This window comes from Rosa rugosa, chromosome 6 (genome assembly GCF_958449725.1).
Source record: "Rosa rugosa chromosome 6, drRosRugo1.1, whole genome shotgun sequence".
NCBI classification, from domain to species: domain Eukaryota; kingdom Viridiplantae; phylum Streptophyta; class Magnoliopsida; order Rosales; family Rosaceae; genus Rosa; species Rosa rugosa.
Window position 1 is genome coordinate 23,044,619 of NC_084825.1, and position 66,866 is coordinate 23,111,484.

At 37.4% G+C, this 66,866-nt stretch overlaps 2 protein-coding genes and 2 long non-coding RNA genes across 5 annotated transcripts; 2 read left to right on the forward strand and 2 right to left on the reverse strand.

The window, feature by feature from the left end:
- Positions 1–11,479: 11,479 nt before the first annotated feature.
- On the forward strand, positions 11,480–12,187 carry LOC133717368 (cold and drought-regulated protein CORA-like). The gene is made up of 2 exons (XM_062144070.1): positions 11,480–11,668; positions 11,779–12,187. The coding sequence occupies exons 1-2, from the start codon at positions 11,560–11,562 to the stop codon at positions 11,961–11,963; spliced, it is 294 nt and encodes a 97-aa protein (XP_062000054.1). The 5' UTR covers positions 11,480–11,559; the 3' UTR covers positions 11,964–12,187.
- An 8,316-nt stretch (positions 12,188–20,503) lies between these two features.
- On the forward strand, positions 20,504–21,355 carry LOC133713328 (uncharacterized). Of its 2 annotated transcripts, none has more exons than XM_062139331.1 (3): positions 20,504–20,698; positions 20,903–21,001; positions 21,047–21,355. In XM_062139331.1, the coding sequence occupies exons 1-3, from the start codon at positions 20,593–20,595 to the stop codon at positions 21,166–21,168; spliced, it is 327 nt and encodes a 108-aa protein (XP_061995315.1). In that variant the 5' UTR covers positions 20,504–20,592; the 3' UTR covers positions 21,169–21,355. The 2 variants fall into 2 exon arrangements, with proteins under 2 accessions (XP_061995315.1, XP_061995316.1); XM_062139332.1 differs by having other exon boundaries at positions 21,068–21,355.
- Positions 21,356–21,463: 108 nt separating this feature from the next.
- LOC133713329 (uncharacterized) lies at positions 21,464–26,467 on the reverse strand. Its single transcript, XR_009847933.1, has 8 exons — positions 26,075–26,467; positions 25,885–25,948; positions 25,577–25,635; positions 25,413–25,498; positions 23,306–23,376; positions 22,752–22,962; positions 22,494–22,559; positions 21,464–21,970 (listed from the first exon to the last, which is right to left on the reverse strand). It is a non-coding gene; the product is annotated as an uncharacterized LOC133713329 (long non-coding RNA).
- Positions 26,468–46,115: 19,648 nt separating this feature from the next.
- On the reverse strand, positions 46,116–47,820 carry LOC133714238 (uncharacterized). Its single transcript, XR_009848508.1, has 3 exons — positions 47,520–47,820; positions 46,984–47,081; positions 46,116–46,561 (listed from the first exon to the last, which is right to left on the reverse strand). It is a non-coding gene; the product is annotated as an uncharacterized LOC133714238 (long non-coding RNA).
- Between the last annotated feature and the right edge of the window lie 19,046 nt (positions 47,821–66,866).

The window sequence follows — 66,866 nt, forward strand, 5'->3', positions numbered from 1 at the left end:
ACGAGTTGAAGATTTCGACGTCCCTGATTCAATCTGGAATCTGATCAGACGCACGAGATTAATCCAACTTCAACGCTTGATCTAGGACGATCTAGGCCGAACCAGGCTTAGCTCCAGGTATGAAAGTCGACCACCCTTTCATTTTGAACCAGTTTGTAGTTGGTCACTTTGCCATCTGAGGTGGTTGACCGGCGTTGACCGCCGCGTTGACCGCCCACTGACCACCGCTTGTGGCGGCGCATCAGACCATATTTCGAGTTTTCATTATCTAGGCGATGATCTATGCATCCATACGAGCGTTTTGATATATAACATGGTCATGTTAGAAAAAGTTGATAAATAGTGGATTTACGTTTTGACGTTACTATTTAACGTTTTTACGTTTATCTTCGGTTTACGATCTGTGAAGATCTGACCATCGGTTTTGCTTCAATTTTGGATATGTTGATCGTATGACTGTCCCAGTGACCTTGTGAGGTCACGGGCGAAGATCCGACCGTTGGATCTTCGTATAATTGAGAAATAGTGATTCGGAAGGCGATTCGTGAGAATCTGACCGTCGGATTTTCATATAATTTTGTGGAGATGTTAGTAAAGGCGATTCAGGAAGATCTGACCGTTGGATCTTCGTGATAATTTTGGAGGATGATCCTAAAGGCGATCCGTGAGGATCCGACCGTTGGATCATCATTAAATTCAGATCCGACCGTTGGATCATCGTTTAATTTGAATCTGAGCGTTGGATCGTCGTTTAATTACATATTTGAGTTGTTGGCTAAGTCAAGATCATTATTGGACTAGGTGATTGACGGTTTGAGTTGGTGGACGATTGTGGATCGTATTTTGAGCTGAATTGAAGACGCAGCGGGATTATCGAGGTGAGTAAACCTCACGTGGTTCATATTACGAACCCAATACAATTAATTGCTTTATTTTGTTGCAATCATATGAACTATTGTTGGTGTTACTAGACATTCCTGTGTGAATGTCTGTATATATATTATTACGTGAAATAATATGTATTGTTGGAGTTGTGTTGAGTTATTGTTGAGAAACAATATATTGTGAGAGATATTGAGTTTATTGTTGAGAAACAATATATTGTGAGAGGTGTTGAGTTTTATTGTTGAGGAACAATAAATTGTTGTGATCTGTGGAGATCACTAGGTCACGAGGTGACCATGGCATCTATTAGTGAATCACGCTCTCGTACCGGGCTGGTGGTTATTAATAGTATTAAATCGTAATCACGTCTGTGGCCGGACGAGTGGTTACGTTCAGTTAGAGCTCTAGTCTGTCTGCCAAATGTGGAGTGACCTTATGAGTGAAATTGAGAGTAACTCATAAGTGTCAATATATATATGGTAACCTTATGAGGGAAATTGAGAGTAACTCATAAGGGTCTATATATATATATGAGTCTGTCTATCAAATGTTGGGAAATCTTATGAGCGAATTTGAGAGTAACTCATAAGTGTCTATATATATATATGAGAGTGAGTGATCTTATGAGCTAAATTGAGAGTAACTCATAAGTGTCTATATATATATATGAGAGTGAGTGATCTTATGAGCTAAATTGAGAGTAACTCATAAGTGGCTATATATATATATGAGAGTGAGAAAGTAACGTGGGTTTGTGGTAGTCTTGAAATCTAATAAATCAACAGTTCTTTCTTGTTTACTCATACTGGCTGTAAAAAGCTTACCGGGTTTTGTGTTGTTGCAACTCCCGGTACACTATTCAAATTGTGTAGCGGGTAATCCTACAGGACAGGAGAACCAGGACGGTGATCGTGCGGTTAGAGCAATTGTTAGAGTTTTACAACAATTGTAAGTTGTGAGGTGTGTTATGCTCATTTGAGCTTTATAATATATTGTGAGAGTGAATTGTAATAATGAACTCGAAGTTTCGAGATTTGGTTTTTTTGTAATTGTAATTATTCAGGTTTCGGATTTGAATTTATCATTCAAAATCCGGGGCGTGACAGTTTGGTATCAGAGCGTAAGGTGCATATTTGGTGATGTGTCAATACCTTCCGAGTGATGGCCCGTCTGCAGCGGATCCCCATCGTGTGCTCTTCGGTATTGGCTAAGTCATTGGGTATGCGTGAGTGTTGGGAGTTGTTTAGGCCGCTAGGTCGTTTAGGGAACGTGAATACATTCCCTATAGTATTGACTTGGTTAATATGAATTTGTATTTGACTTATACTGTGTTTTAAGTGTTATACAAGTATTAGCCAAGCATACTATACTCCTTAGGTGATGGATATTCGAAGGGGTTGTACTTAGAACCTTACAGTTGTCTTGTAGGTTCGTATGAGAATAAGTTCAGTGGCCGCGAGTTACAATCCTTGAGGAATAGGAACCTCTTGATTCAACTCTGTTAAGTCAACGAGGATTGTTTTATGGAAATGAGGTTCTTTTGATTGTTGAAGTGTTTGGTTGAAGACATGGTGTGGACCTATGCACGTACCTAGTGTGGATACGAGTATGAATTGTTATAAATTTTGTCTTCTTAAGTTGGACGTACAGATGTTTAGATGAGGTGTACGTATCAAGGATTAGATATCTTGTTTTATAAAGAGACGTCTTAGTGGAGTTTTGGTAATTGACATGTGATACGTGATTAAAGTGACTCTGAGGCAATTATGCTGACCTTGTGTGAGATTGAATTCTTAGTGTAGACTAAGAAGGTTGTGTGGTGATTTTATATACACTACGTGATGAACTTTTAGAAGGAAAAGTTATGAGTAAAAGTATGGGTTTTTCCCTGATGTCTATAGCAGACTTGTGAATATAGTTTTGTTCAAGTGAATGAAATTGAATTTTGAGGCCTATGTATGGTGCAGGAAGAAGCATGGAGGACATGTTAGAGTCAGGCAAGGGTTTGCCTTTGGTGATTGATTTTAGGTGATATAGTTAAACGCAATTTCAGATATTGATTTTAGTGACTTTGTTAGGTATCCATAGTGGTTCAAGTGAATTACTATGTGATATGGAGTTTGATTCGATTTCTGAATCGCTAAATGTTAGGGATTGAATTGTGGTGAGTTTTTGTTGAAGCAATTGATAGATGGAATTATCGAGATTCTATAAGAGTTGTAAGAGTAACTCTAAAAACGTGGGTTTTTCCTAGCTAACTCAGGATGTGTTTAGCTTTATAAATCCCTAATCCTATCGATGAAATTGTTGTGTTTGGTTTGACTCAGAGGATACTAGCTAGACCTCGATGCGACTTAATTGATTGTTGGATTCTTTTTGAGTGATTGTTTTTATTGCATCATTATGAAAGATGTGTGCAGTAGAGTTGTTTATGGTTTTGAAAACAGTATTGGGTGACCAAGGTTCGATCCTTGGTGTTGTTGTTGGTTAAACAAACAGGAAAGAAAACATGCACACCATCTTATTGAGTTTATATTACAAAAAAAAAAAAGAAAAAAAAAAAGAAAAAAAAAGCGAGGACTATGCTATACTAAGCCTAGTCAGCAGCTCCGGATGGGTTGAGGCTGAGCTCAAGAGAAACTGGAGATCCACGGTTGTAACCGCCTGAGCCACCGAAATAGTAATCATGTGCACTACCTTCCTCGGAAGTAGTCTTCAGGTTACCAAAGACGTCCTCGCCGTGCACGGGGAACAGAGGAAGAGTTTGAACCTCCTGGTGATCTCCTCCTCGTTGTTGCAGGGATGTTTGTCCTCCTGTTGTGCCAAAAGAGTTGGACTGGTATTAGTGTTGAAGTGTGAGGAAGAATATGAAACAAAATTTAAATCAAGAAATCCTTCATTACCAGTAGAATAGGTGGAACCAAAGTTGAGATCAATGGATCTACCATCATCAGTAGAACTAGTGGACCCAAAATTGATGTCAATGGATCCACCAGCTGGCCCAAAATTGATGTCGATGGATCCACTAGCACCAGTAGAACCAGTGGACCCAAAATTGAGATCAATGGATCTACCAGTACCAAGAGAACTAGTTCCCATGGGCACTGGAGCAGCCTGATTACACCTATTCATCTGCTTCTCTCGAGCCCTGACGTTCTGGAACCAAAAGTAAATGTTCTTACCCTCAACATACCCATACTGGTTCAGCTGGAGACAGATCTCGTGAATCTGCTCTGTAGTTGGGCACTTAAATCCCTTGACATAGTAAAGATCCTTGAGGATTCTTATTTGTTCTGGAGTAGGAATCCACCTGGTACGGCTTCGCCAGAAATCCATGTTGGCACTACTTCCAGCTGCTTGGGTGTTTCCTCCCTCCTCTGTTGGTTGCTGTTGTTGTGGTTCCATTTGTTGCGGGGTTTGGAGCTCCATTAGTTGCAGAGTTCGTGGCTCTTGGGTCATGGGGTGAGAGGATGTGGAAATCGAGGAATACATGGTTTAGTGTTTGAGGGAGATTTTGTTAGAAGGATTGGAGTTGTTGAACTGGTGATTGGAGATCTGAGATTCTCAGAGGAAAGATGAGATCGAATCTTCAAATGGAAGAAAAGATCTGAGAAAGAAGGATTGAAGATTTGGAGGAAAAGATTGAAGATCTGAAAGTTCAGAGGAAAGATGGGATTGAATCAACTAGATGGGAGAGAAGATCAGAAGAGAAGGATTGAAATTGATGAAGAAAGGATTTGAGTTTCGAGAGGAAGGCTGCAGAGTTTGAGAGAGAATGGCTGGGGAAAATTTCTTTTCTTTGGTGTGAACAGTTTTTCTCCAGGATGCACCTATTTATAGAACGAGGTGAGCAGATCTCCACCGTTGGATGGACGATCTCTGAGATTCAATCCACGCGTTGGATTAAAGTCGCCCCGAAACCCGGAAAAGCTGTTGGCGCGTGGAGAGCGTGTAAGGGGACCGAGGGAATCTCGAGGCGCTGTGGCAGACAGCTGTAGCCGAAAGCAGATTTGACTGCCGTAAATCACGGAAGGGATAAGCCGTGACACAAGTGGGCCGTACTTGGGCCTGTCTCGGATCAAGGCATCACTGTAGCTGTGGGTGGAGGCCTGATGGGCCGAGTTTCAGAAACAGTTTTGGACATGATGGGCCGAGTTTCTGAAACAGTTTTGGATGAGTTGGGCCGGATTTCTGTAACAGTTTTGGATACGTTGGGCTGGGTTTCTGCAACAGTCTTGGATGTTTTGGGCCGAATTGTTTAAACAGTTGAAACAGTTGGTTTAAATAAAAGGATTTGTATGGATAATAACGTGAGCAGCCGTGCTCGAGTGGTTGAGTGTACAGTTCGTGTACAAGAGGTCTGAGGTTCGAACCTCGCCTCTCGTTTATTTTTATTATGTTCGTTATGACATAATAAGTATAAAATTTGTACACATTATATTAAGCACAGCTTGTGCTCCAGTGGTTGGGGGACAAAGGTTTCGTGCGGCAGGTTGAGGTTTCGAACCTTGCCTTCCCCGTTATTTTATTTATGTCGCTTATGACATAATAAATATAACACGTGAGCATATATTAATGAAGGCAGCTCTTGCTTCAGTGGTTGGGAGCAAAACCTTCGTGTTTGAGGTCGGGAGTTCGAACCTTACCTCTTACAAATATTTTTGGATCTCGTATATGCTTGATATACGACGTATATACGGTATGTACGGTATACATACGTATATACGGTCTGTACGGTATGCATACGAATATACAGTTGTACGGTATGCATACGTATATACGATCTGTACGGTATGCATACGTATATACGGTATGTACAATTTCATACCGTAGCCGAGCTGGAAGTTGGTGGGCCGATTGGTAGGCCCAAATCGTAAGCCCAAATAGTAAGCCCGAATGGTAGGCCCAAATGGTAGGCCCAAATGGTAGGCCCAAATGGTAAGCCCAATTGTTCGGCCCGAATAGTAGGCCCAAATGTTAAACCCAAAGTGGTTTGGGCCGGTTCGAAATGTGGATGGTCCGATTTCTTCAGGCCCAAATGGCCAGCCCTAGTGCTTAGCCCAAGGATTGAACAAGCCCAAGTCATCGTCACTGGGTGACATATTTTATTGGCGTGCTTTTGGGGATGATTTGTTTTGAGTGATGCATCTCTATTGTTGTGAAGAATGGTGCATGCTTGAGTTTTACTATAGAGATTTACCGTGATGCTAATTGAGTAGCGAAACACTTTGTGGGAGTGTTTACTGTGCTTGTATGCCAGTACAGAGTGAAGATCTATGTAAGGATCTATGAGATGATCCATGTGATGATTTTGTGTAATTGATGTGGAGTGATGTTGAGCAGTTGTGTTGTGCGTTTACGTTTGTGATGAAAGGATTTAGTGGCCATAGGAATGTATTTTTATACAAAGGGCTGAGGCTTTGTAGATTACTACAGATTTGGAAAAGATGGAGATTCTATAGTTAGGTCAACCTTAATCGAGAGGAATTGACTTACGCTCAAATTTCGGGACGAAATTTCTTTAAGGAGGGTAGACTGTAATACCCCGGAAAATCCAAATTAAATTCCGTGGATTTTTAGAAATGATTTCACGATAGTAGGAGCGAGTACGAAGCTTGGAGAAGTGTGGAATTAGTTCGAACGATTTTATTTTCGAAAACGAACGTTTTTAGGGGGTCAACAAAGTTGACTTTTTATACGTTCAAAATTTGGGAAAACTTCCTTCATGAAAGTTGTAGAGCTCGTCGATACGAGTTCGTGGACATGTGGAACGCAATATTCGGAGTTCGTATGAATAAGTTATGAACTTTTGAAATTTGGGAATTTTCTATAAATATCGAAAAAAAAATCAGAAATTTCATTTAAGGACGAAACAATTTCTTTTTGCGGAACAGTCCCCCATTTTCTCCGTTCTCTCTCCTCTCCCACGCGGCCGACCCGACTGACCCGACCCGGACCATCTTCGTCCTCCGGCGTCTTCCGGCCACGACCCGGCCCTCCTTGTGATCGCCGCAAGCCGCCCAGTCGCCTGGTGCCGCTGCCTTGCACCGCCGTTGCCCCCAGAGCTGGATCGAAGCGACCCCAGGCGGAGTAACCGACCCGACCGGATCTCAGCCGTGCCGGCGTTGCACGGGCCGATCCTCCCCATTTTCGTGATCTCCTCTTCCCCCTGATCATCCCCATATAGGCCTTGCTTGACGATTTGGAGTGTGGAGTGAAAGATCACGAGTTGAAGATTTCGACGTCCCTGATTCAATCTGGAATCTGATCAGACGCACGAGATTAATCCAACTTCAACGCTTGATCTAGGACGATCTAGGCCGAACCAGGCTTAGCTCCAGGTATGAAAGTCGACCACCCTTTCATTTTGAACCAGTTTGTAGTTGGTCACTTTGCCATCTGAGGTGGTTGACCGGCGTTGACCGCCGCGTTGACCGCCCACTGACCACCGCTTGTGGCGGCGCATCAGACCATATTTCGAGTTTTCATTATCTAGGCGATGATCTATGCATCCATACGAGCGTTTTGATATATAACATGGTCATGTTAGAAAAAGTTGATAAATAGTGGATTTACGTTTTGACGTTACTATTTAACGTTTTTACGTTTATCTTCGGTTTACGATCTGTGAAGATCTGACCATCGGTTTTGCTTCAATTTTGGATATGTTGATCGTATGACTGTCCCGGTGACCTTGTGAGGTCACGGGCGAAGATCCGACCGTTGGATCTTCGTATAATTGAGAAATAGTGATTCGGAAGGCGATTCGTGAGAATCTGACCGTCGGATTTTCATATAATTTTGTGGAGATGTTAGTAAAGGCGATTCAGGAAGATCTGACCGTTGGATCTTCGTGATAATTTTGGAGGATGATCCTAAAGGCGATCCGTGAGGATCCGACCGTTGGATCATCATTAAATTCAGATCCGACCGTTGGATCATCGTTTAATTTGAATCTGAGCGTTGGATCGTCGTTTAATTACATATTTGAGTTGTTGGCTAAGTCAAGATCATTATTGGACTAGGTGATTGACGGTTTGAGTTGGTGGACGATTGTGGATCGTATTTTGAGCTGAATTGAAGACGCAGCGGGATTATCGAGGTGAGTAAACCTCACGTGGTTCATATTACGAACCCAATACAATTAATTGCTTTATTTTGTTGCAATCATATGAACTATTGTTGGTGTTACTAGACATTCCTGTGTGAATGTCTGTATATATATTATTACGTGAAATAATATGTATTGTTGGAGTTGTGTTGAGTTATTGTTGAGAAACAATATATTGTGAGAGATATTGAGTTTATTGTTGAGAAACAATATATTGTGAGAGGTGTTGAGTTTTATTGTTGAGGAACAATAAATTGTTGTGATCTGTGGAGATCACTAGGTCACGAGGTGACCATGGCATCTATTAGTGAATCACGCTCTCGTACCGGGCTGGTGGTTATTAATAGTATTAAATCGTAATCACGTCTGTGGCCGGACGAGTGGTTACGTTCAGTTAGAGCTCTAGTCTGTCTGCCAAATGTGGAGTGACCTTATGAGTGAAATTGAGAGTAACTCATAAGTGTCAATATATATATGGTAACCTTATGAGGGAAATTGAGAGTAACTCATAAGGGTCTATATATATATATGAGTCTGTCTACCAAATGTTGGGAAATCTTATGAGCGAATTTGAGAGTAACTCATAAGTGTCTATATATATATATGAGAGTGAGTGATCTTATGAGCTAAATTGAGAGTAACTCATAAGTGTCTATATATATATATGAGAGTGAGTGATCTTATGAGCTAAATTGAGAGTAACTCATAAGTGGCTATATATATATATGAGAGTGAGAAAGTAACGTGGGTTTGTGGTAGTCTTGAAATCTAATAAATCAACAGTTCTTTCTTGTTTACTCATACTGGCTGTAAAAAGCTTACCGGGTTTTGTGTTGTTGCAACTCCCGGTACACTATTCAAATTGTGTAGCGGGTAATCCTACAGGACAGGAGAACCAGGACGGTGATCGTGCGGTTAGAGCAATTGTTAGAGTTTTACAACAATTGTAAGTTGTGAGGTGTGTTATGCTCATTTGAGCTTTATAATATATTGTGAGAGTGAATTGTAATAATGAACTCGAAGTTTCGAGATTTGGTTTTTTTGTAATTGTAATTATTCAGGTTTCGGATTTGAATTTATCATTCAAAATCCGGGGCGTGACAATTTCTGCCGCCAAAAACTCTCTAATTACTAAGACTTTTCTCCAAACACAAGCCTGCATAATTAAGTTAAACCAAATTTGGAAGTTTTCATCACCGAATTTGCAACGATAATTGCGGGCCGTTGAACTGCTCTGATCCATATATATTTCTACAATGAACTTCTCGTCTTGAATGAAAGAACACCATAGCATGCTTGCACACGCACTTGTAGTACCTTAGCAAAGACCACAACAGGCAGTGGCAACTGGCTCATGATCCTCAATGATGAAAGAAAAGGAAGTTCTAGTTTTTACGCGTTCGAAACCCTGTTTAATTAATTCTTTTGTTACAAGCAAGAGTAGAATACTAGAATCTACAAGAATTATGATATACAACTTACAACAAAATTTGTTTAATTTATATATGCTTTAGAGAGAATTCCATGGTGATGACCAATTGTCTCTAAAACGTAGCGACTCAAATAAGCTTGGATCCAGATTCAAGAGCAGGGTGATTGCTTTTTCTGTACTTCCAACAATGAATAAGTGGCTATTACTTGGTTGAAAGTGACGAATTCAGGCAATGGTGGTTTTGAATGATTATGACCGAGTTTCTCTTATCAAGGGTGAGGACCTATGTGATTGGGGAGTCTTTAGGACAGGTTTAATTTGGACCTTGATGAGCAGGAGTCTAGAGTTCACTTAGTCAAATCAGTCTAGCATTAATTTTATGTCATCTCTTACTATAAAGATTTATTTTAGATAAACAATCAGCGGGTGAAGTTCGCTTCTTTCATGATTGTGATAATTTAAAATAAAATAAAAAACAAAAAACCTTTTCAAAAGCTTCAGAAAGAGCCTAAGCAACATCTTCTACAATCTTTCTATGATCTTCAAACATGTTATCTATAAACAGGGGCAGTACATAGCCATATATATATAATCATGAATAAGGTCTTTTATTTTCTTTTCTTTTTACTTTTCTTTTGATATATGGAGTTGAGTGAATTTACAAATGTCCCATAGTATGAAAATGACGTGAGTGAAAAATTACAAATTCTAAATATATAGTACCTACCGTACAGTGGGAGTGAGTACGTAGACGCATGTGGTCATAGTTTCAACTAATGCAAATCCAATTATGTCCAATTAAAAGAATCCCGTGTGCTCTATATTACTATCAACGGGGTATACCATCCCATATTTAATGACCTAGTGACGTAAGGAGGGACGTGTATTGCACATGATCCATAGTTTCATACTATAGATTTTATTTTCGAATTTTGAACATTCCACATGTTTTTGTATCTGGCCTTGCGTGACATGCAAAGTTTGTCAACATAATAATGTGAAGTGCTCGCCACTTCAAACGACTAAATGCTGCTATATTGTCCTCTTATATACTACCTCTTCTTTCCAACCGTAAGTATGGACAGTAAAAATGATATTTTGTTATGTACGTAGCCGAAATTATAGGGTTGAGAAGTAACATGTGATGCCATTTTTTTGTAAATTCGATGTTATTTTAATCCTTCAACTTATTATATTTTATCTATTTTATCAGTTAATATATATTAGTCTGCGATCGTACGAAAAAATTTTCGTTGTTAAAAAAAAAAAAGTCATTAGTTATTGCAGAAAGAGAATAGTAGGAGAGAAAAGTGAGGTTGTAGAATCATTTCTTTTTAATTTTCTAATAAAAGTTTATTTTATAATTGTCCTATTTATTCTTGTAATTTAATTTATTCTTAAAGTTTTTTAATAATTCAGGGTTAAATCTGTCAAAATTTTCAACTTTGGCTAACAAAGTCTATTCTCTTAATAATAGTACACACACACACACACACACACACACACATACATGTCTTCTATAGTTCTATGCTAAGGAGGTCTTTAACTTACCTTAAGAAACGAATTTTTAAATTTTGACAACTTTTCGATCGTATATTCACATATTAAGGAACATAATTTCATATATATATATATATATATATATATATATGTATAATTTTATGGCCTAATATGAAAAATGGATGGTTTATAGTAAAAGATCTTTCATATTCACTCTGGACACTGATACTAAGAAAGAGAATACCCGAAACTTCACTCAGTTTTCGACATCCCTTGAAATCTTATTCGATTAGGACTTCAGATGGAGTAACTAACACGTATATTGACTATGTGGACTCAAATTCTTACTTAATTGAAACCTACTCCTATTAACCTTATCAACAAAACCTACTCAAATAAAGTATTTACTAGTTTATACCTTTTCTTTCAAAAAAACTAGTTTATGAAGAAAAAAGAAAAAGAAGGAGACTGTGGGTCTCACAAATTGATCACTCTTCTCCCACGTACTCGATCACTCTTCCAGGCCAAGAAGTCTATAAATAGGGAGGGCCAAGCTTCAAGAACTTCACTCAGAAATCAATCACCTCTTGCATACCTTCCTACAAACTCTAAGCAATCAAGAGAGATCGAGATGGCATTCTCAAAGAATTTTCTTCTTGTCGCCCTTGCCTTTGCTGTTCTCCTCATCTCTGCTGAGGTCTCGGCTCATCGTGACCTAGCTGAGGCTACTACTACTACTCGTGAGTTTCTCACTTTCTTAATCAACCAGTATCGAATTACAAGTTATAATTTAACTTGTATTATATTTGTTTTCCATCCCTTTCTAACGTATAGATTTTTTCGAGTGTAGAAAAAGCCAACACTGACGGTTACGGACATGGCGGCCATGGAGGCGGAGGATATGGACATGGAGGAGGAGGATATGGACATGGAGGAGGAGGATATGGACATGGAGGCGGAGGATATGGACATGGAGGACATGGTGGAGGCGGAGGACATGGACCTCATGCTGTTGAGACTGAAACTAAGAACTAGATGATGATGACCCTTTGTATGCATGCAGTTGTGTGTATATTGCACTATTGCAGGCGTACGTACCTGATGCAAGGCTATTAATATGGAAGCAGTAGTAGCTTGTTTCGAATAATAATATGTATTGGTTGAGCAGTCCATCAAACTCTCAATCGATCATATCTTTGTAATATGATCCTCGTATGTTCATGTTATGAACAATCTATGTTCCACTTAAATTAGCTGAATTCATGCTTGACTACCTCAATAAATATATATTACAAAATCCAAATCAGAGAGTGTGTGGGAAAAAAAAACTAAATTGAGAGTGCACCTAATAACAATTTAAAGAGAATATATAATGCCCGCCAGAATCACTAAATTTAACCCTTGAAATTCGAGCGTTCTTCCTCGTATAGCTATTGCATGCAATCTGACAAGAAAGTTTCTTTTTCCACAAATTAACTCCAAAAGCCTAAGCCTACTCTCTCCCTGCGAGCACTGTATATTTTCCCTCGTCATTTTCAGCTTCATTAGTATTTGGACATATTTTGTTTGTTGGCTGCTGCCTGCATTTTAAATTTGTGATTTTTGTGCATTCTTCCATGATTATAAAAAAAAATAATGCCCATATGAAGAGCAGAAGAGTCGAGTCCAACCAGTTTTTAGGGTTCGCCTTTGACCTAAATATCTCAGGTTTGAGCCATGAGATTGCTTATATCCTTTTGAATCAATTAATTTCTAATTGAAGACCAACAAGGGAAATAAGTATGCCCTGAAGTTGAAACTCATAAGAGCTTATAAAACATTATCACTTATATCTAAAACTAACATTACTGTGGATGATCTCGCAAAGAACGGTCATGATTTACGAGAGAGAGAGAGAGAGAGAGAGAGAGAGAGAGAGAGAGAGAGAGAGAGAGAGAGAGAGAGAGAGAGAGAGAGAGAGAGAGAGAGAGGTTTTCTCTTAAATGCACTCCCTACTTTTTATTTGAAAAGTTTTAAATACACACTCCTAATTACTTAATACACACTCCATACTTAATACACCACCCATTTAATTTCTCATTCTAATATTCTACTAAATACACAACCCAAAGTACCTAAAATATCCTTAATCTCAAAAATTATGAAACATCCTATTATTTGACTATATTAAGGCTACTATTTAATATAATTAGTATATTCTAGTATATTGATGTTTTTAAATGACCATATTGATTACTTGTGTTACTTATCAAGAAATCCATAAAGATTTATTATTGTTTATTTTAAATAGATGCATATAAATAAGTTTTATATTATTTGAGTTCTCATCGACCAAACACCATGTTGATCAAGTATAAAATTATGAGTTGAACATTTAACCAAAACTATATCACTAGTTTCTCTCCAATGGTGGAACTACAAAGTTGTCATTAGAGGGGCCAAACAAATTAACAATTACAAAGTTTTTTCACCCATGATGTTTTATATTAGAAAATAAATGGATTAATCGTATCTTTTTTTTGTTTTGAATCAATCGAAAAATGATTGTCATTATAAATCTCAGGCCAGAATGGCCATTACATACCCCTCCGCTACCATTGACAGATAGACAAGAGGTTGTCGGGGTGCCACATGGTACATAGGGACTAGACCATTCATTATACAATCAGTGCTCACTTATAAAAGCAAGCCTATTACTACGATAACCTAGGACGTAGTAATAGACCGAGTAAAACTATACTCATTAGTGCCCGAAAGAAACCTAACAAGCATAGTCCCTAGAAAAGGGTTATTGAAAGCAACACTACTAACAATCTATAGCCCAAACACTTAGCCCAAATGACAAAGTGAAGGCCCAGGCCAATAAATAGCAGCCCTAAAGGACATCCTACCAAGGTCCAACAGCGAAGCCCAGCCCATCTTCTCTCCACAGCCCCAAGCCTTCAAGCTCCACGCTCGTCTGTAGATTCCCGCCGTGACCCCGCCTCGCCGCCACCGCCTCCGAGCTCGCGCCCAACCCAAAAGAGAGGGACGAACCGCACCACAGATTGAAACTCAACCCCAACCTGGTATAGGTCGCACACTCACTACCGTCTGGAGCGAAATCCAGCTGCAATCGTTCGGATCAAATTCCAGCCGCCGCCATCCGGATTGCAACCTAGCCGCCTCCGTCAGTAACGAACGAAACCCTGCCGCCGCCGTCGATCTGAACCGGTACGCACGAACCTCCAGCCCCAAGCTGTCTCAATCCAAATAAAGCCAGCCACCTATCAAAACCATAAGCAAAGATCCCAGAGGGCTACACCATGTGTCTCCCGTCCGGCAGCATCACCACGACATCAAGGCGACGCCGGAGAGCCACCGGACGAGGGCTAGAGCTGCCTTTGCCGCCGCAAACTTAGTGTTCTCGAGAGAGAGAATAGCCAGTAATAGGGTTTATTTGGAATTTGATTAATCGTATCTCTTAGAAAAAAGAAAGAAAAGGAAATTAACTAAAAAAGGGAGTAAAACTATCCGTTTAAAAAACATTTAATACCATTGATTTTGCAATTCTAAATATTATGGCTTCTAACCTCATTTAATTACAATTTATTTAACAAAAAAATTAAATTAGATAGTTTCTAACTTTATTCTTGTACTAAATTAGGAGGCAATGTATAGAAATTTGTTGTGTTTATCTAACTATTTATACATAAATGATTCTATATAAGGAAAATATGATTTTTTTTCTTTCTAATGCATAGATGTCTGTTTTGGTCATTCAACCTACCTACAAAATCTAATTTGAAATATAAAATAATAGGGATGTGTATTTAAAATTTCTCTTTTTATTTTTAATTCTATTATATGTTGTTGTAAAGATTTTTCTTTATAGTACGTGAGTATTTTTAGTGAGACCTTCAAATTTAATAATTGGAATGAAAAACCGCACTGAAGCGAACCGAATTGAGTTGATATACAAAAGTTAATCAAAAGAAACTCAAGCCGATGCTTGCAATACTTTTTCGGTTAGTACTTTTTCCGAGCATCCATTAAAGTATGGGAAGATAGGTGGCTTCCTCGTCCCAATTTATTCAAACCATATGTGAGGCCTCCAACCACTTCAGTGGAGTTTGTTAGTGATCTGATTGATTCAGACTCTTGTACATGGAAAGCATCTCTGTTGTAGTCTATTTTTTTACCTCAAGATTGTGAGATAACACTACTAGCAAAATTAACTATACACACTGATTAGAATCAGTGAATATAACCTCCAATAGTTACTGAAATCCGTGTGGAAAGGCCAATAGCCACCCTACACTCACAGATTTAATTTCTGTCCCATTTGAGGGGGGTGGCCTTTGGTCTCTCCCCACTGATAGAAAAATCAGTGTGGATTTTTCTGTGGGACCCATCACTGTAGGCAAAATACTGGTCTCTCCGTAAAGAAATTAGAATCCGTGTGAATTGTTACGGGGGGCCCACCACATTCATATAACAGAATTAAGTTATTATTAAATTTTTAATTCTTGTATTATTTTAGCTTTTGTAATTTTTAATTGCAAAATTATTTTAGTGATAATATTTCATTCTGGGTTCGGTGGGTTCTGCCATTGATGGAAACGATTTCCATGTAGATCGAAAGCTCAAAGATAAAGCCATTAATGAACTGGGCACCTGTTGAATATAACAAAACAGAGTCACAAACCATAACACTTATACCTTTGGGAGTTTCTGTTATGCGATTATCAATTTCTATTGAAAGGGACCAAACTTATACAGTTACACCTTGGGGATTTCTGTCTCAACTTCTTCAAAAAGCAACGCTTATTTGCTGGAACTCTCACAACCCTCTTCAATCTCAACTTTCTGCAACAAAACCCAAAAGCCAGAATCTCTTTTAAGTAACCAAAATCCAATACCCAAATATTATTAGTCAAAATTAGAGACAAATTACAGAGAATTAGAGAGAGCGAGAGGAACACACCTTTTCCTTGAGCTATGGCAGGTTGGCAGCGAAGCAGATAAACGCAGATGGACTAGATCTGAGCGGTCATCATAAGCCATCCTTGAAACTAAAAAGAAAATCTGAGATTCAAAATGCTCTCTTGTTGTTGATTGAAATCAGGTTATCAAAAGATTTCATTGAATTAACGTCATAAACAAGAACACAGCAATCAGCACCGCGATAAAATGCTACACCAAGGCTCTGAAACCGTTCTTGACCAGCGGTATCCCAGATCTGTAAGGTGAAGAGCCTATCTTCGAACTGCACTTCTTTCGTCAAGAAATCGGCTCCAATAGTCGCCTTGTATTGATTGCTGAACTTCTTATTAACATATTGATTCATCACAGAAGTCTTCCCAACCCCGCTGTTGCCGAGGATGATGACCTTGAGGAGCTTAGCAGAGAAAGAGAGTGAAGTGGATCTAATTTTCAAGTTTTTCTAGAGGTTTCTTTTCGAGAAGGAAGCTGGTGGTCTTCTGGTCTTATGGGTCTTCCGTAAAAAACAATGATGTAGTGAAATTATAGTAAACAAACAATAATGAAATATGCATCTTCTTTTTCGAGATAAACATTTTATTAACTCTCACTCACACAGATGACTGTATGACATACAAACACTGCATACACAGATATATGTGTGAGGTAGTTATTGTCACAGATATATGTGTGAGATAAGTATTGTCACAGATATTTGTGAGTCTACGTTTTATTTTATATTGATTATATTTCTTGTACTATAAATAAATTCTAATTTATACAGATGTCTGTGTGCATCTATGTTTTCACATATATCGATAAAATTTTACATACGGATATTTGTGAGTATTCTAAATCACACAGATTTTTGTGGCTAATTGAAATCAGAATATAAAAACTAATTTATTATTCACAAATATCTGTGTGTAAAAACCTTAGTCACAGATATCTATGAGTCTAAAATTAGTAAATAAATTATATTTTTTATTACTAGTCACAAATATCCATGTATAAAACCTTTATCACTGATGTCTGTGAATATAAAATTATTTAATAAATTATATTTTTGTTATCACTCACAATTATCCGTGTCTAATACATTTCTCACAGATGTCAGTATCTAATGAATACGTGGGACACACAGATATCTGTGAGAAATTTATTTCACACAGATTTCGGTAGGTAATAGTGTGAACATGTGCACAGATATCTGTGAGAAATTTATTTCACACAGATTTCGGTGGGTAATAGTGTGAACATGTGCTTATGTAGGGTCCAGTTAATCAATTCACACTGATATCTGTATGTACAAATCAAATCCCACGGATGTTTTATCAGTGTGAAGGTCAGTGTGTATAAAATCAGTGTGGGTTGCTCATTTTGCTGGTAGTGTAATTACTTCAATTCCTCTAAGTTTTCGGCTTCCTCCTGATCGCATAATTTGGCATTATGATCCCAAAGGTATTTTTTCTGTTAAAAGTGTCTATGTGGTAGCAAGGGACAGGATTCTACAGATCAATAACGGGGCATCTTCGTCTTCATTGTCACAATATTCATCTCAGTTGTGGGGGTCAATATGGAAAGCTCATGTGCCTGCTAAGGTGAAGGTATGTATGTGGAGAACGTGTAATAATATTCTTCCTACTCGTTCACGCATTCAAACTAAAGGAGTCCATGTTCTGAATACTTGTGTGTTATGTGAAGAAGAAGGTGAATCCATCCTTCATATTGGACGTGACTGCTCCTTTAGTAGGCAAGTATTTATGGCCTCTCCACTACAGCTTTCTATTAACCATGACTTTACAAACTTTAAGGAATGGTTTTTGTCTTATATGGAGCATTTTACAAAGGAACAAGTTGATCTATTTATGGTTTTATTTTGGACTATTTGGATGACAAGGAATGATACGCTCTGGCATGATTTGGACTTTGGAGAGCTCCCCTGCTGATGTTAGTATTAAGGGTATTGTGAGGCTTCAAGCTTTTCACGCTGCAAACCCTTACCACAAAACTAACCGTAGGCAGCTAGTTCGTCCTTGCTGGACTCCTCTTCCTCAGGCTTGGCTTAAAGTGAACGTAGATGGAGCCTTCAATGCCTCAATGAAGATGGGTGGCATTGGGTTGGTGATACGTGATTCTAGTGGGAATTTTGTGGCTGGTCATGCTGCCCCTCTCACACAAATATAGTCTCTAGAGCAGGTTGAGCTTATGGCAGTCCTTCTAGCTGTACACTTTGTCCTTGCTCATGGGCTTCAACCTGTGGTCTTTGAATCAGACTCATTGCAAGTTGTCAAATCGTGCAATTTGGTATCTTCTAATTTGTCTATCCTTGGGTATTTATACGAGGATGTTACACTGTCTCTTGCAGACCTACCTGGCTCTACACTTCATCATGTGTATCGTGAAGCTAATGAAGCGGCTCACCGTTTGGTTCGTCAAGCTCTTAATTCTGCTAGTCCTGAATCTTGGTTTACAACACCTCCAGGTATTATATCGGATGTGTTATTTGTTGATTGTAACCATATTTGATTATAATAAAAGTTGTCGTCTCCTCTTCAAAAAAAAATAAAACAGAAAGAAAAATAATTAAAAAACTTTTAAAAAAAAAATTAACCAAAAGCATATAAAAGTTATATAATTATTAGATAGGGTTGATTATTATAAGCTTTAGTTTCTATTATAAGCTCTCAAACACTACATAATTGTCCATAATCTTAACTATATTTTGAGTCCTATGCTTCTTTAATTTTCTATTGCTTATTAAAACTTTAAAATTCTATGATTTTAGGTTAATCAATCTCTATTGTAAATGAAGTTTACTTTACTTATTTATTTATTTTCTCATAGATTTAAATTTCTCTGGACTTTTTGTCATTCAATGCATGTTATTTGGTCGAAATCAATTGTAGACATTACTAATTAGGATAAGAAATAATTGTTGTAAATTGTAATCAATTGTTAAAGTCAAAGTGATTGAAATTAACTGAAACCGAATAAAACCGAAGAGGTGTGGTTTCAATTTTGTTTAAAAATTTTTTTATCAGTTTTTGATTAATGGTTTATACTCAAACATTGAAAATCAAACCGATTCCATCCCTAATTGGACCTCCATTTTTCCTAAATTATCGTACATATATAACCAAACATAAAATGAGTGGGATGAACAAAAAAAATAAAATTACTTCAAATTCACTAAATAAAAGAAAATTACTTCAGATTTGAGCATTGATGACGATATAGCTAGGAAAATTACCAATACCAAGTACCCAACGTGCATGCAGTGAGTCGGATAAAGACTGCAGTCCAATCTGTACAACAAAATCCAGGCCCCGCTTCCATACTTGAGCGTCAAGTGACGCAGTGAGGGACGTATGCCAGTCTGCCACTATGCTTTGCTTGGCTATCTATCCGGTATTGTAATCTTCTTCTTTGTTTCCCTTTGGTCGAAAAAGCCAAAGAAGATCTGATGAAAAGGCCAGAAACCATAAACCCCTCTAATTACTAGTCGACTACAGAGATCAGAGATGCTTGCCGACAGTGTGAGCAGCTTCCCTATTCAAACTCTGCGGCCAATGCAATGGCTTTTGGCCTCTACTTTTAACTCAATTAATTAATGCTAACACACCACGCACTGTAGGTCCTGTAGTGTTAGTTCTGTAGTGATCATCAAATTTTTTCAACCCGACGAAATCCTTCCCTCTTTATTTATTAAAAGATCTACTTTATCATCACCGACGTGTTTGTTGTTATTTGCCGCGTGATATTTGATATTAGTTAATTAATCGAATCATCATCAACTGCCTTGACTTAGAGTTGATTGATAAAAAGTTAATTTAGGAATTTTGTGGTATGCGGAGCATCGATAATCGATGGATCTCACACATATATATCCTACATATTGGTAATCCAGTATATGAAATCACCAATGTTCTGATCTGTTGGTCGCTTCCTAAGGGACATAATCCTATTTGAATATATATTCAGAGTCGGAATAAGGTTGCATGTGAAGCGACATGCTAGATAGAGGATATCTCGTGGGCGACTTACTTCTAATTGTACCAAGATTTTGATTTTATCCCGAACCTCTATATATTAGATTGGAGAAAAATTAAGTCATTCAATTGTATTAAAAAAAAAATATTGAATAAACAGTAACCTGACCCAGTAACCCAGACCTAATTTAGTTCAAAATCAATTGCGTAGTACAGTTTAATGAATGGGCGGCTTTGATAATCACTGGTCTGTTCTTATGAATTTCAGCCGATTTTCCACATGCATCCCTTGAAATCTTATCTGCATGTGTGATTAAGACCATTTTCTGGTCCTCGATCTCCCTGGAAATCTTCTGTACGTGGACTCCAATTCCGTACATGAATGAAATTTACTAAGCTAGCTAGTATCTCAATCCTCCTATCTATCCACCTTATCAACAAAACCACATAATTAAAAACATTATTGATAAATAAGTAACACGTCCATACTTTCTATTGCAGAACGACAAAAGAAATTTATTAAAACGTAGGCGTCACAAATTGACCTCAATCTCCGACTTTTTTCTCACTCACTCTTCGATCTCCACTCTCTCTTGCAGCTATTGTCTATAAATAGGGAGCGCCAAGCTACATTAAGTTCACTTTAAACTCAATCACCTCTTATATTGCCATTCACAGATACAAACTGTAAGCAATCAATCAACTGAGAAATGGCGTACTCAAAGACTATTCTTCTTGTTGTCTTTGCCGTTCTCCTCATCACTGCTGAGGTCTCAGCTCATCGTGACCTAACTGAGACAACCACTCCAACTACTGGTAAATTTTCTATCCGGAATGCTTTCATAATTTCCTAAAAATTATTCTTGTAATAATCAATTTGTGAGTTAATTGGGGCATGCATGCATATATAGAGTGAGTCAGTGAGGGTTATTGTGAATTACGAGATATATGATTTACGTACGTATATCATCTTTCGTCTTTTCCTTTTTGACACTTAAAAATATATATTTTCGAATGCAGATGGTAGCGAGGCATACAATAGAGGAGGCAATGGAGGAAACGGAGGAGGCAAGGGAGGAAATGGAGGATACGGAGGAGGAATCAATGGAGGAAACGGAGGTGGTGGCAAGGGAGGAAACGGAGGAAGTAATGGAGGAAATGGAGGTGGCAAGGGAGGAAACGGAGGAGGCAAGGGAGGCAATGGAGGAGGCAAGGGAGGAAATGGCGGCAATGGAGGAAAGGGAGGAAAGGGAGGGGGCGGGCATGGACCCGAAATCGAGAACTAGATGATGATCCAGCTGCTGCAAAAGTATTAGGGTGGAAGAGGTATGCACTAGCTTGTTTGCTAATCAATAAATTTGTATTGGTTGAATAGTCCACAAAACTCTCAATCATATCTTTGTAATTTGATCCTCGGATCAACTTGTTATGTTCCATGTACTATCTATAAAACCACTTAATTTGCTGCGTTTATAGTATAAATTATAGTGTTAACTAGAAATTGTGCCCGCGCTTTGCCGCGGGTTTTGAAGCTAACATAATGTTATTTAAGCACATAATCCAAAAGCATAGAAAATATAGTCGACATAATCATTATATTAACCAAAGATTGTATGTTTTACAACAAAAGATGAAGTAGATCATGTTCTAGCAACATAACCACCAATACATATGTTGTGGTAGTGTGTTCAAAAAATAGGTTGTCACAGTTTAAAGCTAATTACAATTGCTGCTGCAATAGTTTGCAAAAAATAGTTGTATGATGTCCATTAGCAGGTGTATATTCTCAAACGGTGTTAGCCTATTGATAGCTAGTCATGGAGGATGTCCAAAAAGTTGCTTCCTCCAGAGTGCGTGGTTTTGCTGAGGCCAATTGTTAGTGATTCGAAAAAGATGGAGCAGCTGCTTGTGAATCACATTCCATTTAGACATTGACAAATCCAGCATGGAAAAAAAAAATACTAACCAGCAATAATCTTCAAAAGGCACAACTTTTGGTAGTAGTAATCTCACACCGTTCATAATAAGTACGCCAACAATATGTAAATGAACCATTCCAGTACAGGAACCAACCACGTCAACATAGGCCTGCACCAACTCCATGAAGCATCAAGGCAAGGAAAATTGAGAAACCATCATCACCACACCACTCAAGAAATGATAAGGACACCCAAATAAAACCCTCCAATCATTCACAACAATATCGGTCAAGTTTGAAACCAAGTAAACTGAAAGTGCAATTCATAAAGGGCCAGGCCAAAACAGCACAGAACTTTAGATATTGACACCAAAACCGAATAGTCAGAATATATACCCAAACTTTACAGCATTGTTAATACCTAACTTCCTCAACTTTAACTGCTTGAATTATAATTTACACTCACTACAGAAGAGAAGAAGTTTTGTATCAGTTTTTGCACAAACAAAAACTTGAAACCCGGAGCCAAAACACCTAATTTATAACACCACATAAACCATCCAAGCATTCCCACTCATTCTTTTTCTCGTTCAAACACAAAATTGGTATCATTCATTTGTCATACAGACATCAAATTGAACCAATTTCAGAAACCAAAACAGGAGAACGATAATCTGGGAGAGGGTATCTGACCTGGAGCTCTCTTGCTTTTCTCAACGCAATTTCAAAAGATAATAATCCGGGTATTTGATTCAATGCCTTTGAACAGAGAGGAAGTAAGAAACAACTGAGAGCAATATACCAGTTTAAATGACGAAAAGCACCAAAAAAAAAAAAAGACCAATTTTTTCCCCATCAAAGTTCCTATACTTGCAGGACACAAAGCAAATCCCTAAACCCAATCACCGAACACCAATATTTTGAACCCAAATCAAGAACGGAAACCATTACCTGGTCAGATTGACCAGTGAAGGAAGCAAAAACAGTGAGATTGCCTGGTACCCGTAGATGGTCAAATTTTGTACTCATTTTCAACCCAAACTCTGTATCTCAGAGCTTGATTGATGCGGTACAGCTTGATGGCATCTCACGTGTCAAATTGGAGATCAAATTGATTTGGCTTCTTCTCTTCTGTATTGCAGTGCCCAAGGTTTTGCAAGGACTGCAAATTATGGAAAAATAATTTGAAAAGTTAGAAACTATAAAATGGCAAAACTCATTGTAAAATAACTAAAATTAAACTCAATGTAAGCTATCTGTAGTAATAGTAGTAGTAGTAGTAGTAGTAATAATAATAATAATAATAATAATAATAATAATAATAATAATAATAATAATAATAAATTAAATATAAAAAAATATAAAAAAGATAAATGGCCATGACAAAATGATCACATTTGTGGCCTCTCAATCCGGTGAACATAGGACCAACTACTTGATCATTTTTGAAAGCAAGCAGTGTACTTATATTAGAAAAGACAGAGAGTAAAAGATTGAAGTCTTACTTGTGAAATTGCAGATCAAACTGATTTGCCTTCTTCTCTTTTCTGTTGCAGTGTCTGAGATTTTGCAAAGACTGCAAATTATGGAAAATTAAGTTTAGATCAATTTTTAGATGAATAAAGGAGACTTAGTTTTGATTTGATATCAGAAGTTAGACATATACAAATAATTGATTCATTTAGTGTTCAGAGTATATGAAGTTCAGAATTTCACGTTTATCACCAATGCATAAACTCATACACACTACACTGACCACAGGTTTCTCTTTTCCCTATTTCTATCTAAACCCTATAATTACAATTGGTTGCGAAATTTAGCCAAAATTCCACCTGGACCTTTACATCAGAACAGTGGATCGTCTGATTTCATTTCAACAATTAACATTAACAGACTATTTCATCTGACATAGATTAGTTGGGGAACAGGAGCGGGAGGGGAGTATCTAATTCAAATAGTGGAACCTTGATGTAGAATAAGTCTAATATATTGTAAACCCATGTGGATTTTCACTTAGAATAACAAACTTTCCAGTGTTAAGTTCTAAAATCAATTTTTAAATCTAAAGGACTACAGACCTTGCTAAAGCAATATCAATTCCTGGTTCAGTTGTTCCATTCCAATTAATATTTGGTTAGGAAAAAACTAACGCTTCTTTTGGTTGCTGGAATTCTGAAAGTGGACTAAAGGTCTCCAATTTCAAAGTTTCTAGAAATCAGAGATACATAAAATTGGAAAGAAAAAAAAAAAATACTCAATCAAAACTAAATAAGTATCTGGACTTGTCCTCATTCTCAATAAAAAGGTTGATGCCTACCTTCTCAAGGCATAACGGATCATCCCTTTGCATGTGGGAATGGTACAATATGTATAATAAAAACTGGGAAGCTTTAAGCCTTTCCGACTACTTCTAGGAATCTAGTTCCATGCAATTAATCCTTAAATTAATATATGATATGTACAACTTCCAGTCTTCCACCTCCATTTTACTGCTTAAAAAAAGAAAAAGAAAAAACAAAAGGAAAAGTGGTACTATAACATCATGGATATTAGGAAGTTCAAGTTTAGGCTCAGAAAAGAAGAGAGAAGCTGAAAGAGCAGCTTACATAAAACTCTAATTTTATTTCAGTTTTTTTTTTCCTGCTTTGTATCACTTAGATAAAAACAAATAGTTAAACGTACTAAAAGGTGTAGACAAAAAAAAAATGCTAAAAAATCCCAACTCCTAAGTCCCATTAATTTAATTTGTCTTGAGCCTCCAAATTTTCCAGCTCTGCGCAGACTTTTTCCATTAAAGATGAGAGGACTGTAGAATTCCCGTGGCTAATAATCTACTCCACAATGTTAAATTGGGCAGAAGGTATGAGTATGACCTATTAAAAGTGAATCAAGTTGGCCCAACCTTCAGAAGTGTAAGAACAATTCCCAACTGTGTCTGTACTTTGTGTGTTTCAGTTTCAATTTGACCTACCACTACATATGATTTGTCACTTGCAATGCCAGAAAATCTCCAGACAACATGAGGCAACACTAAAATAGATTTAAGGAGATTATCATATTTAGGTAGCAGATGCATAACAGTCTCAAACCTCCAACAGCAGACTTTAAGATCATAACTATTAATAATAGCAGACTTTAAGATCATAGTTACATTAGGATTGAGAACAGCAGACTTGATGAAAACCTCTAAAATAGAAAATCAAATAACATAGTTACATTAGGGTCGCCATGAAATACAGAAAATCAAATAACTATAAGAGAAAACCAAATTGAATAGAGAGCTTATTACTAAAGAAGGCCCCAAATTATAAATCAAAGCATATAGCATCGAATCAAACTACCAAAGTAATAAGAGTAATAGAATCAAAACAGAGACTTAAACCACACTCGAGAACTTTTTCATGTTGTTCTTTTTTCTTCTTCTTATTTTTAAAAGTAATCATATATGCAAGTTCATGGAAATTATTAAAAAGTATTCATTCAGGCATACCAGAAGCAAAGAAAAGAAATAGTTGTCCTTCAAAATGATTGAATGCTAGAAAGGTAATTCATTTGAACTCACAAAGAAGATCAGGAATTCAACTAAAACATAAATTTAATTACTTGACTGACCTAGAGAGTAATGTCTGTAAGTAAGCAGCCCCAAATAAAGCCAGACTCAAAGCCCTCTTCTTATGCTCCGCCGAATCACTAAGGTCCTGTAAATTCCATTAAAATCAAAGAATAGCTAAAGAATAAAAACAAAATAACAAAAATAGTATCTTTAGAGATGAAACCTTTTCTATTTGCTTTAGTTTTCTTTTCTCAGATTATCAGCAGAATCTGACATTGGCACCTGTTCAAAAGGAAAACTACAAATCAGTAAACCAAATGATCATAAGTATTTGACAAAAAGATTTATCTTTATTGCGTTGTACTGATTGTATTGAGTTAGAATCTTTCTCCGATAGTTTATACCATACTATAGTTCCTCACCATATAATTTTATCAGCGTTGATCTCAGTGACTGACCTTGATAACCTCAAAACACACACAATTATCAACTAATCAATTAAAGAAACACGAACACAATCAAATACCACACCTGTTCTACTTGTTCTAAACCCAATCGTCTCATCACAAACTGGATCCAATCAAAACGCAAAACACTGAATACAAAACAAAAAGAAACAAACGCCGATTATAACAACCACAAAACTGAAAAAGCACATAACAAATTCAAGGAAATCAGCTTAAACTCTGTTGATATTGATTCTACCAAATCGAAATCTCACCAAGCTTTTGCGATGCTCCCAATTACTCAACACGCAGACCACTGGATACAATACCAAAAGAAAGAAACACAGATTATCAAATCCAGATCGCACCATCTATCACCTCTGAGATTTTTGCATTGTTGGCTGTGCTTCTGAGCTTGGTTCTGCAGCAAAGATGGTGGCTTTGTACTCGTCTGAGAAGACCAGCTTCTGGGTCGGCTCTGTTTTGGAAGCTATTGGTAGTGATTTTTGGGTTTTGATGTGGATTTTGATTTGGGTGTGAGGGATTAGGGTAGATTTGCCGCCTATCTAATCAAACCCTCCAGTTGCTAAATATCTGCACCACTGTCAAGTTGATAAGGAGAAGCGAGAGAGCGAAAAAACCTGAACCTTCTGGAGTTCTAGCATTATACTACCGGCGGGTGTTTATAACAGACTGAATGGCAGGAATGTACTTTAAGAAAAAATTAAGGGCAAAAGCGTCATTTACTTCGGGCGCGAATGAACAGTAACGACGCGAATGAACAGTTGACGCGCTTTAGATTATAGATAATTTGTTGTGTGCGCCAAAATACACATACACTACAAATCCTAATAACAATTTAAAGTTAATTAAGAGTGAAAATACAAAGATGGAATATGATTTTCTGGAGAATGAGGATTGCAGTACACGAATCAATCCTCACTGGGCAGTAGAAACCAAAAAGACAAATAGAACACCAGATTTGGTTACGCAGTGAAAACCTCAAGTATGAGATTAAAAACACTGCGGGGCTCTTACTCTTGAGAACCCAAAATAAAGATCATCATATTGAAAAGGATATGTTCTTGTACAAACTTTGAATAGCACTAGCTCGGCTATAAGATTCACACAAAATCTAATACAAAGTTTGTCTTCGTTCTTGAACTCCTTCACTTGAACAATCTTCAAATCTCGCTCTTCTTTCTTCACCGTCTCTCTACTGATCTCAAGAGAGTTATATGCATATGAGAAACACAATCAATGACACTTATGCATGGACCAAGTGCATGACTCTTTTGTGAGGACTCAAGTTCAAAACCACGCTCACAAGCAAGACTCTATCAAAAATTCTTGCGTACCTAAAATTGCTCAGCTTGACCGTGTATAAAAACTTCAATCAATATTGTTTCTTGCGGCAACCAACCCTCTTAAAAGATTTAACCCTAATACCCATTAATTAGTAAAGAAACTTCCCTTATATGAACTCCACAAAACTTAAGGGAAACTAATTAGGAATAGGCACGGCCTCACAAACCCGAGGGCATCAATCCTATGAAATTTAACCATCAGAAGGCCATTTAAAAACGTAAATACATAAAAATAAAATCTACTTTCCAAAATCGGACTTCACAGAAAAACTGACTGCAGACTCGGGGATTGTAACAGGTGTTGCAATCCCATGCTTATGCACATGCATTTACCTGTTTTCTTGAGATCAGTAAAGGAGCTCTTTGTATGGGAATGCCAATACGACAGGTACAAGAGCTGTACCTACAATCTCCCCCTTTGGCATTCCTATACAAAACAATTCTATCACTCCCCCTCAACAAGTACTTGAGAAAAAAAACACTTGAAGAAGTCATCAAACCTGAAACACTTGACCACACACACCTTGTGAAGCAATCATGATAGTAATAAACATAAACTGGCAATTTAAGAGATCCATTGTCACATTAGTTCAGAGTCAACTACTAGCTTAAAGCCTGACAGAGAGCACACAACCACATTAGCCTAAACCATCTAAAGCAAAGCAAAATAAGGCTAAACCATCTAAGTCAAAATAAGGTCAGACTTCTTCTCCCCCTTTTTGGATAGGTATGCCAAAGCTCACGAGGAAGCTGCAAGAGTGGCGCGAAGAGAGTGAAGCTCCCCCTCAAGGTGATCTACTCGCTGAAGAAGCAGGTCCAACTTGCGATTCACCACCGTGAAATGATCAAGCAAGGTGCGGGAAATAGAGGTGGTGTCAACAGAAATACCCTTGGTCTTGCTTTGGCTAGTGCTGCGAAGAAGAGAACTCCGAGAGAAAACCTTCAAGGGAGGAGCCATTTCATCGGATTCTTCAAAAACAACACCCTTGGCGTGGCAAACAACAGTGATCACAGAGGGAAAAACTAAGGCGGCCTTTTTGTGACGACGACCCTCAACAGCAGCTTTCCGGATAGCAGTATACATGTAGTGCTCAGGAGGTAGATAGGGACCCTTGGCATTGAGAACATAGATGAGACGAGCTTCCTCCAGGGTAATCTTGCTGCTTTGAGAAGAAGGATAGAGCAGAGCACGAACCAAATGCCCCAACAAGCGACAGAACTCGCTAAGGGCACCAACTGAGAGCTCCACGGGAGTGGCATCGGGACGATCCTCATACAGTGCAGCCACAACAGTATCAATGGACAAAGCGGCAAGCTCCTGATCAATCGTAGGCATCTCGGAAACAGGGGCAAAGAGACCCAAGGTGTCTCGGATGGTAGTGGGGGTGAAAGGGACTGAGACACCTCGAATATCCACATTGCATCCAATTAGAGTAGCAGCATTAAGAAAATCAACCTGCATTGGCATATTTGGAGAACAACAGGCATAGAACTCTCTAACCACAGTAAGGTTAGGAGTAGGCAACAGATCCAACACATGGTCCCAATGAAAAGTACGCACAGTTTCGGCAAATAAACTACCCAAGTCATCGATATTGAATCTCTTTTCATAAACCACCGGTCGAAAACAGGTATAGGTTTCATAATCAACTCGTTGAGTGCGAGTCACAAAGCGAGAATCCTTACGTGGTTTAGGAGGCTTGGTCGACTGGGAGGAGGAAGGAGCAGAGCGGCCGGAAAGACGAGGGCGCTTGGACGGCGGAGCAGGCGAGGAAGGGCTGACCGAGCGACCATGCAACGGAGGCGCAGGCGATGGAGAGACTGGGACCGGCTCAGAGGCAGCGGAATCGGAAAGGTTGGCGGCGGCGGAGGAATGCTTGGACCCAGAAGGGGACGACGGTGCCTGGGCAGTCGACCTAGAAGAGGAATCGGCCAATTCCTGTGGGTTGTCAGCGGAAGTAGGTGGCCCAGAGTCCTTCGGGCGGTGGAGGCGATTGGAACGCCGAGAGGGGCCGGTGGCCGGAGGCTGGGCCGGAAGGGAAGTAGGAGCCGGAGCCTTGGGGCGTTGAACGGTATGCTTGATGCGAGCCATGGGGAGAGAGAGAGCGGCTTCGAGAGGAAGTGAGAAATTTTGGGGAAAAAGAACCTAGCTGCAACACTTGAACCAAACCGTGAAAAAGAAATTTTTTTTTTTTTTTTTTTTGTTAGTGCAAAGTAGACCGAGAGACCAGAAACCCAGAGTGGCAAAAATACAAGGAGAATCAAATAGAATGCAGCAAAGTGACCAAGTCCTGAAACTCCCGCTTAATGTAATATGGTATGAGTAATGCAAACATGCTATGCAAACACACGATGATGTTGGGCTGTATCCACGGGCAATAACAGACTGTATTTGCATAGCCTTTCCAACAAGAGCAACACCTTTCAATCAGAAATAAGAGGGCAACAAGATGAGTTGACACGAGTGAAGGTATTCCTACAGTCACAAGGTAAAATAGAGGGTGATCGAGTATTCTAGACATCTTGTGGTGTAGAGTGAACATAGCTCAAGATGGGGTGTGAAGTATTTGGGGAAACCTGGAAAACAAAGCTCACATACGAAACACCTTTAAGCACATAAACTTTATTCCCCCTTATAACACCGTGTGGGCTTGATTTTGAATTTTTCTTTTGGCCTTTCACACAAAGTAACATTTTTGCTCAAGAAGACTACGACCCATGTAACGAGTATTATGCTAGCAGCTCCCAAGTCAGATGACTTTAGGGTACTAGATGTAACTAGGACATCCCAAAGAGCACATCTACTCGAGTCAATAGTTTCACAATCCACCGGGGTGACCAAACCATTCCCGTTTCTTCCCAATCCTCATATCGTTCGTCACGACCGAGGCCTGTTTACTTTGGGAATAGCCTGGCCATGCTCCATTAACCAACTACATTTTGTTTTTGTTTTGTTTTTTGTTTTATTTTTTTTTATTTTTATTTTTTTATATGTATCAAGGAGCAACCAACAAGAGTAATTTCGTACATGAGCAATGAGAACAAGCCAACCATCAATTAAGACTTACCACCACTTAGAGTATGTGTGCATGAGAGATTTCAAGAGTGTAGAGAATATGTTGTTCAGACTCACAAGTACAAAGTGATGTAAGGGTAAGTTCAACACGTGCTAGGCACCCTATTGCACATAAAGTTAAGAAAGAAACATGGCCCTTGTCAATCTAAGTTCAAATCAGCTGTCAGACACATGGGGATACAAGCCATGATATCAATCCTGAAGGTCCAGAAACTGAACTTTAACAAAGCAGAAACTAAAAGAGAATGCACCTATGCTACCATGAAGACATACAAAATGAATGCATGCTGATATATGGAAATTAAGTAAGGGTTTCAGAACTTAGAACACCAATGGCACTTCTAAGTGATTCAAACCGTGCATTATCCAATGGTTTTGTGAATAAGTCTGCTAATTGATACTCAGTGGGAACAAATGCAAGTTCAAGTATTTCTTTCTCAACTAAGTCTCGGATAAAGTGATATCTCATGTCAATATGCTTTGTGCGAGAGTGTTGCACTGGATTCTTGGAAATATTTATAGCACTGGAGTTATCACAGAATATGGTCAACTTACCTTGGGAAATTCCGTAATCACGAAGCATCTGCTTCATCCATAACATCTGAGTACAACAGCTACCCGCAGCCACATACTCTGCTTCAGCAGTGGATAGCGATATGCAATTTTGCTTCTTACTATGCCAGGCCACCATGTTGTTGCCCACAAAGAAGCAACCACCTGATGTACTTTTCCTATCTTTCAAATTTCCTCCCGAATCTGCATCTGAATAACCTGCAATTTCAACGTTAGTATCAAAGGTAAAGTAGATGCCACAATTCACTGTCCCAGAGACATAACGAATAATCCTTTTCACTGCCTCCAAATGAGATTCCTTCGGATTTGCCTGAAAACGAGCACAAACTCCTACACAATAGGATATGTCAGGCCTACTAGCAGTGAGATAAAGAAGACTACCAATCATACTCCTATAGAGAGTTTGATCAACAGACTTACCTGTGAGATCCTCACTGAGTTTGGTACTTGTACTCATTGGATTAGTGACAATTTTTGCAGATTCAAGTCCAAACTTTTTTACAAGATTCTCAGCATATTTAGTTTGTGACAGAAACATACCTGCTTTCAGTTGACGAACTTGTAGACCCAGAAAGTAATTTAGCTCCCCACACATGCTCATCTCAAATTCACTTTCCATAATGTTAGTAAATTCTTTAACATAAGTATCAGAGGTAGAGCCAAATATGATATCATCAACATAAACCTGAGCAATCATGACATGGTTTTTATCCCTTTTCACAAACAAGGTTTTATCTACTGAACCTCTATGATATCCTTTACTCACTAGGTAGGTAGATAAACGCTCATACCAAGCTCTTGGAGCCTGTTTCAAACCATACAAAGCCTTTTTAAGTTTATACACATGATCAGGTTTAGAGGGGTCTATGAATCCCTGAGGCTGTTCAACATAAACTTCCTCTTGCAAAACACCATTTAAAAAAGCACTTTTTACATCCATTTGGTACAACTTAAACTTGAGATGACACGCAATAGCAAGAAGAAGTCTAACAGATTCAAGCCTTGCAACCGGGGCAAAGGTTTCATCAAAATCAAGTCCTTCAACCTGTGTGTACCCTTGAGCAACAAGTCTAGCTTTGTTCCTAGTAACATTACCATGCTATCACTTTTATTTCTAAAAATCCATTTTGTACCAATAACATTGAATTCACTAGGCCTAGGAACAAGATACCACACATCATTTCTTGTAAACTGATTCAATTCATCATGCATGGCATTTATCCAATCATCATCATTCAAAGCCTCTTTAACATTCTTGGGTTCAATGAGTGAGACAAAACCACAATTGGAAATTATGTTTATGTTCACTTCATTTTCAGTCATAAAACAAACAAGAGCAGAATCAATACTAACCTGTGATGCAGCTTGTCTGCGCGTTTGAATTCTCTCGTGTAAGTCCCCAATAACATCCTGAGTGGAGTGATCTTTCTGAACTTGTTTGAACCCTGTTCTCTGAACCGGTGGAGGATAAAAAATTGGATCATTTGAGGAATAATCTGTTTCTTCATTCAGTTCCACATTTACTCGGCTTCCTGAGGGTTGATCCTCATCTAGATTAACCTGCACAGTACTCACAGCACAATCATCAATAGATACATTATATGATTCCATTACAGACATGATTCGCTTGTTGTACACCCTGTAAGCTCTACTATCTAAAGAATAACCAAGAAATATGCCTTTATCGCTCCTAGCATCAAATTTTCCAAGATATTCTCTATCTCTATAAATATAGCAAGGAGAGCCAAAAACACGAAGATGACGTACTTACATTAGGTTTCTTACCTTTCCAGAGCTCATATGGAGTTTTGTTAGTACCTGGTCTCAAGAATGCACGGTTTGCAGTATAGCAAGCAGTGCTAATCGCTTCGGCCCAAAGGTTTGGAGTAAGTCCAGCTGAATGTAGCATCACTCTTCCCATATCTAGCAATACCCTGTTCTTTCTTTCAACTACACCATTCTGTTGTGGGGTAATTGGAGCTGAAAACTCATGTGCAATTCCGTGCTCAAGGAAAAAATTAGTAAACAAAGCATTCTTAAATTCAGTTCCATTGTCAGTCCTAACTCTAACAATGCACAAGTTTGTAGAATGTTTTTCATTTGTTATTCTTTTGCACAATCCCTTAAAGCTTTCAAATGTATCACTCTTCTCTCTAAGGAAATTTACCCAAGTAAAACGTGAGAAGTCATCAACTACAACCAAAATATATTTCTTACCACCCATGCTTTCGGTTTGTGAAGGTCCAACAAGATCCATATGCATAAGTTCCAATGGATGAGTTGTAGTGGATGAATTGATTGCTCCATGTGATGCACGAGTTTGCTTACCTGCCTTGCAACCATCACACATCTTGTCTGGCTTACCACTCAGAGAAGGCATACCTCTTACACTTTCCTTGTGTGAAAGTTTCAGCAAGTCTTGAAAATTTACATGCCCCAGACGCCTATGCCAGAGTTCAAGAACATCATCTGATGTCTTGGCTTTCAAACATGTCTGTACTTCAACAGATTTATTAGCACGTACATGATAACAATTATCTTTAGAGCGCAAACCGCCCATAATATTTTTTTCATTATTATCAGTAACAATACATCTTGTTTTATTGAAATTTACATCCTCATAATCATCAGCTAATTGACTAACACTTATGAGATTTGCATGAAGTCCTTCAACAAACAAGACATTTTGGAGATTAGGAATACCTGGAGTATTTACGGTTCCCTTACCCATTACCATTGCCTTTTTTCCATCTCCAAAAGTGACTGATCCACTTGTAAACTCACTGGAAAAGGATACAAACCAACTCTTTTCACCGGTCATGTGTCTGGAGCAACCGCTATCAACGTACCAAACATCACTTTTCTTATCTGCAAGTGCAGTTAAAGCCACAAGACAAGTGGCTTCCACATGTTCAAACTCATTGTTGGACCTGTAAGATGAAAGCAAACACGTTGCATCAATACATTCAGAAGATATATCAAGATTATCAATCTTAGTTGAGAAGCATTTGGGTCCTTTCTTAACCCAAGTCTATTTTGTTTTCGTTTCCAGATCCACGGGGATTGAAGCCAGCTTTGCAATCCTGGCTATCAGGTTCAGACCTTCTTTCAACTCAGCTTGCAGCGAGGCAGGTGAGTTAAATCTCAATGTTCTTCTCTGATTTTGAGTGGCCCTCCGAAGCATGTTGCACCTAGGACGTATATGTCCTAATTTTCCACAATAATGACAAGTAGGAATGAAATTTTTGGGGTTTGGAACATACCTAGGCTGACGCACATAGGTGTGCTTGTCAGAACTTACCGAAAGATTTTTCTGATGTGAATGAATGACTCTATGAGGTTCTGTTCATTCAACCAACTTGGAGCCAGATGGTTTGTCACTAGAGCTTTGTGAATTGCTTGATGAGCTCTCACCTTCCACACTTTTTACAAAAATCAAAGGTTTGCACGACTCACCATTATATCCTAATCCTTCCTTATTACCATAGGCTTTGCCAATTCCCATCATCTTAGAGACTTTTTCAGACCCTATAGAGAATTTGTTGAAGCTCTCCTTGACCCTCAATAATTCTTCCTGCAATTTTTCATTCTCAAGGGTTAGAGAAACATTTAAGGAGGATTGAGCCTTTATTTCCACCTGCAAAACCTTGATTTTGTTAATAAGCTCCTCATGTTCCTGGTTCCAGTCTTGACACATACACTTTGGATGAACTGGTAGGGAATCTCAAAACATTTGAGATGCGACTCAAGCCTGAAAAGAAGGTAAAAAGTGTTGCAATCTGCTTCCTCAATGGCAATCTGCTTGGCTTGGAATTTTGAGGGAAGAGCCCTGAGAAACTTCTTGACAATTCGGTGCTCCTCAAAAGGATCATCAAGGCTGCGGCATTGGCTAGTGACATTGAGAAGTCGAGCATGAAAGTCATCAACCGATTCATCTTCCTCCATGATCATGTTTTCAAATTCCAATACAAGTCTTTGTAGCTTCTGACCTCTAACCTTCTTGTTTCCTTCATAGGTGACTTGAAGCAAATCCCAAGCTTCTTTGGCTGTGTCACAATGGCTAATTCTCATTCTCTCCTTTTTGGACAAGGCTGTGAATAGTGAATTTCTAGCCTTAAAATCACAATTTCTGTTACGAACTTCCTCTTCTGTCCATTCCTTTCTAGGTTTAAGAATTCTTGTAGATGACCCTTCCACTTTCTTTGACTCTTCGGACTTGGTTGGGTGTTCCCATCCATTCTCAACAACATTCCACATGTTTTCATCTTGAGAGTAGAGAAACGCTCTCATCATAATCTTCCATTGTGAATAGTCTTCACCGTCAAACAAAGGCGGGCAATTTATAGAACTAGAAGCCCTGTCACGTTCACGTTCCATCCTTGACCACGGATCAACTAAAAAACTTTAGAACCCGCTCTGATGCCAAGTGAAAATACAAAGATGGAATATGATTTTCTGGAGAATGAGGATTGCAGTACACGAATCAATCCTCACTGGGCAGTAGAAACCAAAAAGACAAATAGAACACCAGATTTGGTTACGCAGTGAAAACCTCAAGTATGAGATTAAAAACACTGCGGGGCTCTTACTCTTGAGAACCCAAAATAAAGATCATCATATTGAAAAGGATATGTTCTTGTACAAACTTTGAATAGCACTAGCTCGGCTATAAGATTCACACAAAATCTAATACAAAGTTTGTCTTCGTTCTTGAACTCCTTCACTTGAACAATCTTCAAATCTCGCTCTTCTTTCTTCACCGTCTCTCTACTGATCTCAAGAGAGTTATATGCATATGAGAAACACAATCAATGACACTTATGCATGGACCAAGTGCATGACTCTTTTGTGAGGACTCAAGTTCAAAACCACGCTCACAAGCAAGACTCTATCAAAAATTCTTGCGTACCTAAAATTGCTCAGCTTGACCGTGTATAAAAACTTCAATCAATATTGTTTCTTGCGGCAACCAACCCTCTTAAAAGATTTAACCCTAATACCCATTAATTAGTAAAGAAACTTCCCTTATATGAACTCCACAAAACTTAAGGGAAACTAATTAGGAATAGGCACGGCCTCACAAACCCTAGGGCATCAATCCTATGAAATTTAACCATCAGAAGGCCATTTAAAAACGTAAATACATAAAAATAAAATCTACTTTCCAAAATCGGACTTCACAGAAAAACTGACTGCAGACTCGGGGATTGTAACAGGTGTTGCAATCCCATGCTTATGCATATGCATTTACCTGTTTTCCTGAGATCAGTAAAGGAGCTCTTTGTATGGGAATGCCAATACGACAGGTATAAGAGCTGTACCTACAAAGAGATTTAAGAAAAACAATTAAAAGAGGAGGTTTACGTGACATATACATGTATTAAGGGTGTGACTATTGTCACACTACCATTTTCTTTGTTCACCCTACCTGCTCATTACACCCTACATTTTAATTTGGGTTAAATACTGGTTACTATCCTGTTATTTGGGATCAAAATCAATTCAATCCCTAAATTTTCAATTTCATCAAAAACACTCATGCACTACCAAATCTTATCTAATATGTCATTCCATCAATCCTCCGTCAAATGGAGACGTTAAACAGTTAACATGGCATGCCAACTTAGGAGCAGTGTGTGATGCCCCGGAAATTTGTAATTATTTTCCGAGGATTTTCCGGAATTTAAATTGTGGTTATTGGACGGTTTCGTGGCTCGTGGATGGAGCGGAAGTGTTTCGGGCGAATAATTAAGTGAAGAATATGGGTTTAGGGGGGTTGCAAGGGTTGACTTTTTATTCGGTGGAATTCTCCAAAAACTTCCTTCACGAAAGATGTAGAGCGCGTCGATACGAGTTCGTGGATATGTGGAACGCGGAAATCGTAGTTCGTATGAGGAAGTTATGGCCAGTGGAAGAAGTTTCCATTTTGGATAAATAGGGAATTTCCGAAAATATTTTCATAATTCCTCATTTCCTTTTCTGGAAAGTTTCTTCTCTCTCTCTTCTCTCTCGGCTGCTACCCTCAGAATCGAAGAAACCCGTCTGACCCGACCCGGACCCGGCCCGGCTTTTCCGGCGATCTCCGGCCACGAAACTTTCCAGATTGGATCGTCTCCTCCGTCTGGTCGTCCCTGTGGTGTCCTGTAGCACCGATTCTCGGTGGTGGGGCCGATAGAAGGCGGCGCAGTTAGGTGATTTCGGACCCGATCGGTTCTCCGATCTCCGACGTCGGCGAGGCTTCAAGTTGAGCTTGGGGAGCTCAAAGCAGCCTCCTTGATCGATCCTTGGTGGTTGTTTGGATCGATTCATGATTACACGCATTTATATACGTGTAATTATATCTAAAACATTATAATTAAGCTAATCTTCATGTCAATTATTATGTAATTAATCTACTTTTATTTATTTTGTAGGAAATAAGCGGAGTTACGGAAATTGTGAGAAAATTAGGCGAAATTGGAGCTAATTGAAATTATCGACAAAAAGACGAAAAGTCGACGATGGTCAATGGGTCAATGCAAGCAACTATGTGAAAATCATTGAGTTGAGCTTGGGAAAAGCAAAAGAAGGAGAGAAGAAAACGGAAGAAAAGAAGAACAAGAAGGAAGAGAAAAAAAATGGTTGAGATTTGTTAATTAAACAAATGTTTAATTAACAACACAAATCTAGAGCTGCACGTGCTCTTTCATTTCTCTTCTCCCTTATGTCTTTCTCTTTCTTCTCTCCTTGTCCACTCTCATGCTGCCACGTGGCAGCCCATCCTTACCTTTTCCTCCTCCACACGAAATAGCCACCAATTCTATCTCTTTCTCTCACAAATTACTCATATATATATATTCCTCTGTTCTCCTTTTACCTTACCCTAGAATTCGGCCGCAGCACACCAAAAACAGAGGCAGCCCCTTTGGGCTGCTCTCTTTCTCTTTCCCATTCTCCTCCTCCATTTTTCATAATAGTTTTAGTTTTCTTTTGGGTATTCATAGAATTTCTCACACAAGCTTCAAGATTTCATCAAGAGCTACATGATTCAAGCTTTAGGTATTTGTGGGAGTTGTAATTCAAGGGAAGTCATATTAGTTTCCTAACTAATTGTGGCTACCTTTGTTTTCTCCTACACTTCTATAATCTTTTATCTTTGAATTTTGTATCTTTGATGTTCATAATTATGGGTTGTGAGTAATTTCTTTGTTGGGGGTTAGGGTTGTGTGCCCTAGCCCAAATTTGATGTAATTGATGCTTAATTTAATTTATATATGAAATTTGTTAATTATTGGATGCTTGTGTTTTGTGATAATTGATTAGAATGCATGCTTAGGAATTGTCAACTCTTGGGTATGTGTTTTAATAAGTCTAGATTAAAATTTAGGGGATGACATCCTTAGATTTTAGAGCTAGAACCCCGATTTAATATTCGTGGGAAATACAAGCATGGTTCACTACATGATTAGCTTGATCGCAATTATGGTGAGCTTGGTTGCCTAATTCCTCGAACTCTAGGCCTCTTGATGTGAATTAGTGACCCTTGAACCGGCTCTAATTCATGTCAAGTGAGTTCCTACGGCCCTTGAACCGGAGTAGTAATACCATGAAAGGGAATTTCGGCCCTTGAGCCTTGAAAAGCCTTGGGTACGGCTTCTACCATCTTTAATAAATTGCACGTAAATCAAATTAGCATCTAGAACATTGAATTAGGGTTAGGAATCATCCCTAACTACCAATCCCATATTCATATTAATTTCTTACTTTTCTTTTCCTTAATTTAATTTAGTTGTTAGTTAAAATTTTCATTTAAATTCTTGCACTTTAGTTGTTAGAAATGCAAATTACATTTTTGGTGACAATTTCGACTCATTGTAAATAGTCATCACTAGGTCTTAGTTTTGATTAGGCTTCGGTGCAAACCAAAGCCGAGCATTGCTAAGGCTTGGTGCCTTAGGTTAGCATTTTTATTTATTTTCTTTTTCTTTTGCTTTTGTTTGCTTAGTGACTTTAGTTCCGACCACCCAAGGATTGTGGGTTAGCCACTAATCCCCGTGGTACGATAACTTTGGGCATAATATTTCCCTATCTTGACAATGATACGTACGCTTGCGTAAATGTGTATCAAGTCAATTCACGTAAAACTTGGTTCAACTCAGATTGGATTACTGTTCACGGCTTGTGAGGTAGTTTTTTACCCTTTATGCTTGTTTTCTGACTTCGAGCAAGTTATGAAAATTCACAAGCATGCTTAGATGAAACTTTTTTATGTTGGGAGTTTTGTGAAATATCGAGTTTTGGCCAGCGGTGGTGCGCCACCGCCTGTGGTGGCGTTCCGGCAGTGTTCTGGCCATCTAGGGAACTGTTTCTGGTATTATATATGTTATACTCGTTGATACGAGTGTTTCGATATATAATACGCATATTTTGGAGTTCGTATGAAATTTTTATGATTTTTACGGTTTCATACCGGTTGATTTATTCGATCCATGAGGATCCGAGCGTCCGATCGACTTGTGGTTTGGACGTATCGATCGTAGATGTATTCGGGAGACTTTGGGAGGTCTCGGATGCGGTTTCGGCTCGATTGGCGTCACTTTGGGAATTTTGGTTCGATTTAGGGTTTCGAACGTTACTCCTTGTGATTCGTTGACTGAATCAGAGCTGTACTTCCGTAGGTACTTGGTGAAGTATTCTTTGGACTACTATTTTGATTTGGCTGCTTTGTTCTGTATTGAAGACGCAGCGGGAGTTTCGAGGTGAGTAATCTCACAAGGTTCATTTACGAACGGAATTACCTTTATCGTTTTGAGAGTTATTGATTTAACTGCAAACTATAGTTGATATTAGTAGGCATTCCTGAGCGAATGACTACGTATATATATATATATATATATTTACGTGAAATATATATGTTTTGGTGGTTTGTGGATTTATGAAAACAATAGGCATGAATGATGCGTTTTATTGTTTTGGGTTGTGGCTTTTGGAAAACAAATGATTGTGGAAATGTTGATTTCGATTTGTTTTGAAAAGCGTTGAGATTTGGGAAAAGCGTTGAGATTTGTGTATGAAAACAATATGCATGGAATGATGCTTTTTATTGTTTTGTGTTATGGCTTTTCGGAAAACAATGATTATTGAAATGTTGATTTCGATTGTTTTGAAAAGCGTTGCGATTTGTGTGATGTTTTTGAGTCCTGTGCGACTGCTTTAATGTTTTGCTCCAAGGGACTATGCGGCCCGAGGAACGAAGGTCTATGACCTTGGGCAGAATTTCAGGTAATCACGTCTTTGGCCGGACGAGTGGTTGCGTTTCAGTTAGAGCTCTAGTCTGTCTGCCATCTAGGTAATTCATGGGGTAACGGGAATTTGTTATTGATAACTCATGACATTACGTGTTTTTAGGGAACAAGGTGTGAGTTGCTTCCTTATTAACGATTTTTAAGGGGACAAGATGCGAGTTGTTTTCTTTATTAACGATTTGATAGAAATCAAGGTGTGAGTTGCTTTCTATGGTACGATTATGGTACAACTGATAGAATTCAAGGTGTGAGTTGTTTTCTATGTTATATTTGATAGAAATCAAGGTGTGAGTTGCTTTCTATGGTACGATTTGGTACGATTGATAGAATTCAAGGTGTGAGTTGTTTTCTATGTTTCGTTTTAAAAGAAACCAAGGTGTATGTTGCTTTCTTTTATTCCGATTTGAATGGGAATTAAAGTGTGAGTTGTTCTCCTTTATTTCGTGTTTTAAGGGATCAAAGCGTGATTTGGGTTCTTGATTGAAACGTGCGGGGTTCATCTCGTGATTTTGGTGTGAGTTGTTTTGAGTTACTCATACGGGCTTGCAAAAGCTTACCGGGTTTGTTGTGTGACAACCCGGTGCACTATTCAAACGGTGTAGGGGTTAATCCTGCAGGTCAGGGTAATCGTGCTGAAGCTGAGGTAGCTTGTTGGCAGCAGAACAGGTAGGAAGCAATTTGGTTGGCTTTGCCATTGTTTTGACTTCCGCTATGTAGTAAACTCTGAGGAGCTTTTACGTTTTATCTTGTTGTTGACAATTTAATTCGTAAGCTTATGTAATATATGACTCTATGGGCGGGTCAATATTGATATAGTAGGTTCAATGCATCAATACGTATGTAGTTTAAAGGGAAAAAGTTTCCAGGTATTTGGTATTGATGGTTGAACGATCACGCATATATAATTATGGGGTTATATATCGATTTTTATTTATGTTAAAAATCAGGGGTGTGACACAGTGGGACCCACTTAGAGAAAAAAATTTCAAAATTGTCCATGACTCTTTTTTAATCCAGATTTCACCCAAAACCCCTAAAATTTTTAAATTTTCCCGCCAAAACTTGTACACATAAAAAATACCTAACTCTATATTTGAAATCTCCTCCATCTTGGAGTCTTACCAACAAACATAATGAGCTTTTTTTAAAAAAAAAAAATTTTTAGACCTTTTCTAGTATGAAGAACTTTGCAAAATTCACAACTTCGAAAGGAACACCATTCATTCCGAAAGTAATAATTTCTTATACATTTGAAAGTATAACAAAAATGAAACTTTCTTAAAATTCCAAAAAACTTAGCAGCCAAATGTTTACAACATTTCAAATAGCTCTAATCATTTTAACAAAAAATTAGAGCAAACAACCAAGCAACACAAAACAAGGTTGTACGAAAGATGTTAGCGCTTGCTAATGAAACATTGTAGTTCCACCTTTTTCTCCCTTGCTTCGAATTTTACCTGATCCTCAAAGATGATCTGGAAGGTGTTGGAGCTTGCCCTTTTGATACTTTAGTTGATGCCGAAGGTGTTGTGCTTGTTAAGGTAGATGTGGCAGCAACTTTGGTAGACTTTAAAGTTGTGGTATTTGCTCCTTGTCTCCTCAATGCCTTCAATTCAGCCATCTTCTTCTACACTCACATAAATAATGACAAAAAACATATGCCTCAGACCATTTATTCATTAACACATACATACCAAAATTTGAGCTTTCGGACCACATTCATCAACACATAAATACCAAAAAAACAGAACATGGCCCTTAATATCAAGCTTATTCATCAATAAATACATACAAAAGCAGGGAACATGTTATCAAAATCAGAAACAAAATCAGAAATTAGAAACATTATAATCTGAAACTTATGATCGAAATTAGAAACAATATCATCTAAATATGTGGTTTTGACATTTACTTCTTTTTGACAACCATTTATTCATCAACACATACATACCAAAATTTGAGCTTTCGGACCGCATTCATCAACACATAAATACCAAAAAAACAGAGCATGGCCCTTAATATTAAGCTTATTCATCAACAAATACACACAAAAGCAGGGAACATGTTATCAAAATCAGAAACAGAATCAGAAATTAGAGACATTATAATCAGAAACTTATGATCGAAATTAGAAACAATATCATCTAAATATGTGGTTTTGATGTTTACTTCTTTTTGACAACCACTTCTAACATTGCATCTTCAAGGAAATTCAGTTAGCAGTCACTTGTATATCATCCCAAGGCGGTAAAGAGAGCTCAAAGAATCATCAGAAAATCAGGAAACAAAAAGATATTTTTTTTATAAAATATCTGCAAGCAGATTCTGGAGAAGGCTAAGAAGGTCATAAGATCCAACAAGTATTCATTACATTGAAATATAGTGATCGACCAACGAGATGTGCAAGACTAAAAGTATATATTGATAATAACCAAGTAACAGAGGTTTGGTTCTCTGCATCTGAACAAGTTCAGAAACTTTCTTCCTCCAAAAATTTCAATTCTAAAAATAATCTTTGACAAGTGGTTTAAGAAGTGAGACACTCAATAAGACATTAAAGTAAGGTACAGACAAATAATTGAATTTCAGCAATTACAGTATCAATAGCCATAGACCAAAAACTCAACCAAGAGTTGATAATGAGACATAGAAGTCAGTGGAAATAACAAATACTAAAAATAGTGATGCAGGAACTAATATTTCAAAGCTATAAGACACAATCAAACATATCTCATAGTTGCACTTTTACATGGCAATGATCATTTACATATGATTAGGTTAGTGAATTCTGGTACTTTTACTTTTGGAATATCTACTAGTCCTCCATAAACTTAGGAGCCTGCAGACCTGACATAGCCCAAAACAATCTAAGAAGACATTGATGCATACACGAGTTCACAAACCTCATAAAGTAATTACATATGTAGAATTTTGATTTAGTTCTAATGCTATCCACAGAGACTGAATATGAAATCCCAACAGATACACTCTATACAAACGAAATTAACCAGAACACTTAAGATTCACACAATCGTTAAATTAGATGGGAGACCCAATTTCGAATTTTCGAGACCTAATTTCAAACCCGAAACCCTTTAATCCCAATTTAGAAAATTTGAAACCCTAAACTCAAACCCTTTTTTCCCAATTTTAAAATTTCGGAACACCAATTTCAAACCCTAAACCCGAAATTTTAATCCCAATTTAGAAGATTTGAAATCATAGAACAAAACCTTAAATCCCAAACTCACCGTGATTACACGCATTTTTATGCATGTAATTGTATCTAAAACACTCGAAATAATTTAATTCTCAAGTCAATTATGATGTAATTAATCTATTTTTATTTATTTTATAGAAAATAAGCGGAGTTGCGAAAACGAGAAAAAAATGACGCGAAAATGGTGAAGATTTGAGTTTTCGACAAAAGGACGAAATTGTGGATATGTTAATTGTTTAATTAAGCTTAATTGGTTAATTAACCAATACACAAGACGTGCAGCATGCAAAGAGTGGGTTAATTACCCATGACCATTGGTCACTTGACACGTGGCAATCCTTTTCCATTTCATTCTCTTTCCAAAACCTGTCAGCATGTGGCTTCATTCAATTAAGCAACCACACCCTTTCATCTTTTCCTAGCCGTAGGATTATCCCTTGCTCTGATCCCAGCCATCCATCATATCCCACTACTCACCAGCCACCACAATTATATAACCCATTCTCCTCTCTCTCGAGATATCAACACCCAGCGCCGCACTTCACATTTTCAAGGGGAGGGCTGCTACCCTCTCCCAATAGCCACCATCACTCTTCCTTTCCTCACAATTTTCATTTCTATTTCTATTTTTCATTTCTCTTTTCACTCACTTTCTCACTAACAAATCTTCATCACTTTGTCAAGGAGTATCAAGATTTGAGTTTGGATAAAAGTGAGAAGTTATAAATCAAGACTTGTCATAATTGCTCTATAGTAATTTGTGGCTTATTCTTGTTACTTCTCACTTCTCTTCACCTTTCTCTCTTTAATTTGATGAATATTGTTGTTAATTAGTTTATGGGTAGTGAGTAGTTTATTTAGGAAACTAGGGTTTGAGCCCTAGCATGGATTTTATGTAATATTTATGTTTTGATTTAATGGTTTTCAATCTCGTGTTTGACATATGTTCTATTCTATAATACTTGACTTAGATGCATGATTAGGAGCTTGATTAACTCTTGAATGTGTAGATGAGCATGTTTAGAAGAAATTAGGGAGCCTAATCACCTTTCTAATTTATGGCTAAGACACTTGTTTAGAACATGGTTAGTTACAATACCAATTTCGATTGCCGTATTGGCTAGCTTGGGAACCTTGATTCTAGGACTCTTCGCCTTTTGGTGCAACTAGAGGCCCTAGCAAGGCTCTAGATTGTCCCAATTGAGTTTCTACGACCCTTGATCCGCAGTAGGAATACCCTTTAAGGAATCTATTGACCCATGAGCCTTGGGTACGGTTCTTGATGCCATTATGAATTGAATGACCATTATCATATATTTGTGCATTGAATTTGGCTAGGAGGATACCTTAGTGACCTAATTTCCATTTCTTACTTTTCTTTCCTTTATTTAATTTAGTTGTTAATTAAAGTTTTCATTTAAATTCTTGGAATTTAGTTATTAGAAATTCAATTTACAATTTTCAGTGACAAATTCGACCCATTATAAATATCCATCACTAAGCTCGTAGCTTTGATTAGGTTTTGGTGAGAACCAAAGTCGAGCATTGCTAAGGCTTGGTGCCTTAGAATAACATTTTTATTTATTTGCTTTTTCTTTTCCTTTTGTTTGCTTAGTGACTTTAGTTCCGACTACCCAAGGATTGTAGGTTAGCCACTAATCCCCGTGGTACGATAATTTTGGGCTGAATACTTCCCTATCTTGACACGATTCGTACACTTGCAAGAGTTTATGATTCAAGTCACACCGTAATGAGGGATTTCATCTCCACCCTTCGTTTTTCTGGGTATCCAAACATCAAGCATGTTGTTGGCCATGTTGAAACCTTCTCGATCTAGCTCAAGACAAGCGAATGTCTTCGCGCCTTCAATCAGGCTTCTCGATTTTTTGAGTGTCGCCCGGTTTCAAAGCAAGAGAGTTAGCATTATGGGTTTCTCAAAACTTTTTTTTATTTTTTATTTGGGACTGTTTTAGGAGGAAGGTCGCGTAATAGGGTTTCTATCTTTCTGACCGTAATCTGGGTTAAAAAAAGAACCAGGGACAATCTTGGAATTTCCCCCTCTCAGTTGGCATGCCTCGTCGGCGGTTTGACATCTCCATTTGACGGAGGATTGACGGAATGACCTATTTGACGAGATTTGATAGTGGAGGGGTGTTTTTGATGAAATTGGAAGTTCAGGGGCTGAATTAATTTTGAACCCAAACCAGAGGGTAGTAACAAGTATTTAACCCTTTTAATTTCAATTATTAAGTTTACTTATCTAACCCTTTTCTTTTTCTAGAAATATCTTTATATATATATGACATATTCGAATTATCCTTATATATATATGACATATTCGAATTAATTTTTTTTTTTTTAACGAACTCTCTCATTTACTTTATACCAATAAAAAAATAAAAATATATTAAAGTTTTCTAATAAATTCATAATCTGATTTACTTCTTTTTTTGTTTTGTTTCAGTTTCAATGTTTGTCTAAGGGGGGTGTATTCAATCTAGATTTTAAATGATTTTGTGTGACTTTTTATAATCCGTGGATTCTCATGGATTCTGCAGAATCTACGGATTGTTTTAATTCCATATAGATTTGAACAGATTCTAATGTATTGTATTAGCAAGATTTGTGTGGATTTTAATAAGTGCATGGATTGTTTTGTTTTGTGCTATGTTGTAGTTATTTATTTGTTTATTATCTTGATTGCAAGCTCCTTATGTGAATCGTACTGATTACCAGCTAATTGATATATCTAAAGATGGCATTGTAAGTACTTAATACACTTATCAATATCAGAAGAAGTAGAAAACGATTATAAACAGGCATAATCTATGGCCTTTCAAACAAATATAAGCAAAATATGCATAGATAAGATTTTCAGCAGCACTTAGGAAACCTAAGCACAACATAAGATAATGTATGTGCTAAATTCACAGGGGTAGGAGACTTTTTGCAGAAGAAGTATGTAGGCAGTAAGATCAAAGCAGTTAGAGTCTTAGAGACCACTCTGCAACAGCCACCTAAGAAATGATCCACTTGCTAGTGCCGTCATTGGCAAAATAGATACGAGATAGAAGGCTTGATGCAGGAAACGCTACGAGCATTGTCACACTGCTTAGAAGTAGAAGAATCCAATATGAGATTGGCTTGCTTTTATATTCTTCCTAAGGCACTGTCTTCAGGGCAGAAATCCAGGCACGCAATGAAACTGGAGGATTTGGTGAATCCTCCTCCATTCTTCCCCCCTAATATGAACTTCCCCCCTAATATGAATAAACGATGGTCAGAAATTATCCATAATAGACTTGGTTAAACAATTAATGTTAACATTTTGGAGAACAGTAAATCCAAACACTGATGATTTGAAGTTTGAACAATGCAAAATCATGGTTTCAAAAAAATTACACTTTTCTCTTTCTTCTGTGAAGAGGAACAATACATAATGTGATTGTATATGCAGTAAATCAGTAAGATTGAACACACAGTGATAGTTCGTGATTATATGATACCTAGGGAAATTAGGGTGGAGCAAAATATAGAAAAGGAGAACAAGAGGGAGGAAACACAGATGACTACCAGAAATAGATTGGCATAGTAACACAGACCATAGTGATTACTATTCAAAATGTAAGAAGAACATAAAAAACAGATAACAAAGAAGACTTACGCATGGTCCAAACTAACTTAGACTTGTTTTATGTCCTCTTCTACGGATTCAAACTTACACCAGAGAATATCAAATCTGAAGCATAAGCCACAACACATCTGCAAAACATATATATTACGATAATCAATGATACATATTGGTAGATGGTATCGTTTGTTCCTCTACATCCTAACCACCCAAAACACAACCAGCACAACACCTCTTGCCAAAACAATGCCCCTTTCCTGCCACTCAAAAACTTGAATCTCTCACACATTAGGGCATTACATGAGTCTGGATAATTCAAGTTCACATTACCACCCTTAACATAGAGGATTTTGAACAGAAAGAACTCTTACAACTCATCTGAGAAAGCTAAAAAGGGAACAAATAGATCAACCTGGAGGACGTAATCAAGTTCTAGTTTTCAAACGAAGTTGAATGCACCAGATATAAGAATTAAAAGAATAACTTATGATCAATGATAATTCTGCTTTCATTTCGTTCAATTCGCTCATACCACTTTGACATGATGAATTCGAGTTAAAAGCCCATACCTGTAATATCCAATTCCTCCATTGATAGAGAACTCTCGAGCAACTCGGTGCATGATTACCACCCAACTCGAAAACTTGAATAGAATTGAATTTTTGTTGAAGAACTCGGCTATGGCACACGGTGTTCGATAAGTAAAGATACAAGCTTGCTTGAGAACTCTTTTCACCATGAGGAAGCGCTCAGCATCAGATCACCAGAGACCAATTCCTAGAGGCCGTCAAATCGAACAGAGATTGGAGCCTTGATGTGATTACGTGTCAGGAAAATGGGAGTACCCAAATGACCAATTCCCAGTTTCAATCAATTGGAGACGCTCTACATAAGGTGGATGTCGTTGTTGGTTCATCTTCTACTCGGGTTTCATCTTTAGAGTGAGAGAGAAAAAGACGTCAAAATCTCACCTATACAGACTGGATTTCTAATAGGGTTTGGTATTTATACCAAGCACTTCAGAATCCTTCACAATCCAGTTACTAATACAATCCTTCAAAATCGTTGGTCTTTTGAATACCACCAGATTTAGAAGAATTTTTTAAAATCTTAATTGAATACCACCAGATTTATAAGGACTTTTTAAAATCTTAATTGAATACCACAGGATTTTAAAAGATTTTTAAAATACAAAACAATCCAATAGACTCCTGATTGAATACACCCCCCTAAGTTAAGAACTATGAGCAATGAAGAAGAGATTGATTTTTGTCTTATTTATGCTTTAAATTTTTACTTCCGGTGTTCACAAGATTTTAATGAAGTTATTGGCATATATCATTTCTTTAACTAAATAAGGTAGAAAATTGTATGAGTTCCCAAAATGGTAAAATACTATTGAAGTACCTTAATCAATATAAATTTTCCTAAAATAAAATAAAAATAAACAAAGTTAGCTGCATTACTTCATGAATACCAATAATTTATACGTGCATGTGAGAATAATATGCATGTACCAGAGCTTCACTTTTCATTTTTTTTTTTGCAATAATAAGTAATTATTTCTTTTATAGATTGAACATTGAAATATTGGATTGGATGCTAGCTAATGTTGTTCATCTTAAACCCACTCATGAATTCTAGAAACAAAAGCACATACATGCATTACTTTCTAAAAGTGACTCGTACGTAACACTTTTAATGCCGAATGACCAACTTAATCTACATTTTCAATCAATAGCCACACTACACCAATTTCGGAATCAGACAACACATATCAGACGACAGCAAACATTTTAACTGTCGTTTGATTTAGTCAGACGACAGCAAGAAATATTCTGTTGTCTAAGTTTTCGAATCCGACAACAGTTTTTTCTTGGCTCTTGTGCAATAGCATTTCAGACAATGGTTGATTTTTTTGATGTTGTCTGAATGAATTAATTCAGACAACAGTTATTATGTGATGTTGTCCAATGTTCATTTATACAATGGTTGATTTTTGCTGTTGTCTGATTATTTTCAGTCACACAACTGTTATTAGGTGTATGTTGTCTGATATCTTTTAAGTCAATGCATGTTGAAAGATGTTGTCTGATATCTTTTAGGTCAATGCATGTTGAAAGATGTTGTCTGATTTGAGTGGTTTACACAATGCTTTTTAATTTGTCCGTTTGTTACATTAGTTTCAGACAATGCACCTTATTTGATGTCGTCTGAGTTTTAGAATTTTTTTTTTTCGATACACTTTTAGAGTTAGGGTTTCCACTTTAACACTTTCAACTCTTTCCCTCTCAATTTGATGGAGCAAAACACCCACCTCCCGCTCAAAATCACTGTCAAGTCAATACCAAGGAAATTAACCCCATTTATCTCAGCCATCCCTCAGTCCCGCTCTCAGCCCACCTTCAGTCCCGCACTCAGCCCGCCCTCAGTCCCACACTCAGCCCGCCCTCAGTCCTGCCCTCAATACGGGTCTTCTCTAAGTCGGTTGGCAATTCACTACAACAAAAGTGTGTATTGAAACTATTTTTAAGTTCGGAAAAGCCCGTCAGTCTCTCATATCTTCTATCACTCTCAGACATGGAACACAATGGTAAGTCTTCGATCTTCCTCTTCCTTTCTCGTTTTTCTTGTTCGCTCTATGTTATAGGTGATTTGGATTTAGGTTCTTGAACATTCTTGATCTCATTAAAAGTTAGGATATTAATTTGGGATTAATTTGTCAGGGTACGAGAATGTGAAATTGGGGGTTAGGGTTTCTGTTTCTCAATTTGAATTTAGGTTACATGTGATTGTTGACAGTTATCTTCTATGTTTAATCATAGATTGGAGATATTGTTAAAAGCAAGACGAATATCCCAGGTCTTACTACTGGATTTCTCACTAATCAGAAGAACCATTCACAACAAATCCACAAAGTTACTAGGAATGAAGTGACTTTTCCCATTGAATGGAAATTATCTGGTCCGAAAATACCACCAGAAAGTGCTAAGGCAAAAGTCTATGAAAGCAGAAAGACTGGAGAAATTAGTCTGAATTTTGACAATCACAGAAAAAGTGATGTCTGTCCTGAGAACATCAGGATAAACAAAAATCTTCTCAGAAGAACTATAGCACTAGAGAAGCTAGTGTTAGTGGTACCAAACCCACTATTGAAGAACCAATATCTGAGGAAGAACTAGAAGCTGATCTAAATAGACTAGTAAATATGCTTAGAGCACAAAAGCTCTATGATCTCTATGATGAAGCAGATTCTTGCGAAAACCCTGAACGATTAGAAAAACTAATCGAAGAAATGAAAATTTTCAAACCAGGAAAGGAAAGAAAACTCCTTCCCTATCAAGATATCGAAATGGAAGAAGGAGAAAGCTCCAAAACTTTCATCATTAGAGAAAAGGAAAAACTGAAACTCCCTGTACAGAAAGCCCCTACGGGGAAAAATGGAGAAAGAAATTCTCAAAGATTTGTCCCAGAAGACAATATACCCAGAGTACCAATTTCCACTCATGGTATCTGGCTGAATCTAGAAAAAGCTCTAGACAAGAGAAAAACTCTTGACCAATGGGTTGATAGCCTGATGATGGATTCTGCTATAACCCTCGGAAAATTTGAAGCACCAGACCTTCAAGTGTACTATGAAACTACTCTCACCGGAGTAGCAAAAAAGTATTACTTCTCTTTTAAAGAGACTGCCAGAGGAAAAGACTGGCTAGAAGAAATCAAAAATTCAAAATCTCTGTATGATTTTGCAGTACCCCTATATGATCAGTTCTGTGGAGATCTCTCAAATTTGAGTGAGAAGGCTAAAGAAACGGCCAAATCAAATATCTATGCTCTCAAAATTTGTGACATGATATATTTTGAAGAATACTTGAATGAATTTCAAGAATATTACTGTACGATAGGAGAACTAGAAAATACTGATCTAGTCAACTTGTTGCACATAAAACTCCCTGAACCATGGAGAACAGCTGTAAGAGAAAGCATAGCTGAAAAACCAATTGAAAGATTTTCAGTTGGAGGAATTGCCGACAGAATCAGGCAATTACTGAAAGAACAATGCAAAGCCAATCTTAGAGCTAAGATGGCTAAGAAACAACTCAAAGGAGTTGAAAATTTCTGTTATGGAATACTGGATATGCCAACCAACTGGGGATGCCATGAATCCAAGTTCCACAGAAAGAAAAAAGATAAGTATTACTCTAAAAGATTCAGAAAGAGTAATAAAAAGGATTGGAAATTCAAGAAGAGTTCCAATTTCAAGAAACAGCAGGATGAAGATCCTAAAAAGAAATTCTTCAAGAAAAAGAAGAATCACCCAGCTGGCTATAAACAACCAAGCAAGAAAGCTTGCAGATGTTGGTTATGTAAAGCTGAAGGGCACTATGCCAATGAATGCCCGGAAAAGGGTAAAAGATCTACTAAGGCTCTCTTTGATGAATATGAGCAAATAGTAGAAACAACAAATATGAAGGGCTACGAAATAGCCTATTCTGATGATGAAGAAGATGACCGGTCAGTTTACTCTGCCTGGTCTAACAATGAAGAATCATCTGACTCTGAGACAGATTCTGAAGTAGAATACTTAGAATCCAGACAGATGAATGTTCTGAAAGTCAAGAACTGGGAAGAAAGCAAGACAGAATCAACTGTGTCTGCTTATCGGGTGAACCCTGGTAGATTCGTTTGTGACTACTGCTTATGTCATGAAAAGAATGGAATTCCTATGTTCTGTGAAGAGTCAAAAAAGACTTATCACAAAGAATGCTTGATAGCTGAAGCAAGAAGGAAAACCAAGAATGGCCTTGTCAGCCAATTGGTAGAACTAGAATATGAAGAATATTTCTCTGAACAAAAAGAGAAAAAGGTAGAAGCCTTGTTCCAAGAAATAATGGAACCATCTTCCTCAAAAATAAAGGAAGAAAATATCGATGAAGAAAAAATCGATGTCAATATTGAACTGGTTGAACCACCAGAAATTGTTCTAGAAGAATGTAAACCATTCATTCTAAAGGAACAAGCTCAGGAAAATGAGCTTCAACAATCGGAAGTCGTCTCTACTAGTAGATACAGCAACTACATAGAGATTGGACTAAAATTCTCTGATCACAAGAAATATCATCTACATGTATTTGTAGATAATGGATCGGGATTTACTGTTGCAAAGAGATTTGCAATTCCATAAGAACTCTGGAAAGAAGATAAGAAAAGAACAGCTACTGGTGTTACTTTTGATGGAAGTCACCTTACAATGAACAAAGTAGCAAAAAATGTTCATATCACCATTGGTGGAGGAACATTTATCATCCACAACGTTTGGCAATCTGAAGGCCAAGGATCAGATTTCTTGTTTGGAAATGATTTTATTCTCCAACAGAGATTCATTCAGGATGAAGAAGCGATAGGCTTCAAAAAAGGAGAACGGGTGTTCTGGGCTGATAGGCTTAGTCAAGCCAAAAGTGTAGTAGGACCAAACTTTTCTACACAATATCAGATATCGCAACAGAATAGTGGTGATCTTATCCCCTACAAACCCAAATTCGAACCCATACTCCAAATCAAACAACAAGAAGAATAAGCTAGTTTCATCCATGAGCATAACCTCAAGCACTTCCAGAATAAGCTTGAGTCTCAGAAAATTCCTACACTTGATAAAATCAAGAAACTACTCGAACAGAATATCAATGTAGATCCTCAAAAGTTTTGGAAAAAAGACCCAGTGGTCTATGAATTAAGATTACATGATATGAATGCTATCTGTCATGTCAAGGCCATTCCTCAATACAAAGAGGAAGACCAAAAAGAATTCAGAAAGGATATTGAAGATCTCCTGAACAAGAGATTAATTCAACCTTCCACTAGCCCTCATCATGCTCGAGCATTCTACGTGAGAAATCATGCAGAAAATCTCAGAGGAAAAGCTAGAATGATGATTGACTACAGAGATGTCAACAAGAAGACTGTCAAAGACGGTTATCAGATTGCTCAAGTAAGGGTACTGATAAACCAGCTCAGAGGAGCTAAAGTCTTTTCAAAATTCTATGCAAAGTCGGGTTTTTGGCAAGTCAAGATGCATCCTGAGAGTGTGCCTCTCACTGCATTTGGAACACCACAAGGCCATTACGAATGGTTGGTAATGCCTTTTGGTCTAAAACAAGCCCCTTCAATTTTCCAGAGAAAGATGGACAACATCTTCAAACATGTGGCTGAATTCTGCGTCGTCTTCATTGATGACATCCTTGTCTTCTCCAAAAATAGAGAAGAATACATGAAACACCTCCACGAGGTTGTAAAGCTGATAGTTCAGCATGAAATTATCCTAGGAGAAAATAAAATCTTCTTTATCCTTGATGAAGTTGATTTCCTAGGAATAAACATCAAGAATGGAGTAATAAAACTCCAACCTCACATCCTTGAAATGTGATGCCCCGGAAATTCGTATTTATTTTCCGAGGATTTTTCCGGAATTTAAATTGTGGTTATTGGACGGTTTCGTGGCTCGTGGATGGAGCGGAAGTGTTTCGGACGAATTTTTATTCGGGAAGTATGACTTTAGGGGGGTTGCAAAGGTTGACTTTTGAAGCGTTGAGATTCTCCGAAAACTTCCTTCACGAAAGTTGTAGAACGCGTCGATACGAGTTCGTGGACATGTGGAACGCGTCAATCGGAGTTCGTATGAGAAAGTTATGGCCATTGGAAGGAATTTCCATTTGGGTATAAATAGAAGTTTCCCAAGTTGGAAACTTACTATTTTCATTTCCTTCCTTTTCCGGAAACCTCCCTTTTCTCTCTCTTTTCTCTCTCGGTCGACACCTTCAGAAACGAAGATTTCCGTCTGACCCGACCCGAACCCGGCCGACCCGACCCGGCTTTTCCGGCCAACTGATGCGGTCTCCGGCGACGAAACTTTCCAGATGGGATCGCCTCCTCCGTCTGGTCGTCCCTGTGGTACTCTCTAACGTCGATTCTTACTGTGTGCGACGGAGAAAGGTGGTGCAGCCTAGTGTTTTCGGACCCGACCGGAAAACACAGTTCCGGCGACTTCAAGGCTTCAAGCTTCCATCTTTGGGTTCGTGGGAGGCTCCTTGATCGATCTATGGTGTTTGTTTCGATCGGTTCACGTGGAAATCGGTTCAACTCAGTTGGGATTACTGTTCACGGCTTGTGAGGTAGTTTTCGATCCCTTAAGCTTGTTTTCTGACTTTGAGCTAGTTATGAAAATCCACAAGCATGCTTAGATGAAGCTTTTTGATGTTGGGAGTTTTGTAAAATAATGAGTTTTGGCCGGCGGCGGTGTGCCTCCATCTGTGGCGGCGTTCCGGCGGTGTTCCGGCCATGTATGAGACTGTTTCTGGTATTATATGTCTTCTACTCGTCGATACGAGCGTTTTGATATATAATACGCATATTTTGGAGTTCGTATGAAATTGTTATGATTTTTACGGTTTCATACCGGTGAATTTATTCGATCCGTGAGGATCTGAGCGTCCGATCGATTTGTGGTTTGGACGTATCGATCGTAGATGTATTCCGGAGACTTTGGGAGGTCTCGGATGCGTTTTCGCCTCGATTGGCGTCACTTTGGGAATTTTGGTTCGATTTAGGGTTTCGAACGTTATTCCTTGTGATTCGTTGACTGAATCAGAGCTGTACTTCCCTAGGTACTTGGCGAAGTATTTGGACGGTTATTTTGTGGATTGGCTGCTTTGTTCTATATTGAAGACGCAGCGGGAGTTTCGAGGTGAGTAATCTCACAAGGTTCATTTTGGAACGGAACACCTTATCGTTTTGTGAGTTATTGATTTAACTGCAAATTATATGTTTTAGTGGGTTGTGGATTTATGAAAACAATAGGCATGAATGATGCGTTTTATTGTTTTGGGTTGTGGCTTTTGGAAAACAAATGACTTGGAATTGTTGATTCGATTTGTTTTGAAAAGCGTTGAGATTTGTGTATGAAAACAATATGCATGAAATGATGCTTTTTATTGTTTTGTGGCTTTTCGGAAAACAATGATTATGGAAATGTCGATTTCGATTGTTTTGAAAAGTGTGAGATTTGTGTAATGTTTTTGAGTCCTGTGCGACTGTTTTAATGATTTGCTCCAAGGGACTGTGCGGCCCAAGGAACGAAGGTCTATGACCTTGGGCAGAATATCAGGTAATCACGTCTTTGGCCGGACGAGTGGTTACGTTCAGTTAGAGCTCTAGTATGTCTACCATCTAGGTAAATCATGGGGTAACGGGAATTGGTTATTGATAACTCATGACATTACGTGTTTTTAGGGAACAAAGTGTGAGTTGCTTCCTTATTAACGGTTTTTAAGGGGACAAGGTGTAAGTTGTTTTCCTTATTAACGACTTGGTACGAATTGGTACGTTTTGGTACGATTGATAGAAATCAAGGTGTGAGTTGCTTTCTATGTTATTTTGATAGAATTCAAGTGTGAGTTGTTTTCTATGGTACGTTATGGTACGATTGATAGAAACCAAGGAGTGAGTTGCTTTCTTTTATTTCGATTTGAAGGAAAATAAAGTGTGAGTTGTTCTCCTTTATTTCTTGTTTTACGGGATTAAAGTGTGTTTGGTTTCTCGATTGAAACGTGACTTGTGCGGACTTTTATCCTGTGATTGGGTGTGAGTTGTTTTGAGAACAATGTTTAAACTGAGATTGTTTGTTTTAATGTAATCTCCTGAACTAAATTTCTATGCAGGGATTACTTTGATTTTATCGATTGTTTTAATGTAATCTCCTGAACTAAATTTCTATGCAGGGATTACTATGATTTTATCGATTGTTTTAATGTAATCTCCTGAACTAAGTTATATGCAGGGATTATTGCTTTTTGAATCGATTGCTTTAATGTAATCTCCTGAACTAAGTTATATGCAGGGATTACTGCTTTTTGGATTGTTGTTCTGATGTGATCTCCTGAACTAAGTTTCAATGCAGGGATTATTGATGTTACTTAATTTGATTTTTAAGTGTGGTTGTGGTTGTGATTTGGTGTGAGTTGTTTCGAGTTACTCATACGGGCTTGCAAAAGCTTACCGGGTTTGTTGTGTGACAACCCGGTGCACCATTCCAACGGTGTAGGGGTTAATCCTGCAGGGTAGGATAATCGGGGCTGAAGCCGAGGTAGCTTGTTGGCAACAGAACAGGTAGGAAGCAAAATTGATTGGCCTTGCCATTGTTATGACTTCCGCTATGTAGTAAACTCTGATGAGCTTTTGCGTTTTATCTTGTTGTGGACAATTTAATTCGTAAGCTTATGTAATATATGACTCTGTGGGTGGGTCAATATTGACATAGTGGGTTCAGGGCATCAATATGTATGTTGTATAAAGGGAAAAAGTTTTCCAGGTATTTGGTATTGATGACTGAACGTTCACGCATGTATAATTATGGGGTTATATATCGATTTTTAATTGTGTTAAAAATCAGGGGCGTGACATGAAAAGATCTGGAAATTCCCAGATAGAATTTCTGATGCTAAGAATCTAGAGAGATTTTTAGGTGTCATAAATTATGGGAGAGATTTCATTCCCAAAATCTCAGGATTAACAGCAATGTTATCTCCAAAGACCAGTTCCAAAAGAAAATGGAACTTCACAGAAGATGATGAAAAAATTGTGAAGCAGATAAAAAATCTCTGCAAAAATCTCCCTCCTCTTCAACAACCAGAAGAAAATGATGAAATTATCCTCCAAACAGATGCGAGTGATAATTATTGATCCGGTGTTGTTCTGGCAAAAACGTCTGGAACTAACATTGAAAAAATCTGTAAATTTTGTAGTGGCAAGTTTAGCCATGCAGAACTAAACTATCCCACAGGGGAAAAAGAAATTTTGGCTGTCAAGAAAACGATTTTAAATTCTCCAGCTTTTCTTGGAAAACCCTTTACTGTCCGCACCGATTGTGCTAGAGTAAAGAACTTCAAAAATTTTAAACTTGATAAAGCTGCTGATAGAGGAAGATTAGCAAATTGGCAATTATTTCTTAACCAGTATGATTATAATGTTGAATTAATTGCAGGAAACAAGAACTATCTTCCAGACGCCTTGACCAGAGAAATGTCAATGTTCAGCCGAAAAGATGACAACGAAGGTCGCAATCCCAGAAACATGACGAATTGTAGAACTTTGAAAAGCCAATTGAAACTGGAAGTTTATGGTCGAGGTGGAGCTATTAGAATCTAGATCGTGAGACAATTGGAGATGGCTCGAATCACGCCAAAGTGGAGATTGTTGGGAAAGTGTGTTAGATTAAAGCCTTTTGGAATCTCACATCAGAAAGGTGAAGAGTCATCCTTGGGTTATAAGGATTGGTACCACACACACTAATACCGAGGCATTTTGTATTAAAACCTCATACATGTTCTTCACCAAGTGGCTAAAGTGAGGAAAGTATCGGCATTATTGGATCCAAGTGTGTGGGAATCATTTGCCGCTTCCACTCAACAAAGCATATCTACAGGTTATCCAACATTCACCAAGCTTAGGATCAATATCAGAAAATAACCAAGGTATTTTGAAGGGCTAAATATTGTTTAGTACCCTGTGGTATGGGCCAAACATCAATTCAGGCCCTCGACTTTCAATTTCATCAAAAACACTCCCACAATATCATATTCTCGTCCAATAGGTCCATCCGACTCAATTCCGTCAATTTCAGACGTTAAGTGCTGACATGGCATTTCTAACTCATCAAAAGTGGGGCCCACACAGAAGTGAAATTCCCAAACTAACCCTAGACAACCGAATATGGGAGGTTGGGGAGACTCGAACCCACCCCAACAAATGAAAGCCCCAACCACCAGACCACTTGCATGGTATTGGTATATTACAAACAAAAATAACATATGTATTTTGTCATCGTCCTTCTCCACCCACCTCTCTCCTCATCTCCTCTTCTTCTTCCTCTTCTGCCATGCAGCCAGTAGGTGAGGAAGATGGAGTTCGGGCTTGGGTCAAGCCAATCTTTCTGGCCCTTGAGTTCTTGGGGAGGCCCTCTTGGGCTGGGGTGTTTCTGCCCTAGTCCTATATGTTTTTAGTTAGTCTAATTTCAGTAATTTCCTTTCTCTTAGGAAGCTATGCACTTTATGAGCACTCTATATATACCTCTAGTGCCTTTGGAGTAGTACCAAAGGAGGATTCCTACTATGTCTACGTACTGAAATGTCTAATGAGTGAGTCAATTTTTATGTATCACTGTGGGTACTACCACTATCTTCTTGTTTGTCTATAGATGGCAGCGAAATGGTATGTAACGATCTATTGTGGCTTATGATGAATATATTGACAATTATATAGTGTTTGAGAGCTTACAATAGAAAGTAAAGCTAATAATAATCAACCCTATCTAATAATTATATAACTTTTATATGCTTTTGGTTTGTTTTGGTTATTTTTTTTTTCCTTAAGTACTAACCGAAAACATATTGCAAGCATCGGTTTGGTTTTGGTTCAATCAACTTTTGTCAATCGACTCAATTCGGTTCGCTTTAGTGTGGTTTGTCATTCCACTTAGTAAAAATAATCACTATGAAGAAAAACATTTACAGCAACATATAATAGAATTAAAAATAAAATGTAGGCCGGGGGCGCATTTAAGAGAAAACCTCTCTCTCTCTCTCTCTCTCTCTCTCTCTCTCTCCCTTTCTCTATGTCTACTATATGTCTCGTAAATCATGACGTACCGTTCTTTGCGAGATCATCCATAGTAATGTTAGTTTCAGGTATAAGTGATTTGGTGCTTAAATGCAACTTACTCACAATAAGAGCATGGTCATCAAAGAAATGGGAAATATTTGAACCCAAAATTATCGTACCATGACAGGGATTGAAAAGCTAACTCCAATCCTTGGTTTTACCGATTACTAAGTCACTAATAATTTTGAAACCTAAAAAATAGCACCAAGCTATTTACATGCCTGGCTCAAAACAACCAAGCCTAAAATGGGTCAAGAGAACCACAAGTGAATGCAGAAACTCACAACCAAGCGGTATTGACAATGAAAGTGGTTTGTAAAATTTGATTTTTGATTTCGAAAAATAAAATTGACAATTGAAAATTAAAATTGCAACTAAAAATAAAGATAGTAGAAACTAATCAAGAAATGGAAATTAGGTCATTAGGGTATCCTCCTAGCCAACGCACAAGTATGTTCTGACAATGGTCAAACAATTCATAATGGCATCAAGAACCGTACCCAAGGCTTTTCAAGGCTCTTGGGTCATTAGGTTCCTTAAAGGGTATTCCTACTCCGGATCAAGGGTCGTAGAAACTCAATTGGGACAATCTAGAGCCTTGTTAGGGTCTCTAGTTACACCAAAAGGCGAGGAGTCCTAGAATCAAGGTTCCCAAGCTAGCCAATACGGCAATCGAAATTGGTATTGTAACTAACCATGTTCTAAACTAGTGTCCTAGCCATAAATTATAGAAGTGATTAGGTCCCCTAATCTTTTCTAGACATTCTCATCTACACATTCAAGAGTTAATCAAGCTCCTAATCATGCATATAAGCCAAATAATATAGATTAGAATATATACCAAACACGAAATTGAAAACCATTGAATTAAAACATATTTATTACATTAAATCTATGTTAGGGCCTAGTTTGCTAAATAAACTACTCACTACCCATCAACTAATCAACAACAATATTCATCAAATTAAAGAGAGAAAAGTGAAGAGAAGTGAGAAGTAATAAGAACAAGTTACAAATTGCTATAGAGCAATTATGACAAGTCTTGATTTATGACTTCTCACTTTTACTCAAACTTAAATCTTGACGCTGTGCGGCGCAGTGGGTGGAAGGGAAGAATGAATTCTGGTGGTGTGTGTCTCGGTGTACGTTGAACTAGTTGAAGGGAAAGAATAAATAAATGGGTGGTCGCTGTTTTCGTGAGCAAGAGGAAAAGATGGGATAACGTAAGAAGATGTGGTCTGGCACGTGTTCAATAAGTGAAGGAGGAGATGACTGGGTCAGCGGTCAATGCGAGAGAAAGGATGAGATATTGTTCTGATGGGTTTCAAGAGTGAATGAAAATGGAATCATTGATGCCACATGTCATGGGCTTATTACATAAGCCACACAATTACTCCATGTGCATGCATGCTTAGAGGCTTCAGTAACCAATTAGGCTCAATTAATCAATTAACAAATCCACAATTTCGTCCTTTTGTCGAAAACTCAAATCTTCATTTTCGCGTCATTCTATCTCGTTTCCGCAACTCCGCTTATTTCTTACAAAATAAATAAAACTAGATTAATTACATGATAATTGATTTAAATATTAGCTTAATTCAAGCGTTTTAGGTATAATTACATGCATAGAAATTCTTGTAATCAATAAGTGATAATGTTTTATAAGCTTCAGGGCCGGCCCTGAGGGTTGCCGCTTGAGGCGGCCGTCTCAGGCCACCGGTTCCGGGGGGCCTCGAAGGATTCAGTTCTGTATATATGGCACATATCGTATATATATCATTTTTGCTTTCACATATGCATGTTACAATGTTACTCCAGCGGAAGCGCAGTTTGTCTGCACCATAGCCAACCAGAGTTCGACTCCCAGTGGCCTCTTTTACTTCTTTTTTCCTTTGTAATCAGTTAGATCAATTTTCCTTGGGCCCAGTGGCCCAACCCACCTTTTCCCTTTCCTTCTCCATATAAAAAAGTAGAACTGATCCTCTTGCTTCTCCATATGAAAAATGACCCAAATTAAACCCCATATAAAAAATTTATTTTAACTATTTTTGTATTTCAGAAATTCTTCAAGTATGAATAAAAGTTCATACACACTTTTTTTAATTTTAATTCTATATTTACTTTTAGGAGAATTCTTGGGTACCTTGGTGTTTGTCATACCCTCATTTTGTTAAATATTTTGGACCATTGGATTAGTAATATATCCAATGGTTCAAAATATTTAACAAATTGGCAACTTGTTTAGCCCTTAGCCTTTCTAATTTTTTTGGTAACACAAACTACTAATTGAATTGACCAAAAAAAACTACTAATTGAATTGAAAACAATAAAGATAGTGAAAACAATAAAGATAGTGAAAACAATAAAGCCAATTAATGTTTGATTATCAATTGACAATTATGATTTTTCCTTTTTCAAAAAAAATTAAAAGAACCTTCTATCCTAGGTTCACTGAATTACTTTTTGTTAAATAGTCTATATTACTAATTAATTTTATTATTAGTGAATTAATGCTTGATTAATGCTTGTTATTAATGGACAATTACACAATTGAAAATTACGTTTTTTCCTTATTAAAAACAAAAACCTTCTAACCTAAGTTCGCAAAATTAGTATTAGTTAAGTAATCTTTATTACCGATTAATTATATCATTAGTAGTTTCCTTAACCAAATATAATTCTTTTTACATGCATTTTATGACAACGACAACAATTAGTGTAAAAATAAATAATATTTGTTTTAAATGTAGTCAAATGAGAACCTACTTTAGGACTTATTTACTCAAATGAGAATCTACTTTACTCTAATGAAAACCTATTACAATTACCACTTTTAGGACTTAATTACTCAAATAAGAACCTACTTTTCTCTAACGAAGACCTTATTTACTTTAATGCGGATTTTTTTTCTAATTACCACATGTGTCTTTAAAGTGGTTACATGAGTCCTCAAAGTGGTAAATATTATATAAAATAGAACATGTATGAATCTTTATGTTTTTATCATTAGTGAAATTATTACTACAATGACTACACATTTTATTACAACCCACAACACTTGATGTAAAAGCGGTTACTTTTGTTCTATTTGTAGTAATTACTCCACCTAAACTAATGTACTAATTTATAGACAATTTAACAAGTATGACAACAAATTTGTTGTCAAATTGGTAAATCTTTATGTTTTTATCATTAATGAAATGATTACTACAATGACTACACATTTTACCACAATCACAACAATTGATGTAAAAACGGTAACTTTTGTCCTATTTATAGTAATTACTCAGCCTAAACTAATGTACTAATTTATGGACAATTTAACAAGTGCAACAACAAATTTGTTGTCAAAGTGGTAAATCTTTATATTTTTATCATTAATGGAATAATTACTCAATGACTACATATTTTACCATAACTCGCAACTATTGGTGTAAAAGCTGTAACTTTTGTTCTGATTGTAGTAATTACTTCAAAAACTATACCATTTACAAGATTAATTACCAACCATTTTACAATTCCGACAACATTTGTGTTGTGAACATGGTAAAATTAAAATTAGACCAAAAGATATGTAACAACTCAGTATTGTAAGGAGCTTCTCCACTTGATAATCAAGGTTCTAAATTTGATAAAAGTTGTCCAAATATGATATTTACATCTTTGACCACTCAATTACAATAACCACAACAACTGTTGTCATAAGTCGTAATTGTAGTTCAACTATGTGTAATTTATTATTTTGACAATACTTGTTACATGATTTTTAACAATGTATCAAGAAAGAGTGTGTTGTTAACATGGTAAATTTTATTTTTAAAAATGACACATGTCGATATTTAATTGGGTAACCTGTTGACCAGTTCAGTAGGTTTCCACTATATTAATTTACTAAAAGTAAAAAAAATAAAAAAATAAGGGTATGGCAAACACCAAGGTACCCAAGACGACCCCTATATTTTTAATCAAAACACATTATTTTGTACTATTATTTAACGAAAATATTATATATCTGGGAGGCCACATTTTAATTCTTCGCCTCAGGTCGTTGGAATCTCAAGACCGGCCCTGATAAGCTTTTATGAGTTTCAACTTCAGGCAAACTTATTTCCATATTATATATATAGTTTTGTTGATCTTTAATTTGGAATCAATTGATTCAAAAGGATATAAGCAATCTCATGGCTCAAATCTGAGATTTTTAGGTCAGAGAAAACCCTAAAAACTGGGTGGACTCGATTCTTCTCCTCTTCAGATGGGCATTTTTTTTTTTTTTTATAATCATGTAAGAATTCTCAAAAATCACAAATTTAAAATGCAGGCAGCAGGCAATACTAATGAAGCTGAAAATGAGGAGGGAAAATATACAGTGGTAGCGGGGAGAGAGTAGGGTTTTGGAGTTAATTTGTGGAAAAAAGAAAGAAACTTTTCTCGTCAGATTGCATGCAATAGAGCTATATGAGGAAGAATGTATCTATTAGTTTTTTTTTGTCAAATTTCAAGAGTTAAATTTAGTGATTCTGTCATCGACCAGAAAAGTTTGTTTTGCGTCGAGTAGCAAAAGATCTAATGAGCTAGGCCTCTCTTGTTATAATGTCTTGAGCTTATCTGGACCTAAAATACTCTGCATATTCTGCACACTAAGCCCTAAGCTACTCTTCAACTGTAGACTTTCGTCATTCAAATATTACACCGTAAAGTAAAGTTTGCTGCATACAAGTTGGTGCTTCACTATGCCAATAAACCCTTCAGACGACAGATGAGATCTGTCGTCTGATATGGAAATTATCTGTTGTGTATCCAGCTGCCGTCTCTTACGGCATCAGACGACAGATATCCTAAGTCGTCTCTTCCTCACTTAGACAACAGAACTTTCGCAAGGCTCTGTCGTCTGAACAACCCAACACTGAAGGATTTGGGACTTTCTGTCGTTAATAATCACATACAACGACAGATTAATGTTGTTCAAATGAACTACAAACTACAGTTTTAATAAAACTGCTGTTGTCTGACATGTAATAAGAACACATTTATATGTTGTCTGAAGTTACCAAAATAAAGGCTTGTTTAACAATCTGTTGTCTGAATGCATTTTCAAAGACATTTGATTGTTGTTTGAAATTCACTTAAAATTGGGTAAAAATTATAACTCATCTGTCGTCTAAATAGTTTTAAGAGTTTATTTTTATGTCTTTTGTCTTGTATTCCAACCACAGTTTTAAGTATTTCTGTTGTCTAATAGACAATATAACTATATGTAATCATGTAGTTGTGTAGTTTGATTGAGGTCAGAAACTCATTCTTCTGTTGTGTGATAATCAAATGAACTACGCGTTTCTATTGTTTGTTTGAAGAACTTCTGTTGTTTGATAATGAATTGAACTTCAGTTTTATGTTGTATGTTAGAAGTATTTTTGTTGTTTGTTAGTGAATTGAACTTCAGTTTTCTGTTGTCTGATAAAAGTATTCTGTTGTTTGATAATGATTTAAACTTCAGTTTTCTGTTGTTTGATACTGAATTGAACGTCAGTTTTCTGTTGTCTGGTAAAAGTATTATGTTGTTTGATAATGAATTAAACTTCAGTTTTCTGTTGTTTGATAGTGAAATAAACTTCAGCTTTCTATTGTTACAAGTATGAAGGAACAACAGAGAGATATTCTTTTATGTTGTTACTGTATTTGTGATACAACATATCATAAACCTGCATTTTGTTGGATTTGAACCATTTGACTCCCTCATTCTGTACAATACTAGTCATCAAAAAGGCATATTATAAGATCTGAAATAAGCAAATTCCTCATTGCATCAATTAACCCACCAAAATATACATTCCCATCAGTAGCATACTACTAAACTAGCTAGCATGCTAGCCTTTACATTAACCGATTTTAATTACTGCCATTGTTGCATGGATCCTAATCTAACTAAGACAAAAACCTAGTAGCATCCATATAGTAGTTACAACAACTGCATGCATTATATTGTTCAACACTTTCCATCAGTTCTGTCAAAATGCACAAAAGCAGTTCCTAGACACTACTACTGCTCATAACCTAGCTACCAGAAACAAAAGCAGATATATAGGGTGATACTTAATTTTCTGGAAACTTCAAAACATGCTTAGCCCATTCCGCTCGGATCTCATCAATATCCTTGTCTGTGTAAACCAAATTTGACCTCGTTTCCCACTGCAATAAGAATATGCAGCAAATTAAATATGAAAGTTATATGCACAGAGCATGCACTATATCATTAAAAAATGAAGTCCATAGGTACAGTTGATCAATTTTACCTTAATACTAAAATCCAAGTTCTTGTCCTCCACAATTTCTTTCATGTAACGCATAATGAAATATCCACAAGTCTTGTTATTTTTTTGCTCCGGAATACCCTGAAAATAAAGAATTAAGATAATCGAAGGTGAAATAAACAATTAAGTACATAAAACTAACCACCACAAAAAGTTAAACCGACTCACAGCAAGATTCTTCCATTGAATTACTTTCCTTCCTTTCCGATTCTTGTGAGCATTATACATTTTAATGGAGCTTCAAACAGAAAATGATAATTAGTAAACATGTCCAGTACATGAACAAGTAACACCAACTGATCAATCACTATAGTACAATATCAAACACTTACTTGTTGACAATAGATTTCCATTCCCCAGTATCGAGTCGCCTTTTAAGTGGATCCATGAAGTGCACGACTTCTTCATTTGGGTTCACAACCGTCAACATCCAATGAGCACTATGGGATAACATAAAAAAAAAAAAAAAAATTCTGTTATATTACCATTAACAATATAACTTGGTAGACCAGATGCTTTAATTATTTTTTACGTACCCTGAGTTATATGGAACCACAAAGATTTGCCCTAACCTCCCTTGCCTATAGCGATCTGACAAAGACCGAGCCCTTTCAGTGGGATTTCCACACCCAAGTGTACCAGTCTGATAAGGATCGACAAAGGCAACCATATCCACCATCTTACACTTCTTCAAGACTTCATGAAGGTAGCTACAAATTATTTTGGAATATGAAACTGTCAAAAGTACTTCAAAAGAAACAATGATACATGCCAATCAAAATTCAATCGTATAATGAATTATTGACCATATGCACCCAACTTGCTTTAATAATTCCTTACCTCATGTAAAACACAAGTACACAATTTGATACTTCTAGCTTGTTGGCCATGGCATAGAGATCACTTCTAAACAGACATGCTTTCTTTGAACGGCCGAAAAGGTCCGCAGCAAATGTTGTGTGGATGGTGACCCCGTCTCTAAGGAAATTGTTCCCCCACGTGCACAAATCCTTTAATGTCATTGGCAGATTCGGTGGCAAGTTTTCAAGGTCTTCATTGTCATCAAATACATCTCTCATTCTCTTCTTGGTATTAGCACGATTTTTTTTCTAGTTGTGTAAACCAATAAGACTACATGTTCTCAACTTTTCCCAGATTAACATATTGTAATATTACATGAAACAAAATTGCATATTGAACAAAACCATTTTCAAACTAGCTAAACATAAGACTGATTTATTACCTTCTGCTGAATGGCTTGAGGGGGTGCCTTTTCTCCAGGGATAACAACCAGGTTTCTTGGCCAGGCAACACAAGTACCAATGGCGTCGCTGACAGTGACAATTTCATCCTTCACTGGAATAGGTAATAGGGCATCATCAACAATGGCTCGAACAACTGAGACGCGCATATTCTCCTTTCCCAATGGAACACCATGTATCAGCTGATCGCTCGATGCAACATTCACTTGAATAATTGTTCCAATAGCAACAATGTTGTCCACCCTATCTACTGCCAGTTCACACTCATGCACCGCAGCAGTCGTCTCCTAAGACAAACAATGAAAATAAACAATTAGTTCATATATTTTAGTTTCATTAATAATTCCACTAAAGCTGCAAACTATAGGAAATGAGAAAAGAGATAAATGAAGGGAATAATGGTGTTACCAGATCATCATTTGCTGAAGTTTTGGGAGCCATGATGTCTCTAACCTCCTCCTCGATTATTGCCGTTACTTTGTGGTTCCCTTCTGGAACTTCATGGTTCTCTTCAACTAACAGTCTAGCTGCATCATCATTTAAAATCAACCTCTTCTTCACTGCATTGAGCTCACCGTCCGGATTATTCTGCATAACTTTCTCAGCATGTCGGGAACAACTCCCTTGTCCT

Coding starts and splice junctions, on each gene's coding strand:
- LOC133713328 (XM_062139331.1), top strand. CDS start 20,593: ATGGCGTACTCAAAGACTATTCTTCTTGTTGTCTTTGCCGTTCTCCTC. Junction 20,699..20,902: donor GACAACCACTCCAACTACTG/GTAAATTTTCTA, acceptor TTTCGAATGCAG/ATGGTAGCGAGGCATACAAT. Junction 21,002..21,046: donor AATCAATGGAGGAAACGGAG/GTGGTGGCAAGG, acceptor GAGGAAATGGAG/GTGGCAAGGGAGGAAACGGA.
- LOC133717368 (XM_062144070.1), top strand. CDS start 11,560: ATGGCATTCTCAAAGAATTTTCTTCTTGTCGCCCTTGCCTTTGCTGTT. Junction 11,669..11,778: donor TGAGGCTACTACTACTACTC/GTGAGTTTCTCA, acceptor TTTCGAGTGTAG/AAAAAGCCAACACTGACGGT.